This window comes from Manduca sexta, chromosome 15 (genome assembly GCF_014839805.1).
Source record: "Manduca sexta isolate Smith_Timp_Sample1 chromosome 15, JHU_Msex_v1.0, whole genome shotgun sequence".
Lineage (NCBI taxonomy): Eukaryota > Metazoa > Arthropoda > Insecta > Lepidoptera > Sphingidae > Manduca > Manduca sexta.
Genome location: NC_051129.1, coordinates 7,106,471 through 7,178,559, shown reverse-complemented (window position 1 = coordinate 7,178,559; position 72,089 = coordinate 7,106,471). Strand labels below are relative to the sequence as shown.

At 34.3% G+C, this 72,089-nt stretch overlaps 8 protein-coding genes and 1 long non-coding RNA gene across 9 annotated transcripts; 5 read left to right on the top strand and 4 right to left on the bottom strand.

The window, feature by feature from the left end:
• Positions 1 to 2,815: 2,815 nt before the first annotated feature.
• On the bottom strand, positions 2,816 to 3,477 carry LOC115450691 (cuticle protein 38-like). Its single transcript, XM_030178767.2, is given in 3 exon segments — positions 2,816 to 2,966; positions 2,968 to 3,126; positions 3,369 to 3,477. Coding segments are annotated over 3 exon segments (282 nt in total). The 5' UTR covers positions 3,381 to 3,477; the 3' UTR covers positions 2,816 to 2,855.
• A 9,972-nt stretch (positions 3,478 to 13,449) lies between these two features.
• LOC115450699 (neuropeptide-like 4) lies at positions 13,450 to 14,459 on the bottom strand. Its single transcript, XM_030178780.1, has 2 exons — positions 14,354 to 14,459; positions 13,450 to 13,712 (listed from the first exon to the last, which is right to left on the bottom strand). Exons 1-2 carry the CDS (start codon positions 14,417 to 14,419, stop codon positions 13,524 to 13,526), a joined length of 255 nt encoding a protein of 84 aa, XP_030034640.1. The 5' UTR covers positions 14,420 to 14,459; the 3' UTR covers positions 13,450 to 13,523.
• Positions 14,460 to 16,482: 2,023 nt separating this feature from the next.
• Positions 16,483 to 17,568, top strand: LOC115450717 (pupal cuticle protein C1B). Its single transcript, XM_030178803.2, has 2 exons — positions 16,483 to 16,581; positions 16,917 to 17,568. The coding sequence occupies exons 1-2, from the start codon at positions 16,570 to 16,572 to the stop codon at positions 17,127 to 17,129; spliced, it is 225 nt and encodes a 74-aa protein (XP_030034663.1). The 5' UTR covers positions 16,483 to 16,569; the 3' UTR covers positions 17,130 to 17,568.
• Positions 17,569 to 25,002: 7,434 nt separating this feature from the next.
• On the top strand, positions 25,003 to 25,662 carry LOC115450709 (neuropeptide-like 4). The gene is made up of 2 exons (XM_030178791.2): positions 25,003 to 25,113; positions 25,381 to 25,662. Exons 1-2 carry the CDS (start codon positions 25,102 to 25,104, stop codon positions 25,591 to 25,593), a joined length of 225 nt encoding a protein of 74 aa, XP_030034651.1. The 5' UTR covers positions 25,003 to 25,101; the 3' UTR covers positions 25,594 to 25,662.
• A 3,211-nt stretch (positions 25,663 to 28,873) lies between these two features.
• LOC115451311 (pupal cuticle protein C1B) lies at positions 28,874 to 29,505 on the bottom strand. The gene is made up of 2 exons (XM_030179599.2): positions 29,427 to 29,505; positions 28,874 to 29,222 (listed from the first exon to the last, which is right to left on the bottom strand). Exons 1-2 carry the CDS (start codon positions 29,436 to 29,438, stop codon positions 29,010 to 29,012), a joined length of 225 nt encoding a protein of 74 aa, XP_030035459.1. The 5' UTR covers positions 29,439 to 29,505; the 3' UTR covers positions 28,874 to 29,009.
• A 2,518-nt stretch (positions 29,506 to 32,023) lies between these two features.
• On the top strand, positions 32,024 to 39,024 carry LOC115451057 (cuticle protein 18.6). Its single transcript, XM_037438971.1, has 4 exons — positions 32,024 to 32,116; positions 32,987 to 33,196; positions 38,122 to 38,223; positions 38,643 to 39,024. The coding sequence occupies exons 1-4, from the start codon at positions 32,105 to 32,107 to the stop codon at positions 38,964 to 38,966; spliced, it is 648 nt and encodes a 215-aa protein (XP_037294868.1). The 5' UTR covers positions 32,024 to 32,104; the 3' UTR covers positions 38,967 to 39,024.
• A 7,905-nt stretch (positions 39,025 to 46,929) lies between these two features.
• Positions 46,930 to 51,781, top strand: LOC115451077 (cuticle protein 12.5). The gene is made up of 3 exons (XM_037438970.1): positions 46,930 to 46,956; positions 47,270 to 47,458; positions 51,345 to 51,781. The coding sequence occupies exons 1-3, from the start codon at positions 46,945 to 46,947 to the stop codon at positions 51,723 to 51,725; spliced, it is 582 nt and encodes a 193-aa protein (XP_037294867.1). The 5' UTR covers positions 46,930 to 46,944; the 3' UTR covers positions 51,726 to 51,781.
• A 2,583-nt stretch (positions 51,782 to 54,364) lies between these two features.
• LOC115450861 (cuticle protein 12.5) lies at positions 54,365 to 56,547 on the top strand. Its single transcript, XM_030178988.1, has 2 exons — positions 54,365 to 54,467; positions 56,128 to 56,547. The coding sequence occupies exons 1-2, from the start codon at positions 54,450 to 54,452 to the stop codon at positions 56,482 to 56,484; spliced, it is 375 nt and encodes a 124-aa protein (XP_030034848.1). The 5' UTR covers positions 54,365 to 54,449; the 3' UTR covers positions 56,485 to 56,547.
• A 7,010-nt stretch (positions 56,548 to 63,557) lies between these two features.
• Positions 63,558 to 65,954, bottom strand: LOC115450745. Its single transcript, XR_003939322.2, has 2 exons — positions 65,800 to 65,954; positions 63,558 to 63,792 (listed from the first exon to the last, which is right to left on the bottom strand). It is a non-coding gene; the product is annotated as an uncharacterized LOC115450745 (long non-coding RNA).
• Positions 65,955 to 72,089: the final 6,135 nt, after the last annotated feature.

Below are 72,089 nucleotides of genomic sequence, written 5' to 3'. Positions count from 1 at the left end.
CATTGATATAGTTTATAAAACGCATACAATTCCAACCGGCACAATATTTCTGTGGGATAAATAAGAAAAATCTTGTAACTTTAAAATGGTAACGCCGTAATCTGCCTTACAATATCATTGGTGTGTATTTGCTTGTGGTAAGATATATTTTATAACTGCCCAGATAGCGACCACCGTACACAAAGTGTTAAAATCCGTAATAATAATCCGTAGTCTGTGTAACTGTGTCGTGTTCCGGGATCAGCCTGTGTATATACGGTTCTAACAAGCCGACATAATCGTGTCGACTGCCGAGGGACAATCATGTCTTGTCAATCGATATTCTATTGGACCTCACTTCACTTACCATCAGAGCGCAGTGAGAAATAAAATCTTGCTTTTACCACATAGGTGTATTTCCATTACCTAAAGGTCATTCAAGATTCTTTTGGAATTATGGATGTGTATGGGCGGTGCATATAATTTAACATCAGATGGCTTATTTGCTCGTTCTCACGTTATTGTTTCATGCAATAAAAAAATGATTTAATTGACATGCGTCCCTACAAGAGTGTTATGTACAGAAAAAATAACTTTTTTTTCTGTGTGCTGTTAAGAATTTTGATAATACTTTAGATTCCTTGTATGGTATTTTGTAGTGGACAAAACATTGTTTTCGTTTTTTTTACAGATTTATGTGCTTATTTACTAATTAAAATATTTTTTAAAATTTTAGTGTAAATAAACATTTATTCTCTCGCTGCCCTTTTCTTATTCCAGTGTGGGGGCGAAACAAGAAAATTTAATAAGCATGACATCATATTGCTCTAATATCCGTGTATTATTAGTGTACCAAACAGACGACGATGACAATCGATAAATAACAAAAAAGGACCTACGTATTAAGTGCTTCATATTAATATCTACGCTAATATGCATATGACAAAGCTTTTTATAAATTAAAACCATATTTCCGATAATTCAATATGCGAATCTATAAAAACAAGGCGTGGATTAAATCTGTAGCCTGTACCTATTAATCACTATCTACCTACTATTGTGATACATAATGTCAGATAGCCGGATATTAAATGTTTCGGCACAAAAACCTGTCAACCGTTCACTTGTTTATCGTACACATGCTTATTTTAATTGCAACATGACTTAATAACAATAATATAAATTATATCAGCCCTGTATTAAATACTGTCCCATTGCTGGGCACGGGCCTACTCTACTAAGAGGGATTAGGCCTTAGTCCACGACGCTGGCCTAGTGCGGATTGGTAGACTTCACACACCCTCCAAATTCCTATAGAGAACTTCTCAGGGCATGCAGGTTTCCTCACGATGTTTTCCTCTACTTATTTTTATAATATTTATATGCACAAAGTACCATTGAAGTGCCACGAATTATTTCTGTTCGGTTTTATATGCAGTTCAATTGACAGAAATCAAGACATAAGATTGAAATAATACAGTTCAACAACAAACTATTCACTATACCGCGAGTATTTATTCTAAAAAAATAAAAATAGTTATCGATTAAGTTATAAGTTTCCCGCTTATAAGAAGAATCCTAGCTAAATATCATTTATAGTCATATAAACTTTTTCAGAGTTGACTCAGCAAAGGGCTTTGCACACATATTGGATCGCTGGGATCAGTTAAAAAGGCACTACTTCATCTACTTCTTCATCTTACTAACCATAAAGCTAAACCATAAAACCTATCCTTGCAATAGATTAAAAAACTATTATTAAAATATGTTTTGATCAGGACTGCCTCGGTGGCGTAGTTGTACTGCATGCGCGGTACGGCAGCGCTCTGAGGTCCTGGGTTCGAATCCCAGGTCGGGCAAAGTGATATTTGGGTTTTTCTGCTCAGTATCAGCCCGGAGTCTGGAATTTGTGCCCGATATGGCGATAGGCTCGCCCCCTATCACATCATGGGACGGAACACACTTGGCGAAAAGTGGGTGCCATGCTTGCGCCTCTGCATACCCCTTCGGGGATAAAATGCGTGATGTTGTGTGTGTGTGTGTGTGTGTGTGTGTGTTTTGATCAGGCAGGATAAGTATGTTTTAAAATATAATGAATTTGCATGTAAATTGTTTGCACGTGATTTAACTTAGTCCTATGACTAACCTTTCACGCTATAAAACGATTTCGTTATAATTATTCTTACAAAGAAACTCATCGAGCGAAACAAATAGATTGATTTGAAAGTACTTTCAACGTGAGAGTATACACAACGTAACTTCTTTCAATTAACACGTTTTTAATTTTTAAACCTGGGTAGTGTGTGACCGAAGAAATTCGAGTCCTAACAAAGCCCACTATCCATGTTTTTGTTTTTTTGTGTTGTACAAAAACATAATACGGTGTTTTGTTATTTTTTCTAACTTCGACCCCTTTATTTCCTAAGCTTTTCGTCGTGTCTTATGCCTAGGATAAATCCTTACAAGTTCCGACCTTATTTAGAAGTATTTCGGATGGTAATACAAAACGTATGATTTTATATAAATGACATTTATAATTATATAATTATTCAAGTACCTTTTTAAAGTTTGCACACATAGTTTGGTAGGAATGTATTATAATAGTTATTAGGTTTTTATTTTATAATAAACTGGTGCCTGTAATAGATTTTAGTAACTTTAATTTTAGGAAACCCTTATATGTTGGTCTTTCCTGTCTCAAGCATTTTTGCTTCTAAGAGGCGTTTTAACACATCTACACTTTTACGGTTATATTATGTCCCATGTAATAGGGGTGAGCGTATTGTCATCGACACAGGCCAAAAAAGGTTTTGTACAAAATCAATAAAAGACTTAATTATGCTGTGTGAATCATTTTAATACGCAAGGTTCGGAATTCAAACGGCGACAATCGGGGCTGATGCGGCCACGTAGGGGGCGGCAGCAACGTAAGGAGAAGCAGCTACGTAGGGAGAAGCAGCTACGTAGGGAGATGCGACATACGCAGCAGGGGGCAGCGACGTAGGCAGCTAAGCCGTTGTTGATGCGGTGGTAGTATTGAGAGCTGGAAGCGGTGACCACGGCGGCGGGGGCAGCTGCGACCAGGGGAGCGCTCACCAGGGAAGGCTTGGCGGCGACGATAGCCAGAAGGGCGGAGAGGGCGACGATCTGAAAATTCAAATAATTAGTAGGTAATTTTTTTAAATATATATTTTAAGGATCAATGAAATGTATCACTAGTATTATAATATTATTATCCAAGCAACTTAGTCACAACATTAACCACAAAATCTGGAAAATTATTGAATAGGAAAACTTATTATTTAATGTTACTTTCTATTTCGATAACGCTTGTAAATTTTGTAACATTTTTGTTTCTACTATTTATTATTATAATAGTTTGAACTTACGATCTTCATCATTTTGCTAGGTTTGTTTGTTTCTGCCGGTAGTGAACAGGGAATACTGTCGATCCAAATAACTGGACATTATATAGGCGGCAGACGAGTGGTGGCGCAACTCACTGGCATCGACAGCCCCATTCGGCAACGTCTCTGACATTGGGCGGCGCGTGATCTGAATCTTATCGGCATTACCTTCGAGGGATTAATTCATCTTTATCGGAGTACTTAATCGAATTCATTACTTTTTAACATAGATGTTAATCAAATAGATTATACTCTCTCCCTTATTGTAACTAAGATTTACCGAGAACGTAAATTTTTCATGGTGATTGATACTCAATTACTTAATAGATTAATTCTTAATAAAAACTAAGATTTATATACCTTAGTAATAACTATTACAACACAAGTCGTAACATTTACATTTAAAAGGTCCTGAAAGATTCGACAAAATTTGCAACACATAGCAATAAATATATATAAATGGCAACATCGATTAATTGTAACACTGCCTACGTAAAAACTTATATTTCCGGAACATATTATGTCTTACAATACTGTATTCGGTTACTGGTGTTACAGCGCGTTATTTGAAGGTCAATGACGTAAAAAAATGTATAAGTCACTCCGCAGCCACCGCTCGGGCCACGTGACCATTTTTCTTCAAATAAGGATTTTTCTTAGAGAAATTCCTAACAATACAACGTGAGCAAGCACGTGTAATTTGATTCGTTAGTTTTATTTGTTTTGATGGTTATTGTAACAATGCAATGTTTCAACTATAAATTGTTGTTGTAATTGTTTTAAATGGCAAATGGATTTAATATTTCTCGTTTAAAAAAAATAACATGTGGCATTGGTTATTAGCATCGCCAGAAAATGCTATTATTCGAGAAAATATCGACCAATTTATGAATTGGATGTAAGAATTGGTTTTCACGTTTTATTTTAAAATCGAAATTTTGCCTAACTATATAATATAAACATAGGTTTGCATCTTTAAGTAAAGGCAAGTACGTACCGAGTTTATAAATATACCTATAGATATTGTGTTGAGCGACGACTTGCAAGCCTATGACCATACCGGGTATCCAAAATAGGCTAAAGTAGAGTTGAATACGATAGATTAAAACTCAGAGCAAGTTAAGAATCTAAATTATAAATTCGGATTTGGATGTTTAGTACGTAGTTATAGATGAAGTGGATTAGCATTTAGGACGTTTACTCCTAGAAAAGTTTTCACGCGAGTAGAATCGCTAGCAACATATAATTAAAAAAATATGGGCGATCAAAATGCAATCTGATATTGAATTCGCAATAAGTTTGATATTGTGCAAGATGGCACCCTACAAAGCAAATCGACATTATGTTACCCAAAACTAAAGCACTGCCATTGACGTGGCATGCAAATGGAAATTAATTTTCGGACGGCAGCCCAGGAATGAAATATATCGGACACATCTCATGAAAAGATTAAAAACGAGACACATCGTCGTTCGATATCCGATGACGTATGTGTGATCGGTAGGTACGTATAATTTTCAGAATACGGATAATAAAACTTGTCATTAAAATCTACGAATCAATATTTGCTGTCTCTAACTATCTGCTGCAGTTTTCAAATCATCTTGTGTGTACAAACAATTTAATAAGTCGTTTAAACTATTATAATCATGTAATCAAAAGAACTATTTTTGCTACATTTTAACATTAGTTCAATTACTAATAAAATTACCTGACCACGCGACTCGCGAAGACTTTTGTTCTAATCATAGTATATTTATATATCAACTGCCATACAATAGAACACGAGCGATGTATTCAAATTAATTATGGCATGTATACATTTCAATAAAACACAAAAGCCATCCGAATACGAAACAAAAGATTCGGTAAGCGATTACATATTCATGTAGAGTACTTGCTTGCTCCAAATACTGTCATTAATTTGTATAAACATGTGAGCGTTGTGTCGTATTTCATACACTGGATGTGGCAACATTATGATGCTTGAATTTATTGAATCTGTTCCATATTTGTGAGTAAAATAAATTATAGGTATTTGAATAAAACGATAGGAATAAGCGAGAAATATTTAATTGAAAATTAAAATACAGTAATTATAGATATTTTTTTCTTTGCTGCACATACGGCCTTGTTGACTAGTAAAGGAAATCCTAAAATATTTGACATTAGAAAGAAATTAGTTGGCATTATTGAGTAATTAAAAATTATTAATATTAGATATAAACTTTGGTCTCTGAGCTTCGCTGGTACATTATGGGTGCCAAACCTTACGACGTAAGAAAAGATTGAAATAACTTAATGAATCACATGTGTCGATAAGATGCAAATAAATTCTCAAAATGTTGCGTTATTTGGCAAAGTACATCTATTTACAAAATTATTCGTGCGGTTACTCTCAAACATTTAGTATGAAACTAAGTGCTTATTGCATATTAAATAACTTGGCAATGCCACCACGGAACATTGCCTGCGCAAGAGCATATTGCACTTGTCCGTATTTATATTTGGATTGATTAATAATACTAAAGTTACGTTGCCTTAATAACGTCAATCAAAATTAGCTTGAAAAGAATACGATTATAGCAGATATTTACTTATTTTTTATCTTTCCATAAATTTAAAGGATTATAATTTACGAAAGCATTCTTATTTCATACTCATCCTGTTTTATTGATATTATACTGACCCAATGTTGGGCACGGCTTTCTGCTACTAAGGAGATGACTCTCTAAAACTTACTCTAATATATGTGTTCATAAGAATAGGGAAAAAAAATATTTTTAATATTTTAAACAAATAATTACAAATTGTTAGTGATGGATATTATTTTGTGACTGCATGGCATTTCCAGTGTATAATGATCTTTATTCCCTTTATGAGAGAGTTCTCTTGCGTAACCAGTCCCGTAGAAGACAGGTAGGGGCAGGAATTGTCGTCACAGCCTGTATTTGACACCTTCAATTTTCACTTGCCCGGCTGGGGGCCGAGGCGAGACAATTTTTTTACCTATTATATAACTATCTTTACCATTTCCATCCATTTGTTCCATTCGAACTTGAATTGCATTTATAAAATCATTGTGAAGATGACATTCTATAAATACCGATGTAAACGGTCCGAAGTGACGTTTATACAATGTTGCTTTAATTAATTCATTTAGAAACTGCATTTATCTTAGACTTAGCATTTAAATGGTATTTGCAGTACTGGTGGTATAGGTACCTTCACTTTAGGTTTTTTCTAAGTTTTTGAGGACTTAATCCTCAGAAGGTTGAGGTTAGGTAAGTGTCTGTCTTAGAAATCAACCCAAACCGTTTCTCAAACGTTCTTGACAAATGTGTTGCGCCAATCCCGCAACGGAGTGGGATAAGAACAGGTGAAGAAGAGTACTAAAAGGAGTTGTGGTAGATTTGTAATAAAAAATAGTTTTTTAATTATCAGACAGTATAATACAGTATATTATCCTTTTTTCACAGCGGAATGTTTTATGTCGAAACCTGTTTGGGTCACATGGCAGGATTTATAAAACTGAAATATTTTAAAATAATTTACGGAGTGTTCATTTTTTTTACTATTTTTTATATTTATACATGGTTTTTAGACAGTTACATGATGGTAGGCAGTGATTCTTTCCTTCCTGTGTAATGGGACAGCACTGCAATGGTTTCGTTAGAGTTAGTGTTTGAGTATAAATAATTTGCCTAACAATTTTCCACGTGGTTTGATCTTGATAATGACTCACATGTTGGTCGCTTGTTGCAGTATATGTGAAATTTTGAAATAAATTATACAAAGTTTATATCGGTTTGCAAATTGTGAATATCTATTTATGAATATGTTTTTTGCGTATTTAAATACATTTTCTTTTCACAAAAATGAGATTCACTATAATTCTGTTGAATTGAGCAATTAAAATCTATGTAAAAATAACATTAATTGTTTTGGATTCAAATTGATGCTAGATCTGCCAATATCAATGCCAATACCCATCTCTTCAATGATACAGGCAACATAATTTAAATACCAATAGACTTATAAATAGTAAAATTATGTAGGTATAGTATATATAGAAGGATTTTTGTTTATCTATTTTAATAATAATGTCCTTTTCCCATTCGAATACGATAACACTGAAAGCATATACACACACACATGGGACACGATTTTTCAAGTATATTGCAGAAATTATATCGCTTTCTTATTTCAAACGGCCATCTAGCTAAAGTCAATTATGTCTTAAGGTGGTAGCTCAAGGTCCATTTTCATACATTTTGTTTCGGCTTTAATCTGGGTAACTAAACAAGTATTGGCAAGTAAAGAATTTAAATTCACGTCTAGTTAGTGATTAGTTCTCGCAGTTGAAGAAAAATGTAAAAATAATTAATAATCATGGATATTTCTGCCTTTAAAATTTCGTCATATTAAATTTTAAAGGCCGAAATATCCATGATTATTAATTATTTACATTTTCTTCAACTGCGAGAACTAATCACTAACTAGACGTGAATTTAAATTCTTTACTTGCCAATACTTGTTTAGTTACCCAGATTAAAGCCGAAACAAAATGTATGAAAATGGACCTTGAGCTACCACCTTAAGCGATTTAGTCCCGGAGAAATTGTTTTGGAGAAGCCCAAGCAACAACGTATTACCCAACGGGCCATAGTGTATGTACGTTATCAGCGCAATATTTGTTATTAATTTATCTTAGGTAGCTTTAACATCTAAGGTTGTAAGCAAACACAGCAGTAGGATAATACAATCAGTGGGCTATACTACTTTATAAGCAATAATTAATAATTAAAAAACAAATTGTTTGTTTATAACCTAATTCACTTAAAGATTCTTTGAGTATATCGGGTAAGTTACATTTAATTTTTCCATCACTGTACACAATATTCCATTTCATGCCTCAAAAAAGTTAAATTGTATATTTTTTTATTGAACGATTGATTTCATGTTCCTTTGTGGCATTTTTAGCTTCACTATCTGCCATATCAATTCCTTTTAATACTATGACTTGGAATCCAAAGAAGTTCAAATTTAAATTTATCTTTCAGTAAATTAATAATTTTTTGTTTAATTTATATAATTAGTGGGTGTCCATTATTAATATTTTGTACAGCTCATTTTTACTTAAGAAAAATTTTAGTTTTTAATTGGTAAGTATTTGAAATTTTTACATGGTCTGTATTTTAACCTTCAAATGCTTTTCTGTTGTTAGAAAGTTCTAAACAAGAGTGTTGATTTCCAACGAACAAAGCACGAGTTGACGCAATAGGCGGTGCCACCCTCAAGGAGACGCGTGTATAGAAAACTTTCATGGACTGTTTGTCGCGAAATACACGTAGTACGCATTAATAATTGCGTTTTAGTGAAGGTCTTTTAAACCTTTTCTACAGCAAAAATAATATAAGATTGTTGGCAACATCTGCATATAATTTATTGTATCCATAATAACTATACTTATATCGTCGCGTATATGTTTGAATAATAAATGAGTAGGGATATAAAGCATACATTATATAAGATATTGCTTTTTGCAAATGTACTCAAATAACTTGTATTTATAAAAAAAATATATAAAGTCATATCGGTGTTTGCATCGGTTAGGAAAGTTGTATTGCTTGAGCGGTACGATCACCGCTCTGAAGTCCCGGATTCCATTCCTGGGTCGGGCAAAGTGATATTCGGTTTTACTGTTCAGTATCACGGAATATAATAATCTGAAAAATCTGGAATTCGGGCCTGATGGCCATAATCAAGGCATATGGTAAAAAGTGGCTGAACAAGTTGCACTTTTGTGTATTCCTTCGGTGATAAAGGCGGGAAGTATGTGTATTTTGTAGAGTCATATCCTATAATATATTCGTGTACAGCTTCCGTAATACGACTCGGCCAGAGTATGACTCTCTTAGAGAAAACCGATGTCATATGACAGTTTTTCGTTGTAGTTCACGTTGTTAGTGAGAATTTCGGTTTTTGAAGTATCTCTAGTAATCAAATGAAATAATTTATTTAAACCTGTAAAATGTTATATATTATTTAGATTCTGTCAATATTAACTCCACCACCAGTTCGGAAAGCAGTTCTCACCAGAGAAGAACGGGCATACTTATCTTTATGACTGAAGCGCATTTACAATCTGTTCCTCTTATGGATACATGGATGTTTATAGGCATTGGAAATCGGATAACGTCCTGTGCTCTATTTTCTTGTTCATCGATTTATGCTATAAAGAACGTTTTCCACCTCATTTCTCATAGAAAAAATATTCTGTAACTTAATTAATATACTATTTATTACTATATTTTATAAAAAATGACTTCATAAAATCATTTTGTTATATATCCAAAAAAATATCAAACCTTTTATTCAGCATCTTCGTCCCCACTTCGTCTCCCATGAGAGAAATCACGTTTCATTTGCCATCACTCCCTCACACGTGATAATAAATATCTATTGTGTTAGAACTGTATAATACAACGTGTAAAATATTTTACATTGTTTTGAACAATGGTGTTTGAATTATCCCGATTATATTGAGGCAAAGGACTCGCAAGTCGCGCCCTGTTACGTAGGACCTAATGTAGACAATAAAATGTGTACTACCCCTGAAAAGTGAAGACTTGTGAGGCATATATGTATCTAAAATATTTTATTAGTACGGAAACCTCTAAAGTCCAATTTAACACAAATAACATATTTAACAGTATATCACATCTGACACAAAATTGAAACTCCGGGTTGATCAACAAAAAAGTCAATATGACTACTTGACTCAGGATTCGAACCTACTTATTTTGATTATTTATAAGTCTACCTATTACTGCGTCAACAGAATCAAAGACAATTTATACTTTCTGGATTCTATTATCTCAATTCAGTTTTGAACACAACAGGGGCCGCAACCGTCCTCCTTTCTTTGTAGAAAGGCGTCTTATTAAATGATTGTTCAAATGAGAATGACATATCCAAGCGATAGACTTATCGATCGGATGTCATTCCCATTTTATTTGGTTTGTATTAGCATTAACGATTGTAGAAAGGTGTTTTGGCTCCGGCCTCAGGGCTATTTTCATTAACCGACGTATATTTCCTTATTAATTGTCCAAATTTTAAAACGTTGTTGACATTTAACGCCAACTAGTAATAAAATTAATCGACTTGTTTTAAATAGTGTAGGTTTGCCCTAAAGGTGGGTAAGCACTTCTAGTTCCAGGATTATTTTTGTAAACAATTAATTACAATTACAAAGATATTAAACTGTTTACTTAGGTATAGACCGATATCAGGATTGAATTTGTGCTCAAGTTATGACCAATTGGTAATAAGCCGTTGTTTTATTTAAAAAGTCCGTGTACAAGATGTCGCAGCGTTCTTAAATGTTAATACAAAAATAACTTATTTACAAAAATTATGCTAATATGCACATTAAACATGTCCAAATCACGTACGTCACATTGGTGTCTTGCTATTTAACGGTAGATTGACTAACCATTTCATGTATGCAAAATATTTGTATGACAATGTTCCCAATGTCCGCTCTATATAATATGTGAACTGTTTGTATACTTATAATTAAAACTTTTGAAATAATAAGTACTCTGCTGTGAGGCTTTCAAATATCATATTAATACATCCGGAGGTACTGGTCACAACCCAAATGTTTAGACGATAAACAAATATGACGATTGTTGGCAAAGTTTGAAAATCGACGATCTTATAGTAAAAATTCTCAATAATAATATAGTAGAATGTCTACGTAAATATCATAGTATGTACTTAGGTCAGACGACAGCTATATGAGACTACGCGCTAATTTCATTTTTAAAACCATTAAAAATATCTAATAAAATCTAGATTTTACTTATTGTAACTCAAATTCAAATCCAAGGAGTAGCGATGGTACATCACAACTATCTGTTTCATAGTAGTTAAGTATTTATTAGTAACAAGTTGATAACTGCGGAACCTTTCACATTATGCGTAGTCCAACACGTACAATGATAGTCTAAAAACAACCTCAATTAATTATCACCACGAAAATAAAGTGTGGGTTTAAAGCTAATTTTTCCAATATCAGATAAAATTTAAAATTAAGATAAAGCAGAACACAAACGAATTATAAAGACCGTATGTATAAAATTGTCAGTTTCTTTTACTTTTATAATTTATCTGATTGATAAATATTATTCTAGTGGCTGAAAATTTTGCCCAAATATTCTATAGTTATTCCTGCTAATCTAGTTTCAAACATATCTCGCAATTTATTTACATTATATACATAACAATAATTACTGTAAATCATTAATTATTAAATAAAATACTATGTTAATGTTTACTAACGACTCGCATAAGACAGGCTTAGCCTAGTGTGGGAGTCACTATTAACTATGAGAACTTGTCTAAAATGCTCTTTTAGTAAATAAATATATTTATAATATGAATATATTTTAGTTAGACTTTAAGTAACGTTGTCTTTAGAAGAAAAGTTTCAAAAAAGCCCATGACATGTCATTAACATTTATTTCATTCAGATCAAAATGACTGTTTTATTATACAATTTTTTGTTTTCAGTTAATCAATTATAATCTCTCAATTTAGTAACATACTATCGTTCCTATTATATACGACAGAAATATTTTACGATATTAAAATATTTGTACACTAATTGCACCTATGTATCTATTAGAGTAATGTAGGTGTGTACACAATTACGATGTTTTTATAATTTTATCGTAAAATACGTAAAAAAAACTTTTAATCTATTTTCCTAGTATGATTTTGTCGGCAGTGAATCTTTCGGAGAGTATTGACCTTAGGCAGGCGTTCGGTCGTAAAAACGGAGCCAAATCCAATCTAAATAAAAAAGACGTTACTTCACCATTTAGTTTGGAATAAGAGCAGAATGATGATGACAAAATAAATATTACCAAGATCACAGGAATAAATATTAACAACATTTTAGAAGCTATTTCAGATTTGTCAAAAACGAATATTTAAATACATAATTGGAACAAAAGACACTTCCTTAAATAAACATTCCTAAATGAAGTCATAAATTACATGAATCAGTAAAACTGTTATAATTACTTATGTGGGCGCACTCACGTGAGTAAAATCGATAAACACCAATATTATTGTGGTGCATGAATGTTGTCACGTGCTCAATCTTGGTTTCAGGCGTCACAAACCCTTTTATATATCAGGGGACGTATTCTAATTCCTTCTATATCTATATATCTTTAATCTTACTAGATGTAATTAAAAAAATATATAACTGAATCACTATATTCAATAATAATTTCATACAGCAGTAGAATTCGTTCGTTATAGAATGCGTAAAACGTGTTGTAGGAATTTGATCCCAAAATGTTAATGTCATGTTGTTCATAACTATCTAATCTCATAAGCGCGATTTTGTCGAAAGTAATACCGTTCAATTCGAAATTAGCCCCTAATCACTCATGATTAGGGGCTAATTTCGAATGTGACATGTCACTCGTCACATGTCACTGCGAAGGCCTCAGCCTTCGCAGTGACGTGTGACGTAGGTATAGTTAGCTCATAACAATTACGGCCATTGGCTATAGCTCTATTCAATTTCAGTTTGTGCTATTATGCGTACGCCTGTAATAACGGTATAATACCAAATTTCCAAAGAGATCTTACAAATACAGGGTACTTTAAAGTTTTGTAATTATAGAAACATGTATACAATCCCTTTTTAAGCATTGGGCTCAATAAATCATTATGGAATTTTAAGTACATTAATAGGTCCTGCTTTGTTGTATTTATAGGTGAATGAATTTTCAAAGGGTTAATAAATGTCGAGTAGGGTCACAATACCATAATTATATTGTGTTACAGCGTTACGCTATTATTTAATACAATAGTAATACTAATGAATGGGAATTTTACATAACTTTCATATGACTTAATGGGATTCAATAAACTCTATAGAAATTTTCATTCATTCATATTACAATAATATCCTTAACCCTTAATGAAATATATTTAACAAGTCTCAAAGAACATACAAAATAATAAAAGGCTGTTTAATATATACTAATATATTTATTGCACTTGATACATAGTAAGTCGGTACGGTACTTAGGTATACGTCAGTTCTCAGCGGACATAGTAAGAGTACGGCGACGCATAGGTGTAGGCGGAATAGGCAACAGGAGAGTAGGCGGAGTAGGCAGAGTAGGCCACTGGCGCGGTGTAGGCTGCGGCTACAGGCGCAGTGTACGCGACTGGGTAGTCTACCACCAGGGGCTTGGCTGACGCGAAAGCCAGGAGAGCAGCGAACAGCACCTGAAATATTATATAAAAAGATTAATGACATCACTTTATTCAAATAGGGATGTTCAAACAATATTTTTTCTTTAGAAATCTTTTCTTGAAAAAGAAAGTTTGTTTTTATTTTACTTAGCTCTGAGTTTACATTTCAATGTTGTTTTAAATGCATTCTATGTGAAGCAATCTCACAAATCTATTGCTACGAAGAAACTGGGAATCTGGAGATGTAGTTGGTTGTGAGTTAAAAAAAAAAAATCTATATTACGTTGTTTTAAAAAAAGTGATGGGAATACAAAATAATAGAAATTAAAGAAATGTTTTACAAAATATTATGCTTCATTAGGTATGTAAATATTCTTAGAGAATTTTTATACTATTTCTTTGTTTCTCACTACAATTAATTTATTACTTTTAACTCGTCACCCTTTTCTCACTTTTTTCTTCACGCCCAATATAAAAGTCAGTGACAAAACCACGATTAGATAATTAATAATTTATATAATATTATTATGGTGATTATTCGTTAGACCTTTAATTTACTATTTTCGACGAAAATTTTTTAAGATTTCACCTCAGCACTGTTTATGTTTTATGTAGAGCATATCGCAATAAGATAAACTACTTATAACTAATATAAATAAATCTTTAATACTTACGTATTTGAACATGTTTGTTTGTTTACTTGAGTTGGTTGACACAAGAACGAGTTGACAATGATGCATTATAAGTAGAGATGTCCTCTTTTTATACGAGTGGACAATTGCACAAGAGGTTAAAATATGGTAGTACAACCGGATAATTAGACAAATATCCTGCTTGTAGCCATTATGCAGTATGGTCACGCTCGGCCTTCAACGGTGGCACAGCTGGTCAAATTATTACTAGATCAAGGATTAACATCCGGATTTTTTATTTTTATAAAGTGTGTAAATGTCAAAAATGCCGAGATACCAGTCTTAAATTTTATCTTTTGTAAAATTTTAAAATATTTGTTCTGTTTTTATTTATTGTTTCGTATTAATGTACGTTTATAAATTATAGAAAAAATGCTTTTTATAGTGTATTAAGTTTTGTTACATTAAAAATTCAATTAAATCGAACAAACTTTAATAAATATTACTTACACCCTAAATGTATATTGTAAATTGTATAAACAAATATATACTAAATATTATTAATATATACGAAATGCTATGTATATATTCTGTATCCTTCAACATTACATTAAAAAAATGTGTTTATTACAAGCAATTTATTTATAAAATGTATGCTGTTAATACATGATTATATATTATCATATTCATATAAGCACAATATTTTTCGCTGGTAAGGAAACAGGTACGAGGGTCCTTCTTGTAACCACTGGACGCACATCAACCACGTGTTTGTGAACGTGGCCCGCCACCACGAAACCCAACAAAAGAACCAACAGAAGCTGAAAATAAAGTTTATTTTTAAAAGTCTTAAACTTCTGTTATTTTTGGTCCAGTCCGCGTACGAATTGTAAATAGAATTTCTTTTGAAAGAACTTGATTGGCTTCTGTAACTTTGTAGCGTGTTAAAATAACTTTCAAAGTGTCATTGCAAGAATAACATACCTTTTTAAATTGGATGGAATTGCGAAGTCGAATAATTGTTTAGTTTTTAGAATTACAATCCCAGTTACAGTATATTACGCCGCGTGATATTAAACGTGATGCTCACGTGACACAGGTTCTTCCATCTCACGTTTGAGAATATCTTTTAACAGTAAGGGGTTGAAGGAATGATTGGAAACCGTCACGATATTGCTTTGGTACCCAGGTGTCAGTAGAATCACCATCATTTGACTACTTCGAATATATAGAATTCAACATGTTTAAGCCTTAATTGTAGTTTAATTCATTGAAGTATAACAGTACACAAGCCTATGTAACCTACTCTCAGTTGTAATCGTTCAAAATTTTGAAACTTCGACTTCGCAAAGAGGGCCAATAAAGTCTCCATTATTTTAGACCAGCGCAAATAAAAAAATCACTCACCGCTCTAAACAGCAACATGTCGCGACAATAGAATTTAATCAGACCTACTTACTTTTTTATAGTTTATGTGTAATCTCGACACGTAATTGAGAAATAGGCGTGGAGTCGTGAAACGTTCTTAATTAACACCCTCATATCTAGTATTGGCTATACCACGACTTAATTAGTAAACCTATATTGCGATATGAAATGTGGGTAGATGAAACAACTCTAAACTTGTAATTAAATAAAATTCTTGTTCGTGAATTTGCGCTAATTGAAAATGCATTTATATATTTCATGATTTTGATAACTTGTGTAGGACACTGGGGCATTAGAACTATATAGGGAAGATCGTTATGCTGATACAGTCTAATTTCTATCGATTTTTTTCTTTTAACAACTCTGGAGAGAGATAATATAATGTTATTCCTCTTTAATTTCAGCTTCGATAGAACACTACGCAAGTCATAACATTCTTTTGTAGACGTTAAAACTAAAATAAATATAAAAATAAAATTAATATATTTTTTTATTATCTTTACTCATTACTATCTCTTGAGTAACTAAATGTAATCGTTTATCATAATTTGGCGTCTAAAATTACTCTACATCCGATATATATCGAATGAAGTTAATACACTAGGGAAATAAACCAATCATCCTCAATTAATCAATGACCAGAGGACGCTGAATATCCACGTTTTGGTTGACGTTACTGTTTATTATTCTAAGTACGCTCCGCAAGGCTGTTTCATCATTGCTAGCCTCATACTAATGTAAACGTATAAAACCAAGTGACATGGGCAGAGGGAATCACACACCTCCCTGTGCTCTCTTGTTTCATTCGAAACTTTACAAACCCAAACAAAATGTTCAAACTGGTGAGTTGTCGAGTAATACGATTCATTGTGTTAAATATTTTCGTGTTCTCCAAAGTTGGCGCGTGTCAGCTGTTTTGCATCAAAAGTTATTGATTCAGTCTGTATGAAAATTGTGACCTGCTGGGATAAAGTAGTTAATATTCAACATGATAAATTGGTTCAAGTCTATATTTATCATCATTATGTGCATTTTTTAAAAAGTATAATATTATGGAAGTATAATTATGTATATGAGTAAAGATAATAAAACCTAATAAAATACTAGTTACAAGTAATCTTTCATTAACCTATCCACTCAATAGAACAGTACGTATAACTTTGTATTTCTTCTTCAGTTCATCTTCGCCTGCTTCCTCGCTCTAGCCGCGGCCGAGCCCAAGCCCGGCGTCTTCGTCGGAGGCTACGCAGCGCCCATAGCCGCCGCGTACACCGCGCCGGTGGCTGCTGCGTACACCGCGCCCGTCGCCTACTCTGCCTACAGCGCGCCTTTGGCTGCCTACTCCGCCTACAGCTACGCGTCTCCTTACTCTTACTTCCTGCGCCGTTAACTCTAAGTGCCATAACTAAGGAATCACCACCTATGCAAAGAACAACCTTCATTATAAAACTCTTCTCTTAGTCCCTACTGTTGCCTTAACTACGTGGCGCAGTCTTCCAATGTCCAATATTGTTAATCTATTCTATACAGCAAATTTGCCGTTGACAGTAAATTGTCTAACACCAAATTTTCTACGATTATAGCTCTTCAAGTGATAATATTGCCTTTAAGTCTTCGATGCGGGAATTTTCCATATTTGTGTACTTTCGAACTGGTTTTGTTGCCGTTTATTTAATAATTGTTTCTTAATGCCAGAAGATCAATTATTATTGTAAAGTTTTAGTTATGTCTCTACCGACTGTACTTTTTATTGTTGCTAATTTATTCAGTTTGACCTGTTTTAGTCAACGCATACGAACGGAATGTGTTGAAATAAACTATGAATCTTATTTTGTTGTATAATTTATAAAGAACCTCATATTCATATAACCACGTGTTTACCAAAACAGTATGCCGTGTGGAAGTTTAACAAAATGTTCTTCACTTCTAAATTATTTTCAAAATATTTTAATAAGAGTTGTATATATAATAAATATATTCAATATAATACAATTTCTCTAATCTATTAAACCTCTAACTTTGATTTTAACTAGCATTTAACTGTTTATATAGTACAAAATATGTGCCATTCCTTTTTTTGCATGCTGGCACTACAAAATAAAATATTAATCGTACTTATTTATATCGGCCAATTACAAAATATGACTCTACGGGACAACAATTTCGGTTAATAAATAATTGTATGTAAATTATATAATCATGACCCAGTTAGATACTTTATAATATCAGGTGCATCTAGATCTCTTTCATCATCGCATGCCCAAACTGAAGGAGAAATGAACTAAGCGCCAGACATTTAGAAGCACCGTTTTTCATCCGAACACGTCGGTTACGCTACGTATCACAAATGAAATAAGTTTTGAAATAGTTATCTTCATTCCAGCGTGGTGGACTAAGGCCTAATTCCTCTCAGTAGTAGAGGAGGCTCGTGAGAAGCAATGGGACAGTATACAATACGCGGTTGATATTATGTATTATTGCAAAATACGGAAACACGTTTTCGTTTTTTTTCATTGTTTATAATTATGCTATATTTTATGGTACAAGTTTTTTTTTATGACAATGTAATACTAATATAGACTGCATCGGAGGTGTAGTACTATTTTGGTATAACGGCGGTGCCAAGGTCTCGGGTTCGATCTCCGACTTAGGCACAGTGATATTGGGATTTCTCTACATAGTTTCAGGCTGGAGCATGGGATTAGTGCTCGATATGGTGACAGACCCACCCCCTATCACATGTTGGGATGGAATGTATAGGAAAGATGGTACACTAGTTGCACTTTTAAATTGCTCTTGAGTTGCGGCTTTTCGGAATAAAAGGTGTGAATACGTATATGTAATACTAAAATAGAAACTATTAACACTCATAAAAATATAGTCGTCAAAAACATCAATCTATCAATTTGATGCCAATGACTATAATTTTCATTATAAAAAACCGATAGACTAGTTACATGTCATAAATTATAAGTCAAAATGAAATGAGTAATAAAATTTTATGGTAATATTAATAGACCCGGTTTTTATCGCAATTTGTTTACACTTAATTGTTTATATACACATGTAACATCATTTGTTGTTTATATGTAATATGATAGATAATGATTTTACTTGTATTTATATCTTCTAATTAGGGCATACCACTCGTACACGTGCAAATATCTAACAAGAGATGTATCATATTGCAAGAGTTGTTTAATCCATTAAAAATACCATGTTGTACTGGAATTTCTTAGATTTTATTTTGAAATTGTTATTATTTTATTTATGTAATACATTATCGTACTATTATGTTGGATTATAATGGTAAGTAAAGTTACTTAGATATTAAAAATATTTACTTTGCAATATGTAATATATATGTCAGGGCAGACATCATAATTAGCAGAGGTTTTATGCCGTTTTTGCTTATCATCTCCCCTTTTTCGTGTACAATGCGAGCAAAATTCACTGAATGCACGATTGAATTACAATCATCATCCTTCTACTTGTAATTAAAAATATGAGAGCAGCAGGTTCAGAACTCCAGTCCATTACTTCCACCTTATCATTATTGCAATCAATTACAACGTGTATTTTACAACTACTCCATTGTCGTCCCAAGACTTTTGAAATATAATTTTTTAGAACATTCCATATTCAAATGGCCATTAACCCGTGAGGTAGCTGAATGTTTGCCGGCAAACATTGACAGCTACGCGTGTGACGGAAAAATAACCTTATTATGTAGTATATATGTAGTATATAAGGTTATAATCCCGTGACACACGCAAATGTCATGTAGCTGTCTTGGCTCGCCGGCGATTCACGAGAGACCAAGAGTTAAAAGCAAACACCACAACGTACGAAGTTTGAAACTCAAATCATGTATACTTTTTGCACATTATAATATTACCGCCCTCAATGAAGAGGCAGAACTATATTCTTGGTTTCCACCAAGTATTCAACATGACGGTGAGTAGATATTGCTCGAGGTTCGGCTCTCTTACAATATAATAAACAATATTTCGCATTATGAAAATAATAAGTTACTCGATCTTCAACATATAAAATTTTATACTTTAACTCGACATAAGTATTAATAATACTTGTTATGTAGAAGTTTTAAAACAAGATAACATTGAAACTGTGAAGAGACCTACCGTTTTTGATACTACTTGGCAATAACCCGATTTGTAGAGTCCTGAAACAAAAGAAAACCCACATCGTCGCTCCATCTCATTACTTAGCTACGAACCACTAAAAATGAAGAAAGTAATTAGGATATTTTCGAGTTTGAAGTAGCTTGTGAATCTAAAATTTAAATATTAAAAAATATGCTCAGTTTAAACCTATCAGGTTTTTGTACGGTAGAGCAGGTAGAAGCAAATGATTCACCTAAAGTAACATGTTGAAAATACAACAAAAAATAACTAACAAACTTTTTTGCAAGCCGCGACATACAGGAGATCCGTGAAAAACTGTCTTAATAATAATCGGACGAATAACGCTTAAGTAACACTGGTCTACATAAATAAAATCTTCAATCTGCACGGAAAGCCCGTTTTAATGGTCAAGGTTGAAGATTAAAGATTATTTCATTGCTCGCGAGTGAAGGAATGTTTGATAATCAAATTGCGCTATCTTTTGTTGTGGCGGCTAGTTTCTTGTTCTGGTTTTCTAAATTACCTTTATTTCTCAAGTAGCATTAATAAATGAGATTGTTTACGTTTTTTCACTACGTTTATTACGTAGCCGGCTTTTTTATGTTAATATCTTGACCCTGACACGGAATATAATGTTGAATAACATGAAGCGTATTTTCAGTTGATAAAATTATGCCGCGATTAACTTATTAAGTCTCTTTTTAGCATAAGAAACCGTTATTATATGATAGGTAATATAAAATAATCTCGGTGACGTAGCGAGGAAAGTACGCCAGCGAGCGACTACGAATATAATTATCGAACCATTTTTTTTGTTATACTATTTTTTTTTGGGTACTGCCGCGGTTTGCATTGCTCTGGAGGGAAGTGGACAATTAATATTTCCAACTCCTCCCTATTTTTTCTATTTGATTAATTTCGTTGCGGGATAATGACATATTAGTTTTCCCTGAGACTCGCCGAGCTTCACTGCTCGGTGTCACAAAATGCGTGCCACTGCTGATCCTGGCTTACAGGAGTTGTAGTGGTGGGTGTGAGGGCGGGAAAGTCTCTACTGCCGCGGTTTTCAGCGGGGATACCCTGCTAACGATGTACAAGCGATCCCCCGGCTTAGCATCCACGGCAGTCCCAATGAAGATTTGGTGGGCTCTACCGTTGTTACTGAGGGTGCCAGCGGACGGTACGCTGGCAACCCGCAGCTATTCGGTCACGGAACCCAGGAGAAAGAAGAGAGGGGATAAGGGAAGGAAGAGAAGAGGAAGGAGTAGGAGTTTGTTAGGATGGTGGGAAGGGAGAGGGAGGGGAGATGTTCGCGAACACTTATAGGCCTGTGTATTTGGCAACCAAGAAGTATACACATTACACTATGTGCCTAGAGTCGCGGCATAATGTTTCCCAGTGCATGGGCATGCATTCGGTGTGAAGACCGAGCGCACAAAAAATGCTCAGGGGGTGCTATCTATATTGATGTTCTGGAAACGTAAGTCTATAATTAGAGCTCATGAGCTCGATCGTGATCCACAGTCCACACTATGAGGTCCTTGTATTCATTTAACATGAGTATAAATTAAGACATTCTGAATCTCGTGAATGGCTAAAGCAAGTTTAAATAAGGTAACTAATTGAAGAAAATCACAAACATTTATAAATATTAAAATAAAACCATTTTTACTGATTTTATCACAGTTTTCATTATATTTTTCTCTTGACGTTTCTAAGAGTGTGAGTGTGAGTTCATTCTGCGTAGATCAGACCATCAACAGCTAAAAATGAAAAGAAAGTATAATTGTAAAATATATGTAGATATCGCAACCTTGACTTTTTCTATGACCAACAACACCTCAGTCCGCCCCTTGACTACGAAGGCTGTAGTCTTCCAAACGACGGGAGGAAATTATAATATAAAAAACCCCGATAAAATCAGTAAAAATAGTTTTATTTTAATGTCTAACATTTGTGTTGACATAAGAAATCATTATTTATAAATAAATCACTATTAGTATTATATCAGTATTTATCCGTGATAACTGCGGTGTTCATAGCAGTCCAACTACATTTTGTTTAGAACTTTCCTCATTCTTACTGTTGTTAAAGGCAACTATTTATTTCTACGACCTTCATGGGGCAATTACTCTGCTTACAGTGTTTGCCTTGTCTGTTCTTTAAGGAATTGGACCTCACATAATTATTCTATTCTACAAGGTGTGTCTACGTGTATTGTTAAGTACACAACAACACTCATTTATCATCGAAGGGGTATGCAGAGGCGCAACCAGGGCACCCACTTTTTGCCAAGTGTGTTCCGTGCTGTGATGTGATAGGGGGCGAGCCTATCGCCATATCGGGCACAAATTAGTGCAATTTTTTACTGATCAATATTTATAGTCATACTATTGGTAGAGCCATTTATTTGAATGCTTTATATAAGTTTCTGATATGGCTAAATGATATAACCCATGTTCTAGGCTGTGCAGCATCTGTATACACATTGTTAACCTTCTCTTATAATATTTGTCTAAACATTGCGCATTTTCATGACGTAATTTTAGGCTTGAAATGTATGACGTCAAAGAAAATACATTCTAAGTAAACGCTAAGAGTACTACAAGCCTTTTCCTAACGTGACATAACTACGTAAAACTACAAAACTGCAAAATTTTGTCAAAAGTGGGATTTCCGAAGTGGTTTCATGTTGAGAAACATTTTTATTTACGTATGTTAGTATACTCAGTATAATATATGTCTTTTTAAATAATTTTGCAGACAAGACACGTTAATATATTTTTTTTGCTCGAGTACATTCTGCTCGTAGCTCCCATTTTTCACTTTTGTGTGATGAAGAGTAGCATATATGTTAATCCAGAACATAGTTTCTCTGTATGCCTTTCATCAAAACCGATTCAGTGACTTCTGGGTTTAATTAAACAAAATTATCTAAATATGTTAACAAACTTTCACATAATAGGTATCTATAACATGATGTAATTTTAAAAGGTCGTAGATTTAGAAGATTTCATAATAACATTTACTAACGTTCTTATTCGCGATTTACTTCATAAAATTAATACTTTGCTTACAACAGACAATTAAGGTATAATTAGGCCAAAATAATTCAAAAAATATAAATCATTAGAATAAAAATTAAGGCCTGCTGGTGGTGGGATATATTTTATATTCACTCGGATAGCGACTACCGTACGCAAGGTGTTAAAACTCATCATAGATGACCACATAAGTATGTCACGTTTCGGAATCAGCCTGTGTATATCCGGCCTCAACAGGCCGGCATAATTGTGTCGGCTGCCAAAGGGCAATCATCTCTCGTCAGTCGACAGTCTTCGACCCCACTCTACTTCCAATCATATGCAGTGCCATCACTGCCGTGCGCGTAAAAAAAAAAACACAAATTTCGAACGCGCCGTTTTGATGGAGAGAGCGCTTTAAAGTTCAACCGCTCGGGAATCACGGAAAGCAACTACTCAGATATATATTGGAATTTACAGTTAGGTCAAGAGTCACGTGCTTATGTTATTATTGCATTGTACACATCAGTTGTTAATTTATGATTCTACGTCTTTATTTTATAAATATGCAAGACTGACTCGGTGGCGTAGTTGCAATTGTACACGGTACGAGTACGACTAGTACGCTGAGGTCCTGAGTTCAAATCCCGGGTGGGGCCAAAAATAATTTAGACTGGATTTTTCGATCTTAAAATATTACTCAATCACAGCTCGGAGTCAGGAAGTTGACGGTGTAATACCCCCCTGCCTCGGAAAGCATATACAGTCGTTGGTCCTGCGCCTGATCCCTCTCCGGTCATGTCGGATTGCCGTCTCACCGAACTATGAGAGTGCATCTCTATATATTGCGTACACACTTGTGCACTAAAATATCTCCTGCGTACTTGGCTGATCTCCGTTGAGATTGGCCGCTGTGCCCGAAAATTCGGCTGGAAGGATTCATTCATTCATTGAAGATTCATATATTTACGGTTTGGCTTTATCTGAATTTGAATTTCGCATGAAACTATTGTTTTGAGGAATTGTTATTTTATTTGTTATTCAGTAAACTTATCTGATGCTATATCACAAACGTATGAAACTAAAAAGGTACGTACAATGAAAATAAACTTACTGTAGTACTGCATTTCTTGTTGTAATAATAATTATACGTTTATTTTTAAGTAACAAAATAGACCACGTTTATCATATCACTCAGTGCGTCACGCTAAAAAACATTGCGGAAATATTCACAAACAGAAACGTGCTATCGTTTCCCAAGTCACCTGTAAGGGTATTCAATGTAGTTGCACGTGATTCTTAACCACAACTAACTACGCAGTAGTCGTGTTCCCGAAGGAGTTATGTAATTCAAAGAAAAAGTTCAAACAGACTTATTAATGTGAAGACTGACAAATTTGTTTTATATCACCTATTCATAGTTGGCAGTTAAATATACAAGTATATTGCCTGTAAATGATAATCACCATTTAATCTGTTTTGCCAGAAAAGTCGTAATTGCAGTATATAAAGTATATAAAATAAGAAGGCGAGAGCAGTTTTGGACTCTAGGAACACTTAGGACCTGTTTCAAAAGCTTAAAGCAAATTTTACCTGCCAGTTATCGTATTAAACAAGTAATGAAGATAGTACTGATTTTATAGCCTTTAATTTTGGAATATGGCTTTTTTTATTTTGTCGTACATATTCAACAATTAACGTTTAGTGAGACGTCGTGAAACACTCTAAATATTCTTTGATGTTGAAAACTCCAGGAATATAATTTTTACATATTTTTTATACACTGACCCGTCGCTCATATTTTAATAGATAAGTTATTTTAAGTTTTTTTTCGAATATTTTATTAAATAAGTCCGATACCTCCAGTAATCATATCTTATACAAAACCATATTTTGAATCATACCTTCGTAAATAGTAACCTAAATTCGAAAAACTAATGAACATTTTCTAGTCTAGGTTAAACCTATAGACGGTAAAACCTACGACATAACATTGTTAAGTAATTTGTTAATTTACACAACCCCCTCGAATCTTGAGACAAGTTGAGCATAATTATTCATCGTGCGTGTCCGCCGCCTCGAGTATTCTTACATTGCGTGCACTTGTCCTTCGTTACTCACTATAAAGTCCCGAGTTAGCATAGAATTGGTATCATTTGGCTCAGCAGCTCAGTGACAAGAAAACAACAAAATGTTCAAACTTGTGAGTATATGCGTTTATAAAAGTAACTACTGCATTTGCTTCTCTTCAGTACCATTAACTGCGATCCAAAAAAGCTGTAAAGTTTTGTAAAGTTTTTTATTTTTTAATATTTCAACACTTGATATTGTACTCCAAAATATATATTTTTTCCTTATTAATATTCCATTTTCTAGTATACTACAATAAGAAGCGGACACAAAAACAAAATTGTTTGAGAATAATGAGTGTGAATTATTTTTAAAACGAATATATTTTTTTCTTCCTCAGTTCATCTTCGCCTGCTTCCTCGCTCTAGCCGCGGCCGAGCCCAAGCCCGGCGTCTTCGTCGGAGGCTACGCAGCGCCCATAGCCGCCGCGTACACCGCGCCGGTGGCTGCTGCGTACACCGCGCCCGTCGCCTACTCTGCCTACAGCGCGCCTTTGGCTGCCTACTCCGCCTACACCTACGCATCTCCCTACTCTTACTTCCTCCGTCGTTGATTTCTTCAAAAATATCAAAATTCTATTTAACTATTACAACTGAATAAATGGACACTGCTGCAATATGAAGTTATTGTTTAATATTTATATGCCTATTAACTTTAATGGAATGACATGGAACGAAATCTATTTTGGTAACATTGTAAAATAACGATGTGTCTGAAATTATTCCTTTTGCGACCTTGCGGAAACAATTTGCCTAAACAATTTATTTTTTTGAAATATGATCGAAATTCCTAATAAGATTCGTATCATGTGTGCTATTTGTATTAGCCGTATGGCTAACACCATAACTTTTGTTTGGGGTAGTTAGTTAAGTAGGGAGATGGAGAATTAATTGCAAATATTTTAATAGTAGTCTATAGTAATGCTTATAATAATATCAGCCCTGTATTACATACTGTCCCACTGATGGGCACGGGCCTCCTCTACCACTGAGAGGGCTTACACCTTAGTCCACCACGCCTGCCTATTAGAGCGGATAAGCAGACTTCACATAACCTCGATAATTCACAAAGAATACACACATGACAACTTAAGAAAAGTCCGAGGTGTGTGCCCTTGGGATTTGAACCTGCGGACATTCGTCTCCTCTCCCAACTAGGCTATCACCGCTTTCTCGAAATGTAGATTTTAATTATACTATTGGTCAAATTATAAGTGGAAGTCCATAACTTTATCTATTTTTAATTTGTTTGCGTCATGTTGAATGCTTATAATTCGACTCTACCTTAGATCGAGTTGTACAGAAAGCCTAAGCCAAGTAGTCTATTCCATCTTTGACTTAATATTTTCGGACACTAACTGCCCGACTTAGTGGCTTTATAGTGATTTTCCTATAAAACACTTATATTCAGTGATATTGTATAAAATTTGAGTAGAATTGTTTAAATCACAACGTATAATGATGAGACATCCCCCGATGAGACATGAGTTCCGTCCCATGATTTAATAGGAGGCGAGCCCATCGCCATATCGGGCACAAATTCCAGACTCCGGGCTGATATTGAGCAGAAAAATACAAATATCATTTTACCCGATCCGGTATTCAAACTCAGGACCTCAGAGCGCTGTCGCACCGCGTATGTAGTACAACTACGCCACCGAGACAGTGAGTTAATAATTAATTATTATGAAATTATGTAGTCATAGAGATAAAAACAGTGTTTAATGCGTGGGCATCAACTCATATGACATCAAGTGGAGTCCGATGAACGTGATAAATGTGCTCCCAAAGCGCAGTATCCGCCCCGATACACTGAAATTGCCCGCAAACGTGTAGTGTACTTGCTTGGCGGTCACCGTGCTGTCGGCGCGCCTTCGCACGCACTTCCTAAGATTTCTTCCTTAGAATGTTTGTCACAAATTTTTTATTTCAAAGCACGTACGCCGCGAAGTATTCGCAAACACGTTCATTAAGTAAGGCGCGCGTGCGTTATGGCACTGTAGCAACAGTAACAGGCGCGCATACGCATCTTCTTAATAAATTTGCCCATTTGGACCCTAAAATCGTATTTTGTACAAATAGCGTATGCAGTCTGCCAGATTGTAGCCTCTTTGGATGCAATCCTTCAAAATAAACACTACTTATTTGAAAATAATATTTTTATTGTAGCTTTTTTGTTAAAATAAAAAAAATAGTTCATTTTAGGGAAACGTAGTTTTACGAAAATGGATCTCCGCGTGTGCGAAGCAATACGAATGTGTATATTCATTAAAAACTATGAATAAAATGGATCAATTTTGTATTCATTCTATCCATATTTCGTCAAATCATAATATATTTACTTAGTTATGTTTCACTAGTTATTCAGATAAGTAGCCTAGCGGAAATAACGGGTTTTATAACCCAGTATATTATAAACCTTGTCTAAATGTGTGTACCTCTTCTTCCAACGACCTCATACACCGCTATTGGATTAAATATAATATGATGATCAAAACATTAGTGAATTTATTCAGGGTAATTTTTACATTGCGTTACTAAATTAAACTAAGTAATATTCTTCTTTACTTTTGCTAACATTGTGCCAAAAATCATTCGTGAATAATAAATATTTTCGCCAAAAATCCTGGTTTTTGCTTTTTCATTTATTGATTATTTTATAGTCTAGTGGAAATATGGTGAGAATGTATGAGTATTACTCACTGGAAGTATGATGTTCCCGATACCACAAATTCCCTTTGTTTAGAATAGTGGCCTCAGAGCATGTAAAATTAAAAATACTTTTTATTAACATTTTATATTGTTCGAAACTTATACTTGTTTATTTTAAATCTATGGTTATTATAACTAATGGTAAAGTGTTGTTTCCAAGAGGACAATTCTATGGTTTAATTTATTAATGCAATATCAAATACCCCGTATATTATGTTTGTAAATATAGGGTTATATTATATATGTATAGCCAAAAATAACTTGAATACATATAATAAATGTGTTAAACACCAAAGAGAAACAGAAAAAGTGTTTTTAAACAAAGACAGTCTGTATACTCGTTGTAAAAAAAACCAAAGCAATTACCCCCAAAGTATACTCTATTTCGGTCCACTATCTTCGTACTAAAATTAATTGATTTGTTTTAGCGAAATAGTACCAACAAATCGAAATCTCTACATTGTTTTCCAAAGATGTTTTATTTTATCATTTAAAGTAGATCGTATAATTCAATTGAATCAAGATATTTTATAGTTACCTTTCTATTAAGATATAACATTTATGTAGAAACTGAAGAAAAATTACCTACTTATTTAATATTGGCACTTAATAAATACTTATCTTCAACTTCACATTGTTTATCTACCTACTACGATAAGTAAAAAACATTGTACTACTTAGGTTAGTAGCATTTCATGAAACATTATTCATTAATGTTTCTTTTCTTGGATCCCCTATTTGATGGTAGTGGTGGTTATTACCTAGGTAATGATACCAGTGAGGTCGTATGTGCAATTATCGGGAAAATTTATTCCTTTTGAATGTATTTTATGTCCATTGAGTCAGTTGTAGATAATTACCTAGGTGTAGCTTACAACTCCACCCACGTAGAACTTAGAAGGTCCTCTCACACCAAAAGTCCCACGATATACTCATCCGGGATAAGACACATCCTATTGTTAAACCAGGATATGGTCTCTATCTTTATAAATTTGGTCTATATCTGTTCGGTCGTTTCTGAGTTTGCTTCTTACAAATATCTAAATCTATCTTTTCAAACACTCGAAATTCTACTATCAGTATAAAACAAAGATTAGCGGGTCTATAATAAATTTTGTTTGATTTAAAAAAATCTTTTATTTTTACTAATTATTTTCAATTTCGATAGCTTGATACATTTCCGTGATCGCAAATGGATTTTGCTAAGTCCAAATTATATTCCAGTCCCATTATGTGAATTACTTGAAGTCCATAGAAATTAACGGCGCAGGTAGTAAGAGTAAGGAGACGCGTAGCTGTAGGCGGAGTAGGCAGCCAAAGGCGCGCTGTAGGCAGAGTAGGCGACGGGCGCGGTGTACGCAGCAGCTACCGGCGCGGTATACGCGGCAGCTATGGGCGCTGCGTAGCCTCCGACGAAGACGCCGGGCTTGGGCTCGGCCGCGGCGAGAGCGAGGAAGCAGGCAAAGATGAACTGTAAATTAAAAAAAACGTTTTGAAAAACTATTCATTGATTATTACAATAGCTATGCAGCAAAACTGGCATTCTTCTTTAAGTATTTTGAGCTGCATTTTTATGTATCAGTAAAACGCATGTTTAATCAATATAAATTCAAAACAAATCTATCGTATTATTTTATAATATTTTTTTGTTTTTCTATTATTATTGTGCACTTACTAATTTGAACATTTTTGTTTGATTTGTAAAGACAAATGGTACAGAGCCTACGCTGGCCAGAGACTTTATACTTTACTTGAAGGACAAAAGAATACAATAGGGGGCAAATCGCCCCAAGAAAGCGCGCACTCTGAATTACAATTAGTTTGTTGCGGAAAGAAATGTGGCCTAATGTGTAGATGTTATCAAGTCTGTACTAGATCCTGAAATCTATTTGGCAGGCATGTATATAACTTACAATTGGTTGACACGATTCAGAATGGTGACATAATTTATATTTTATATTATGTAACGCAACGTAACCGCCGATCTATTTTATATGACATACATCAATATCATATCATTGCCTGTCAACAACATCTCCATCAACGACATCGTGTAATAATTAAGAGAGATAATAATCTGCCTAAATTAAGGCAAACGAACGAAGTGCGTGTTACACGTGTTTGTAACATGGTTTTGTTTGTTTTCCAGGAAATTTGTCAGTTATTGTAAAATGATGTAATCAAATATGGATTACATTTATTTGTAAACATGCCTGTAAATCCAGAAGAATGGGTATAAGTATAACTATTGTACTAGCACAGTACTAAAATTATAGCATCGAAGAGATATTTATTTTTTAGCTTACAAAAAAGTAGCTTGAAAAATTACATGAACTAATAATTGTTATAATTTATTAAAGTTTGCAAGCTGTTACTAAGACCAGGTTTCCCTCGCAGGACGGTTATTAATTTACAAGGTTTTAATCGCATATCCACTCTCGTAAAACCAGCTACTAACCCGGAATAAACTTTACCTAACAAAAAAAAAATCCAACTCCTCTCTATCGTTCAATATGATTAATTTCGATGCGGGATAAACACAAATTAGTGTTCCCTAATACTCGCCGAGCTGCACCGCTCTTTGTCATAAAATGCGTGCCACTGCTGATCCTAGCTTACAGAAGTTGTAACGGTGGGTGTGAGGCGGGAAAAATGTCTGATTTACCTAACAAACATGCTAATGTCTAAGTTCTAAACCTATAGAAATCTTCATGAACTTATATATAATCACCAAATAGTTCTGCTAATGACGTTTGCAGGCGTATTTATATACAGTGCATGATGTTTATTTCGTATAAGCCTCGGCTCGTGGCTGTTTTACTGGTCGTATATAATATACAACTTAAGAAGATGATCTTAGTCAACACCTTCATAACAAGTTATTTGATGCATAGCTTTCATTTTTGATAGAAAATAAACAATGAATATAACTTTTCATTGTGAAGTACTATTGTAAAGTAGGTAGGCATACTAACTAAGTATACGATATTTAAAACCATTCTATTTTATTTTAATATATTTTCTAAAGTATTTTTACACTTGTATATGGCTATCGTATTCATTTAAACAACGTTTAGCCATTTGCAACTCAGATTTATGTTTGTGTATAAACCACATTGAAAATGTCAAACCACTAAGATGTAATATCTAAATTGAGTGAATGACTCAAGCTCTAGTTGTCTGAATAAATTTGCGTAACATATTAAGGGCCTCAAAATAAAACTATATTGCAGATTTTATAGCGGTTTTTATATATTATAATTTTCTTCCGACATTTCGAAGACCGCAAAGTCTTGAAAATATTTTTATTTCAATATCAATATTCCCGTAAATATAAGAAATCATTATACTGAGGGCCTGTTTCACCAGTTTAATGTAATTTTTTTATTACCATTTCTTTGGGAACATTAAAATAGAATCTGACATTTTTGTATTTGATAAGTTTATACATTTATTTCACAAATAGCATTTACTCAGTAACCGTAATACCTATTCTATAATCAATCAACGCTTCACTTGTCTTTAGGGAATTAACGTATCTTAATTCTATGAGAATAATTTATTGGTAAACTTTTTTTGAGGCCCCGCCAGCATGGAACATATTTTTCAGAAGAAAAGTGTAAACAAGTTCGGGATAAAATAAACTATATTATGTCAATCTAGGACATGGTCTTTGGTGATTCAGAAGATATATTGGACTAGAACAAATACTGATTCGCGCTGGAGCATGCTGGAGCTAATTTGCTTTTTTTTTTAATGTCTTGAAAGGTAATCACTTTCAACTTTCAACCAAATTGCTTTCGTTTAAAACTTGAGGTAGAAACGTCATTCGATGGTAATTGATTTCTATACAATATTTGTTTTATTCAACAATTTAAATAAGTCAATGAACTGGTATAAACTTTTTGGTTGTTTTGTGTTAGTTATATTGGAAAGTGTATGGGTCTTCAAAATAATTTCAAAGGTCGTCGTACTCGTTTGTAATACTATTTTATATTCGAAGAATTTCCGCAAAACTTTATTGATAATTATTTTTTACCCAATAAAGTTCTACATAAGAATACAATATTATTTTACAATCCCTTAAAAAAAATCAAAGTAATTATTGTTTTTTGCACATAACTACCAAAAACTGTGTGTGACACAGCTGATTGTGATGAAATAGAAATGGCCGTATTTACTTTCATCGACGCACTTCGCTTGAGGCAAACTGATCGTGATTCAGAATACACGGCGGACGGCGCGGAAGGAATATCTTCATTGCATGTCCTTCATTGATAGTATAAAGTCTGTGCTGGACTTCAACTTGATATCATTTGCTCAGCAGAAGCTAACTGATAACAAACCACCAAAATGTTCAAGTTGGTGAGTAGTAGAATTCTCATTGTTTTAACCAATTGCTGTTTAGTAAGCTCCTTGAATCATCGTCCATAACTTAATAAACACCACAGCATATTTGATAAAAACCTATGAACGTAACTCAAACGTTATCAATATGGCTTCCATAAAAAATACTATTTATCTATTAGTGGAATTTCGTTATTTGACAGTACAATAACGGTTTGATAGCAAATCTACAAAATAGAACTGATTTAATTAGGGTAGTGTGACCGAAGTAAGAATTGTAAATAAATGGTTCCTAACGTGATCCACCATCCATGTTTTTGGTATTTTTACGTATTGTAGTACAAAAACAAACTACGATTTGTCGTTAGTTTTTTATATTTATTTTTATAATATGAAGTGATAAGTTGTAATTTAATCAAAGGGTTTATTTTTACATTTCCTCATGAAACGATTTTATGATTGATTTTAAAATTAGCTGAGCCTTCATGGGCTTCGATATCCTACATTTCGCATATGGGTAAACAAAAATAAAATTTTGCATAAAGACTTTGTAAGCCAGATGGCGCCAAAGTTGCCATTGATATTTGTTTCCCACACAACCACAATATAAATGCGGGTTAAAGGCATTAAAACGATCATAATTAACTGAATTAATATTGATACATTTATACAAAAATAAACCATCACGATTATGTAGGTTCTATATAATTATGTAGGGTTATACTTATAATAATATCAATTATTGTAAATATACTTATTAAGTGGGTTTCATCATTTCTTATTGTGTATTAAAATATCTGCCTATACGATAGTTTCATATTTAGCTAACCATCCGAAAATTCATACTTAATCATTGTCATAGTTTTTCAAAACTTTTTTTCTTTCCAGTTCATCTTCGCCTGCTTCCTCGCTCTCGCCGCGGCCGAGCCCAAGCCCGGCGTCTTCGTCGGAGGCTACGCAGCGCCCATAGCCGCCGCGTACACCGCGCCGGTAGCTGCTGCGTACACCGCGCCCGTCGCCTACTCTGCCTACAGCGCGCCTTTGGCTGCCTACTCCGCCTACAGTTACGCGTCTCCGTACTCATACTTTCTCCGCCGTTGATTAGTATGAGTACACGATAAACAGCCTTAGAACATTGGATTATAAACTGTACAAACCAAAACGTATTGGAAAGAAAATGATTTCACACGAAACAACAAATATCATGAAATAAATTTATTTCCACAATTTTTTTATATTATTTCTCTCCTATAATTACTATAAACAAAATCACACACTCATGCCTTCTACTAGAAGTGGAGATTACCATAAGTGCATCGAGTATGTAGGTACCCATTTTATTTTCTCTCACTCACACTCACACTCTTTCACATCACTTATATCGGAAACTTTTTACCGCGGGCGGAGCCGCGAACATAATATATGGTACGTAATTGTAATGATATTCAATAACAAACAGATAAACTAGCATACTATTCATAAATTGCAGATTCATCATAAATTATGCGCTTCAAACTAAACATTTATTATCTACTAGCTTCCGCTCGCAGCTTCGCCCGCGTGGATTTCGGACTTCAAAAATGGAGGAGGTGCTCAATTTGTCGGGATGTTTTTTTTAAGTATGGTGGTATGCAGGTGGTCCGATTGTCCTGTCAGGGTCTGATGATGGGATCCTGGTGAAATCGAAGGAAGCTTATAGCATGATTCAGTATTCACGCGTGATGGCTTATTATTAGCGTATTTCATGTATAACTTTGGTGTTTCTATACCGATTTCTATGATTCTTTTTTATGGAATATTTAATAATGTTAACTTTTTTAATTAGGGATGACTGAGAGTATTATAAACGTAAGAGTAGTCAAATATAATGAGAAAGCTTCGAACTGCAAGTTATCGGGAGTTACACGTGTTATTGTGAGTCAACCATAAAAGATAGACATATGCTGTCGTGGGATATTTTTTAGATAATTTTAAGGAGAACATTTCCGTCATACATGATTTCTGTGTAGCTTTAACCATTAAGGTTGCACACGCGACGGAAGCTTAAAAATGGAGTAACTTCTCCCGTTTTCCCAACATTTCCCTTCACTGCTCTGCTCCTATTAATTGTAGCGTGATGAAAAGTATACTATAACCAGCACAGGAGTATGACAAATAATTGTACCAAGTTTCGTTAAAATCCATCGAGTAGTTTTGTTTCTATAACGGTTATACAGACAGACAGACAGACAAAAATTTTACTAATTGCATTTTTTGGCATCAGTATCGATCCCTAATCACCCCCTGATAGTTATTTTGGAAATATATTTCATGTACAGAATTGACCTCTCTACAGATTTATTATAAGTATAGATATATAAAAAATTCACAACTAATTAATTAGATATCCTACTTTCAATTAACAATAAAAATCTGAAAGGCTGAGAACATGTTTGCATATTTCTTAGGATTAGCAAATACAAAACCCCTGAAAGAATTTCGATGTGATTCTACACACATGACATAGACAAATTTCTTGTTTATTATAAAGGTCCAGAAAAGTGCAGTTTTATACCAAGAGAGAACTAAAAAGTGGTCAAACAAGGAAAGCAACTTACAAATGTGCAGCATCTGTTAATAAACATCTATTTATGTACAAATTATGCAATTCATATATTTTTCATAGGTGAAGGTCACGAACACTTTTGTTCATTTCACGTAAATGGATATTCCATACTATTAGTAATAGAAACATAATGTGATTTTGTAAACCTTTTTTATACGGCACGAAATAGTAAACCCACTGCATTTGGTGGTAAGTGGAGTAGGATCCAATAGAATATCGACTGACGAGAGATGATTACCCCTCGACAGTCGACATAATTATGCCGGCTTTTTGGAACCGAAGATACACAGGCTGATTATTTATAAATGGAAAAGTTTATGTCCTTGGTAAAATTACGCGCTGAATGATTAAAACTGCATGAAAATTAATCCGCCTTGTACTTATCACCTCCATTGCATAAAATTCTAACGTCCGCAACTAATTTGGACAAAGAGATTTTAATTTTTACTAAAAACCAAGATATTTACGCTGGACGTGAAGTAACTGAAATTAGGTACTAGAAAATCTCGGCTATACAGTTCAATATCCTTACATATTAAAGCGATTACTTACATTAATAACAAACATTTGTTTACAATGGCTTACATTTAATCCAAACGAATTCATTACCATTGAACCGGTCTATTAATTATTTGTTTAGAAATAGCATTACACAATAGGTTTGTAGTATACAAAGGTAAATGATAATGTAGTTAGGCTTAGTTCAAATCTCATCCATCGATTATTTGAATGTTCCGGTAATGCTGTACATTTTAAAGAGAAATAGACTATGCCTGTCTCTAATGAAATGCAATGGCGACTTTAAGCATATTATGTACTAGGTGTTCGCGTCTTCAGCGCCTTTCGCGCTATAAAAGTCTCTAAACGACATCAGGACCATCTATTTAAAAAATTAGATTTAAAAAAATCCTTTATATCCTATGGGGAAAATAACCAGGTAAAAATATATGTGTTAATGTTAAAAAGTATATTACTAAAAGACGCTTTTGGCGTTTACGACATTGGGAGACCAATTGTTGTCCACCTCAGAGTCGCTGTAGTCGAGCGAACAGCCCCCCACTGCTCGCTCCGCGACTCTCTCTAGTCCCCAAATAGTCGGCTCTTACGACAGGCAGGGTATGCCGTGGTGGAATTCTCCAGATGCCCCCATGTCACAGGGCCTAGAACACATAGAGCTTCATAATCATAGCAAAGAACCATATTGATCACAGCTTTCAAATAACAAAAACTGCATCAGGTTGGTCTATTAGTTTAAGAGCTACGATACCACAGTCAGATACATAGATTTATTCCTTAAACTTATAACACCCCTCTTTTTGCGTCGGAGGTGAAAAAGTTCCTAACTTATCCTAAAATGTTATAAATAACTTCAAATAAAAATTGTAAATTATACTCACCGCGTGTGCTATCATTATAGCTCAAGCGAATTCAAATTGAAAACCCGATTTAGTCCAATTATTTCGATTTGAGAATATTTTAATCTCTAACCCGCTCTGTAATTTAGTATTACAAACCCTTAATCCAGATATCAGACTAGTTCAAAAGCTGGCTAATTATTATGCATGTCGCTTGAGAACACAAAAAGAAACTGTTGATACAAAGATAGGTACGAAGCTTCTGACGTGTTTATGTAGCCTTAAAACTACGAAGGAAAGTATGACGCATTGCAATAAAGGTAAAAGGATAACCTGAAATACTTTAGATACTAAAGCTACTTGCTGATTAAATTCGATCCAAAAAAAATATTATCATGATATACTCTTTGAATAGCGTGGACTATGCAAGATGCAAGCTCCGGATTGCGTGAACTCTATGCCATTACAGTCAATTGCTTCTCAGTCCCTAGAAACAATAGAAGACAACGTTAAAAAATGTCTTTAGCCCATAGGTCAATACAAGTGAACCTTCAATACTATCAAAGTCAAAAAAAATATATATATTAAAGAAGGTCATGGTCTAGTACCCCACACCATACTCCTACGAAAGTGCATTGCTTCGACCGCAATGACCGATAATAATAAACAGTCAATAACCACTCAAGGCGACTTATCGATTCGAAAAAGGCGCAAATAAGATTATTTAGGGCGATTTAATTAAGTGTCACACAGAGTGCAATTATGATTAACCTAGCAGTGACTGAACATCCAGTATGGAGGCGCATTGACCTCCAGGGTTGTCGCAACTAGAATTGTCATTGTAACATCAAACACGCGCGCACTGACCTCTGACGCAATGATGCCGCACACCCTGAATGCTGATATGCTCGGCACTCGGTTTATGCACCTGTGAGACAAGAAAAAATTTTGGTTTAGATAATTTATAGTTTAGCTTGAACTAGTCGCTGATAAACTTACCTGTACAAAAACGATATTTACCAAGTGTTTACTTACGTATACATTACAAAAAAACTAAAAAATACAAATCTAGATACATTTTAAATTAATTTATGCAATTTAAAAATAGTTTCCTGTTTTTAAGTTTATTAAGCTCAAAAAATGTACATGACTGACGTTAATATTATTTTGTCTCTCGTCTAGTAGTTATTCTTTTTTTTAGTAAGGAAATAATTCCTTCGTTTTATTTACAGATACATGCAATTTTATTTATTGGATATAGAATTGTTTTTTTATTACAATTGTTGGATTTGAGGATACAGCTTTACCTTACTTATTGTCTACTATGTTACTTCTTATTTTACTTCTTAATAATATTATAAATGCGAAAGATTATGAAAATGTCTATAAGAATTAACTCAAAAATAGCTGAAATAATTTGGATGAAATTTAGCACACACATAGAATATCCTAAGTTAATAATTGGGTTACTTTTAATCAGGGCTAGTTACTGCGGGTAGTAGTTGAAGATTTAATCTGTTTTTAATAGATGGCGTTGGCATCGTAAGGATAGCGTTATGTACACGTATACTGTGGTTTGTACCCTTTGTAGCAGAAAGGCTTTTCACACGAGCGAAGCCGCGAGCAACACCTAGTTTCACAATATTTCTAGGAGGTTGTTTAGAAGTCAATTTCGAACGTTTAGGTATGTACATGTTTTTCCACAGAAATATTCTGCAGGTTAAAATAAATTAAGATTTCTGTCACTTCACCATACCATAATTTACCTACATATTCAAGAAATATATTCGTATACGTTATGTGTTCTAATATTTTTATTATAAAACGACGCTAATTTATTCATACACATCTTTTTTATATCGTATAATTTTAAAAAAATCATTAGTAATTTTTACCTTTACATAAATACGAGATTAACTGGGTTACCTTGAAACAATTTAAAATTGTGCATTGTGGCATTGTAACGTGCTGAATATTTATCTAGAATTCGGAGCAGCACCAACGTGAACGTATGTACGTAAATTTGCAGGCCCTCGTAATATCTCGAAATTCTCTTTCGTACCAAATCAAGTACAGTATTTAAAGTGGATGGTTACCTCGATGGACATCATTCACTCTTTCAGTTCACAACAAGAACAAACAAACCAACAAACATGTACAAGCTGGTAAATAAAAATATATCAAATAATATAATTACTTGTATTACCGTAACGGTGTGTGATTACTGAGACAAAACCGTGACGTCATGAGAATTAAAAAAGCACAGCGCAACAAAACCTGTTTAATCTCCTGTTGAAGTGATATCATAATGTTGTACAATCATAATATTAACTGTATTAAACAACTGTTTCCCATTCAAAATCAAGGCTAATAGAAATTGTGATATGACCAAATAAGAAACAAGCGGTAGTTCCCAAATGTTACGTCTGCATACGAATGTGTATTCGCCTTGAATTATGTTTGGAAATGTTACCTTTATGTATACTGATTGGGTAAAAATCGTCAAAACTTTACGAATTTTGTTTGCATTTAAAAATTAATCTACTTACATAAATTTTCAAATATATATGTGTTTGTTTCATAGGTAATCTTCGCTACCCTTTTGGCTGTTGCTGCTGCTAAACCAGGCATTCACAGTATTGCTCCGGCAGCGTACGCCGCACCCGTTGCAGTAGCCGCTCCCGTAGCTGCTGCCTACTCCGCCCCGGTCGCAGCAGCATACACTGCACCGGTCGCAGCAGCATACGCTGCACCCCTACGCTACGATGCCTACAGCGCTCCTGTCGCTGCTGCCTATGCTGCTCCCGTTCCCGCCGCCTACGCCGCCTACAGCGCACCTGTAGCAGCCGCATACTCAGCACCTCTAGTATCGGCTGCCTACAGGGCTCCCCTTGCTTTCCTTAAGTGAATGGACTGATCTAACAACCCAAAGAATGATTAATAAATGAATTTGATATTTTGATAAATGTGTTTATTTTCATTTCCATATCTTATCAAGTCGTTAGTCGTAACCAGCATAATTAATTTGAATTAAAAAAATATATGATTGTAATAATTACCAAAATCGACGATAGCCTAATAGGGGGTTGAATGAAATACCGAAACAAACGTCCATAGTTTCAAAACCCAATGGCGCGCACCTCTGACTCTTATACAATTATGTAAATAACTTCTGTGAATTATCGTTTGCTTTAATGATGAAGGAAAACATCGTGAGAAAACCTACATAATTGGGATATTTTCTATAATAATTTTGAGGTTATGTGAAGTCTGCTTATCCGCTCTAATGTGGTGGACTAAGGTGTAAGCCCTCTCAGTGGTAGAGGAGGCCCATGCCCAGCCGTGGGACTGCATGTAATACAGGTCTGATATTTTTATTATATTCTAAAATATTTTTTTAACCAAACAATATATCCTTAATGTTAATCGTGGTTTGTCGTAACTAAGACAGTAAAATACCAAATCGCTGTTTGCAGTTACAATTTTAAAAGCTTAGAGCGATTTATGGTTCACAAATATAAGAAACCAGCTATAATTTTTTATTTACTTTTATGTAAAATTATAATAAAACGGAAATGGCATAATGAAGCACCTTGTAAAATCATGAATACTAATTTATATTTAATATTAAAATTATCTTTACTGTATAAAATGTATTATAATGGGCGTATTTACATTTTCTTCATATCAAAGACGCAGAAGTAGGTTTTAATATGAGAAAATAAATCAACGAAATATATCTCATACAGTTAGCTTGACCCATATACTGATGTACACCGTCATTTAAATATGTTGATGTCACTGTTTACTCAAAATTTAGGTGTCTATGAACTAAACAACTGCGTTAGAAGTCAATTTACTTAATATATAGTTGTGAAACCTAGTATAAAAATTCCGGTGGCCGTCGTTAATGACTCGCGATTCATTTGGGAAAAACGAATGGAACGTGGTTCAAAAACATGATCAGAATATAATACTGAATAATCATTCCAACAGAAAAAAATTTTGTTTTCTACGCGAAGATGAGGACAGTGGCATTTAGCTCTACCAAACACTTACAGCTAATAATATACTATAGTATAAATATATCAAGTTTTTATACTACAATTTTAAATGGCAATTATTACGTCGTCCAACGTAATATGAATCAATTTGTAGATATTTTTTACATGACGCAACACAGGATGTTAGCACGTGTATTATTAAAAACCATGAAACAATATTCAAAATGGTGCTATGAATAGCAGTCTCTGCAGACAATAGCACAATGCATGACATCAATCGATGGTTGCATCACACGGGGATGTATAAGGGTGTAGCCACAAGAACATGTCAAGAGATTAACTCTATTATAATATAATGTAGATACGGCTGATATTTGTATATTAGTTAAGTTATTCAGTGGATCAATTATGGATGGATTAAGGTTGTGTTGTTAGCGCGAATAAATCCGTAGCTTCAATTTTGGCATACAAAATTATCTCTGGTCATTATGACTTGGTTTGCACTATATTTTCCGACCAAATTAGAATATCTATCTACAAGGATATCCCCTGAAAATATGTGGAGTGTCTTCTAAGGTAAACCCAACTAAGTGTGTGTGTTATTTTTTTTTAAAAGGAACGTAAGCAAACGGAATAATGTCACCTGATGATAAGTTACTACTGATTACCCAAAAAACAAACCATAAAGACAAAACTGTCTACAGTGAAGTTAAGCCATTCTTCATTGTCTAAACCTTATAATTAGGACAATATTTAGTAAGCGTTTAGTTTGAATCCCTATTAACACAATACTTATAACCCAGCCTTATTGTTAGGGTTGTAGCATATTGTATCCAAGTTATGCCGGCATGACGTCACAATGCTCGCACGCGTCGTTCGAGTGAATAACTTCATTAGATACACGTTACGTGTCTCTTTGGTATTTCTGGAGATTAATTTTATATAAAAGGGAGTTTATGATATATTAGAGACAATCCCTGTCTACGATTTTATAATGAGATTAAGGTTCCTAACTTCTTTACTCTAGACAAACGTCAGGAATATTTATATTTAAAATTATAAAATTTGTTTTATTTCGAGTTTTATAAACATCATGCAATAAAAATGAATAATAATATCTTACCAGCAAACAATGCTACGAATAGTAATCCATGTTGCACTAGTAGATGATAGACTTAGGGTTGCCACGCGTTTTTATGTGAAACAATACATCATAACTATTTTAAAAACGACATAGCATGATATCCATAACTTATATATAAAATTAGCTTTTGTCTTGGATTCCGCCCGCGTGAAAGAGTTCCCGGGATAAAAGTAGCTTATACCACTCCGGGCTAATGAAACCTTCTATTAGTTAATTATTTTTTTTAAATCGGTTTAGTATTTCTTGAGATTAGCACGATCAAAGAAACAAACAATCTCTCCAACCTCTAATATTACAACTACGTTTTAACTACGCGGGTGTTAACACCCGCCATAGTGGCGCACATAAGTATCGCGTTCTGGGATCAGCCTGTGTATATCCGGTTCCAACAGGCCGGTATAATTGTATCGACTGCCGCGGGGTAATCATCGCTCGTCAGTCGACATTCTATTAGACAGCACTCCACTTACCATCAGGTGCAGCGGGGTTACTGAGCTGTGCCCGTTTAACAAAAAAAATTCTGTCGTGGCTTGAAGACGCCATTTTTTTTACATTATCAAGAATTTATTTATAGGATGGAATGAACTGACTGTCTTAGTTCCTGGTTGCTATTAGTTTGCAAGTGCAAGTTATTTATCAAGATAGGGTTGCCGGTCTCGGGTACTTAATTTCCATTTAATTTCCGGTATCGGTTATAATTAGCTGCGCAAGGGGAAGCAGCCTACGTGATTTTAACTAAGCAAATTATTGTATATTCTTATTTATTATATTATATAACATATTACCCAATTTACTAATTTGATAAAATACTTGAAATTTTTGTATGCCTAATACCATATGTATAAAATAATTAATAACTAGTAAGATTTTCTCGTTTCTATTAGAAGTTTTTCTAGAGTCTTCCATTCATATTTTTCTTTCCTTTCTATTCCATGCCTTCTCTAGAGTGTTCCATTTATCCTTATTTTAGCTGTATTCATTCAACGTTTACCCGCCATGTCCATCAAATTGTCTCCCTACCAGGCAATCAATCTTCCTCTCTCTCAGTACCCGATGATTCGGTCCAATATATCTATCTTTGGGTCCATCGATTGTCAGTCAACCAGACCATGTGACCAACCCAGCGCTTCTGATAACAAAAACTAGAATTCTTTAGAATAAAAATTTTAAATTCATTCACGACAACTGTACCACGTACATAGGCCTCTTCAAGGATACTCTATTGTATGCCAATTTTCAATTCTTCTCGTCTATTCAGAAACAAAAAACTAATATTTTATGTTTACGCGTGTCCATCCGTACATTTGTACATAATATTTTAGTTCGTATGACACATATTTTATAATGCTACTATATTTAGTCATGGTATGCTCTTCAACGCCGGTGATTTAACGTTAAGTTATATGTGTTTCAAATGCTAATGTTAACTGTTTGGATAAACCCATTGAATCATTGTGACAGCAAATAATAATTAACGTCAAATTAAATCATAGTGTATGTGTTATTTTGACTTTCTAGGTTTTTATAGAGGCACTTTTTTATTGCTTTGAATGACAAGATGAGCTTGTCGTTTGCCTGGTGGTAAGCGATACGACCGCTCATAAACAGTAGAAACACTCTGAATTACAAATTATTGTTTGGTATTCCACCGCGCTCGCCATCCAGAGATATGCGGCATAAAGTCTTATTATGTCCAGCAGTTATACTGACTAAAATTGCCTTCAAACCAGAACACAACAGTGACTACGCACTTCTGCTTGGCGGCAGAAATAGACATTGCGGTGGTACCTACCCAGACAGACTCTCACATATGAGAGATCTACCACCAGTACACACAGCACAGCAAAGCAGGAGGAGGAGGTATGTACCATCATGTAAGTGGACTAGGGTCTAAATAAAGTGTCCACTGACAGTGACGGTATCCTCTCGGCAGTCAACACAATTATGCCAGCCTGTTTTTTTTTTTTTTTTTAACTTAGGTAAGTCATCAGATGACTATCTCCCGCCTTGGGATGGGCGGGAGGGCGTGTCAGACTTCTACTGACTAAAAACCTACGGTGTTCCCATCCTTTGCCTATGTGCCTAGGTCCAAGATCGGATGGCATTAAAACCTAGGCAGGCACCGGCCCCAAAGGGCCCCGTCAATGACACTGACACTGCTCTTCGAGGCGCGCGTGGAACACTACGCGCCGTACACACGGGCCGTTGGGGTGTTTCGGGCGACGAGCTACCCCATGCTCGTCACCCGACGGTCCGCGCCTACGGAGGCTGACGATCCTCAGCAGACGTTCGACGCCCGCGTCTTGTACGTCTGCCGTGGCGGATGGGACGTTGGGCGCTTTGGCGCCGTAGCCGTCCCGCCACCTCCTTTGCGAGCATCACGTCCTCGCAGAAGGAGGTGACTGCATCCCACTCTCTCTCGCCCCGGAGCATGGCTTCTACCAGGCCCCGACGCGAGAGGTCTCCGCCACCGATGGCCGTTGTGAGAACACGGCGGTGCTCAGTTCAAGCTGGGCACACCTCCACCGTATGCTCCACCGTGTCCTCCGGCCGATCCGCACAGAACAAACACGCGGGCGTATCCTCCACCCGGATCCGATACAGGTACCTGCCGAAGCAGCCGTGACCGGTCAGTACCTGCGTCGTCCGGAATGAGAGGACGCCGTGACGTCTTGTCAGCCACACCTCGAAGAGGGGACTTACCGCCGCTATCGTGGCGTGCCCAGCCAAGGGTTGCGACAGTCGTTGTCGCCATTCCGCCATGAGGTTCTGCCGGAGCTCCGTCCACCGCGCGGCAATTTGCCGCGGTAGCGGAGTTACGCCCCGGCTCTGCGCTTCCCCACGCCACACATACAGTGACGCGAGGACCTTCGCCTCGAGACCCCATGGCGGTAGTCCGGCAAGGAGGCCTGCCGCCTCGCAGGAGATCGTGCGGTATCCCCGTATCAGCCGTATGGCCATCGCTCTTTGTGGCGCGTTCAAAAAGCGGCCTTGCCGCCGCGCCACAGCTGCGGACCATACGGGGGCACCGTACAGGGCCATGGACCGCACGACTCCTGCGTAGAGCCGTCGGCAGGGAGCATTTGGCCCCCCCAAGTTTGGCAAAAGACGCGTAAAAATATCCATAATTGTTTTTTTTTTTTCATCTAGGACCTATGAAGGTTCAACAGGCTAGCTGAAAAGGAAAATACCGGAGGTAACGTTTAATGCGACCTCAGAACTCGACTTTTAGAAGTGATTCGTAAGGATAAATAAAAGATTGTAAAAAAAAACTGATATCTGAAAGTACGTCGACCGATACGTGGAATCTACGAGATACATTAAGGGAGGGCTGTGGATAAAACAGCCAACCTTCTAAAACCACAAGGAAGCCCCGAAGGCCTATCAGAAAATTAAAAACACGCCTAATATTGTTCATTAGCTTTTGCTCGCGGTGCCGCCGCGTGAAAAAGTTTTTGGGATAGCAGTCCCGCTTTATATTCTTACGGGATAAAATGCCCATAGGACTTGTATGTAACTTTCTATTAGTAAAAAAAATAAAATTCGATTTAGAAGTTCCTGAGATTAGCGCGTGCACACAAACTCTTCAGCTTTATATATTATTATAGATTATCAATTCATTAAGGAAACATAGCTGCATTAATAAATCATTAAATGGTTGTAAGAGGCTATTAGGTACAGGTAATGAGTTAAAATTTAGGCTTTACGGAATCATTTGGCAGTAAGTAATATGTTTTTGTAGTTCGTAATTTATTTTTATTTAAGTGTTTATTTAAGTGAGGATATTATTTTTCTAAACGGTAAGTGATTACTGCAGGGGGGGGGAGTCCATAGTACAAAGGAATATAACAACATTTTATGTAAAGAATTCGTAATCCGGTGGAACTGATTTATCTTGTTAAACTATAAAACATTATTAGTGCAAGGCCCTACCCCTACTAACACTTTAGTTTAAAAGATTATATTTTTCTAGCTAAACACACGTAAGTTATAAAACTAACGATTGAAAAAAAATAGCGTAGGCAATTTGTGATTCTTATATGCACATAATTATCTATTATTATGCATAGCTGCCTAGTCTGATTTACATTCAAAAACGCACGTCAGAGACGAGAAACTTCGGAAAACTTACCAATGTGAGGTTGGAATGGAGAGAACTAAGAAATTAATTTCAAATTATCACGGTAAAGAAATGAAAATAAGTATGACATGCCAAGTGCTGAGGTTTCGAAATGAAATTTTATCGATTTTTTTTTTGTTATTATGCGACAAGTTGTATTACCTTTACATTTTTAGTTACACATTATATCATAATATTCGTTATGTCTGCAAGCTCCACTTTTCTTTGACATGGACCTGAACCCCTCAATACTATTGATAACAACATAAAAAACAAAACATAGTTATAATACGGAAACAGCTTAAAAACTTTAGCACGCCTCTTCATCTAATTACAACTTACTTATACCACTATAGCAATCATCAAAAAATCGATCCTGGAATCTGTAAAAAAAATAATGAAATTAGTGCAAGTTGGACAATAACTTTCTTATTTCTAAAATAATTGTGATTTTCTTCAAGTATTTTGAATGCCAATCGAGCAAATAAATTCAAGTCAAGTTCATGGTTATTAATAATTGCGACCTTGATCAAACGGTGGCGCATAAGGATGTACAAATTTAAATATTAGTACCAAATGCGTACATAGAATAGAATGTTCTACGCGCATGACGGCAGATCCTTGCCGCTTTGATTAGGCGACCAACACGGCTGCCAAAGTATAGGGTGTTGTTACCTTTTTAAACAGCAGTAAACACGCAACACGCTGTCGCTATAATTATAACGCCGGTGAAGTTGTTAGATAGAATCGAACGATATAATATTTTATTAATACTGTATTTTATAATTTCTAGATTAACATGAAGGTTTTTTTATTTTGCCTTGTAAGAAGTCTGTAAACAGACTAACTAGTGTTACCTTTTTAATAGGTATTTAATAATAATTTATTCGTTTTTAAATGTTTTTTAATATAATCGTAACATAACTATTACAAATTTGATTTATATAACGGAAATGCGTCGTCGTGTTATTTTTCGAGCATAATATTATTAGTAGGTCGTGAATAATCTATTTCCTCTTCCGATCATGTAGTCGCGACATTTCCATACATTTCTGTGTGGATGTGAAAATTATCATGATAAGATTTTGTTTCTATATGCGCTTCTCTGTTATCCAAAACTGCTCTAAATGTTTGATTCGGAATCAAATCAAAATATTTTGTTACTTCCCTCTTATGTGTCCTCAAATGAATGATGTTTGACATTTTAATCAGCACCTATAACTTATGCCGAGAATTTAAATTTAAAGTGAATGTTACACTGCTGTTTCTTGATCAGTTAACATTTTGACTTATACTTATTAATCTTTTCACAGAATTATTCTACCAGTGACTTAACCAGAACTCTGGTGGGCATTAAACACTTCAAAGAAAGATCTCACGGAAATTGTGGTATTTCTAAAGAGCTTAAAAAAGAATAAACACTCTGTATCCATTTCAATAGTGTGTGCAATCAAAATTATTCATGTCGCGTAAGGGTCCCGATCGCGCACGTCTCACCAAGGTGCGCAGGCGCCGAACTGATGCCAACACAATAGAGGTCATCATCGAATCCTATATATTCGCTGGGACCAGGTGGAGGAGCATCAGTCACAGCCCGACGAACCTACCAACCTCAAAAATGTTCAAACTTGTGAGTACTTAATCTAGTATTCAATTATAAAAATAGTGAATTATCCTATAAAACAGTGAAATTAATGTTCCGTCAAATATTTCGCATTTTTTTTTATAATTAAACTTAGGTATATTCAGTTACTATTAAATTAAGTGAAATACTTTAGTAAGCCACGAAAATCTTTAATATCCGGTAAAATTTTAAATATTATTTTTTTATATATAAATAATTTTAGTTTGCATTTTAATTAAAAATTTAATTATATGTTTGTTAAAAGCTATGAAATATATTAAAATCCAAGTGATGTGCTAATATTGTTTTATATTCGCAGTTGATCTTCGCCGCTCTCCTGGCTTTCGCCGTCGCCAAGCCGCTAGTGGTGAGCTACTCAGCTCCATATGCAGCGTACACCGCTCCCGTGGCAGCGGCGTACACTGCTCCCGTCGCCTACTCTGCATACAGCGCCTACTCTCCGTACTACTCCGCCTACACCTACGCAGCCCCGTACTCTTACTACGTTTAAAACTTGGATAAAATGTTATGATGCCAAAATTGTAAAATCAAGTCATATTTATTTCACGTTACCAATACAGTGTATGTAAGCTTGATTTTTGTGTTTTTTTTGCGCCTTATTTGTTTTTACCAGTAATTTAAAGGCCACATCGAATCATCCATCAAGATTAATTATTTAATTACTACGTCAAAGTAATTTTTTTTTCCGCATATTTTATGAAACGAGACGTCGTTTAAAATTAGTTGTAAATTGTACATAACTAATCAGTTAGTTCAAGTTATCTTAGAACGAAATAACTCGTATAAATTTTTCACATTAATGTAGTGTACAAACAGGAAAAAAGAATTCTTGTTTGTCTGTCATGGGATATTAAGAGTAAGCTAACCATCTAAATAATAGTTTTATTTGGATTTCTTGAGCCCTCAATTATATCGTACATGTGTGAGGACATTGCGGAAACCCGTCGAAGCAACACCATTGATGTTACACAAAATCAATATTGTTTCTTTTTCAAAAAACTTATATTACAAAGTCCCCGCGTGACCACGAAGGCTGCAAAGTCTTCGAACCGTCAGGAGAAAATAAAAATTTAAAAACCGCGATAAAATCCGAAAACTAGTTCAATTTTAATGTCTAACCTTTAATCTATTAATATTCTATGTTTTAAGAAAACACTATATCACAAAATTGTATTCATTCAAAGTATTTTCAAAATAAACTTACATTGTAGTCAGTATTTATTGCATTCTCAAGTTGTTAATTACATATTAATTTTTCAGTTTCAATACATATTACCAAATTATCATTATTATAAAGACGAAAACATTGTATATCGAGGCAACAAAAACATACCTATTTTTAGATCAAAGTAGATTATAATAATCTTACTCGTTTAACATTCATGACGAAGTACCTGTTTATCATTTAAAAGTCATAGTAGAGCAATTAAGATTGTACGCTACGCAAAACTGTTAAACAATTAATTTGTTACTACGAGGAAATTATAAAATCATATTAATATTTTACTAATTTAATCACTTATCTTGCGCATATTGTGATGGTTGGTTGCTTTATTAAAGTACAAAAAATCATCTACTTTATTATTATATCACATATAAATAGATTAGTTTATATAGTATATAGCATGTAACCGTTTTTTGTCCCTAAAATAAAAATAAAAAAATAATGAAACCATTGATGGTCCACCTTATTTTAAAATCTTCATAAAATTATTGCATGAAGGCATGTATAGAAAAAACTTTGATTTAATTACAACATATTTATTATATATTATTTCTTAAAACTGGCTAACCTACCTATGCTAGGTATCAACCTATGCTAAGTCACAGTATGTTATAAAGAAAAGAAGGTACGAAATTGGAACATCTCTAAAGACAAACGATCTGTAACCCATGAACTATAATAATAATAATATCAGCCCTGTATTATATACTTGCACACTGCTGAGCACGGGCCTCCTCTACTACTGAGAGGGATTAGGCCTTAGTCCACCACGCTGGCCTAGTGCGGATTGGTAGACTTCACACGCCTTCGAAATTCCTATAGAGAACTTCTCAGATGTGCAGGTTTCCTAACGATGTTTTCCTTCACCGTTATAGCGAACGATAAATTCACAAAGAATACACACATGATTTTAGAAAAGTCAGAGGTGTGTGCCCTTGGGATTTGAACCTGCGGACATTCGTCTTGGCAGTCCGTTCCATACCCAACTAGGCTATCGCCGCTTATACTAACCCATGAAATATGTTCCTCATTTATTGCAGTCCTAGAAATAAGCAAGATGCACTGGACTAGCAGCAGCTTGTATATATTATATGTGGATATTATGTGCAATCGTTGTTGCACACCGCTGTATTAAACGTTCTCACTAGGTTAACACATTTAAGCTGCCCTAAAATATCGTATCGTAATATGTGTATCGGTCATTTCTTGATAAAAAATAACAGCTTGATTTGCTACAAATCTGTGATAGCTTCTTAGTATCATATTCTCGAGATAAAAAGCAACCTACGTATCGCCATATGTGTATAGCGCATCGCACACGGCAGCTGCAATCTAAAGATATATAAGGTGTGTGGGAATCATACATTATAATTTTACTTTAAAATGATTTAAAGCTATACATCCTGGGACGTAATTTACAATAATATATATTGCAGCCTCCGTGTCTGATGTGTCTTAAACACTATACCATAGTCTTGCGATCTATAGTTCCTTCTGCTGCTCCGGCTTTGTCTGAGAAAATAGTGCATCGCTACTCGCTATCCTGCTCAATCTCCATAGAATATTTTGTTAGGTCAATTATTTAAAAAAAATCACATTACGATTTCTAGATGCAGTAAGATTCTACTGATCAGGCGATGTTATTGTATGTCTTTTTCAATAAGAATCAACGGAAATAATATTTTCTTGAATTCAACCTTTATTATGACTAAAATATAAAAATTCACATCGAATTGATAACCTTCTTATTTTAAAGTTGGTGAAAAATAAAACATCACGCTAAAGTATACCTCAAAATTTGTCGTCAGGCCACCTGAAATTGCGAGATTTTACACAACATTTTTTAAACAAAACTACTCTATTAATTTTGAGATTATTCAAAAATACCACTTTATTTTTTAAACATGGTTGACTATAATAGGCTACCTATGAAGGTATCAAACGGTATGTGTATCTGCGAGATCAACTGTTCAGCTTAATGAGAACTAAAGCACACAATTCTCTACTTGAAGCAAACAAAAGTAAAGTCTCAATTATAAAGAACACTGAGAACTTAAATATATTATATTTTAAAATAACATAAATACAATATCCTGAAAACTACCAAAAAACGCGAAACATACAATATGGAGTTGATTTAAATAAATCGATAGGTATTCAACGCTGTTGAATGCGGCTCTTGATTATTAAAATGCAAATGTTAATAGCAGTTACGGTTTACGTGTTGTTCCCACGATTGTTAATCGATGTATATTGATGAATTGCGAGTTTATTATTTATATATCTTGTCAAACTTTGCGATACAGATTGTTGATATATCTACTTCCTCGATTGTTTTATTTTACTCTAAAATACTTGTAAATTGGACTCGTTTTGCCATATTAGCCTTGGATAAAGTCACTCGTTGACAAAATTGATTTTTATTGCATTTCGCACCCACTGGTATTACATAATAAATTGAATCTTAATATCTACTACAGAGAGATTAATTTATTTACGCTATACAAATCTGCTTAAGAACTGAGTCCGGTTTTGAGATACGTGTATAAATTTGCAGGCGATGAGAAGCTTCTCATCATTCAGTCTCCAACGGATTAACTGATAACTACTAAGATGTACAAGGTAAGCAATATTATAGAAAGGCAATTTCGATAAATATAAATAAAAAAGTGTTTTTTAATAATTTTAAATATATTTAAAAAAAACGGTGTTAGTAACATTTACTGACAATATTTTGACTTTATCACAGTCATTTTATATTTGTATAAGCTACAACAGGATCGATTCAGAGCATACACTAGCTATTCTTATTTTTATAAGAGACAGGTGGCTATATGGGTTATGGATAATAATTTACCACAGGAATTATATCGATGTGAAGGAATTTTGGGTGCATTGACGCCTATCGAGGAATCAGAAGGAGAAAAAAAAAATAATATTGTGACTCCTGGTAATTCACTGACCGTTCAGGATCCATCAGCAAAGATGTCAATTTACATAGACTTTTAGTGAGCGCCCCGATCGAGCATCTCATCATCTCATCATTCCTACTGTAGACTGTAGAGAAAACTGCGTACCGTGTGGTTCTATCGCTTACGAAATTATTGGTACAATATATCTTTATGCGTATTGTTTTTTGTTTTTCTAGATCGCAGTTGCCCTCGCCGCCTTGTTGGCTGTAGCTGTCGCTAAACCCAGCGTCGCTGTTGCCCCTCTCGCCTACTCGTACTCCGCTCCTTTGGTGTCGGCTTACTCCGGATCTTACTTGCCGTCCAGCTACGGTTACGGCTACGGCTACCCCTCTGCCTACTCGTACTCCCCTGTCTCCTACTCCTCAGTAGCTGCTGTCAGCCCAGTGGTATCCGCCTACAACGCACCAGTGGCCTACTCCGCTCCCGCCTACTCTTCTTACCCTGGCTACTCTGCGTACCCCAGTTACTACAACGGCTTGTCCGGCTACAGTGCGTACTCTCCCCTCAGCTATAGCAGCTATGTGAGCCCTTCTTCCCTGTACTGGAAAAAGAAGTGAAATACTAAACGATGACAAGGCAATGAATTAATGGATTAAAGAACTTTTTATATATATTCTGTTTTTTACTTTTTTACCTGCCTAACAAGAAGTTAACTAGAACCTCCTTAAGCCATGGATTTATTATGTTTTATTTCAATGTTATTTATAAAAAAGTACAATAATAATAGTTATTGCTATATTAACTTAAAAGCACATCACATTACAAACACTTATGTATATTGTCATACAATATTAGAGTATGTTCAAACAACATTATTAATTGTGAAAAATTCGACAACGACCAGGAACGGAGGAAAGAAGAACAGCGACGTGCATAAATTATCGTATCCTTTTACTACACCATTCAAGTTAAATTGATTGCTAAATTTGAGACAATAAAACAAGGGTGACACACAATTACTATGTAGAGTTTCAAGAATCCCTCCTAGCCGAATTTCAGCCACGGCGGCCAATCTTAAAAAGCTTTCATAATAAAACAATAACTAAAAATACAATTTACAAATTTATGGATAAAAATTCTGTGAACTTTCCCTCACGTGTGTTACATAACAATATGAAAGAAAATCGTACAAAAACAATTACCAAAGTACTATAAGCAGATTAATGTATGAAATAGATTAACTAGACACCAGGTGTGACATAAACTAGTTATTTATTCCAGTTTGACAAGGTGTGCGCCCAGCGCCGCTGCAGATGTTAAAATTATGAACTTTTAACCAACATTAGTTTAGTTTATACCCTGCATATTTTTCCAACGTTTATTAATGCATATTATTCATTGCCTTTGGTATGACTTTTTTATTTCGGTTAAAGTGTTAGTATCTCTCATTAACTTACCAAGTCTATGGTGCCCAAACAAAAAGTGTCTTATAATTAACTTTTATTTTAAGCTATAATAACACTTTAATTTTGCAATATTTATAAGTAAATCTTAGGAGCAGTAGCCAATTTGCCTTTCTTCATTTGTTAATACTAACTTTATGAATAAGAGTGAATATCCGAACGATAGAGTTATCATTAGGATATGTAATTTCCACACTTTTTATCAATTTTATACTAGCGTTAACGATTGTGAAAAAATTTATCTTGGCTATTATTGGCAAACATTATATTAACTCTGTTTAAAGAAATTATTGAGTTGGAAATATTTGTTTCTAGTGTGGTTGGGTTTATACCCAACCACAATAGAAACAAATATTTCCAACTCAATATCAATATCAATACCATATCATATCATATAATATAATATCAATCACTCAATTTATATCCTTGTTGAACTATATTATAATCTCGTATTGTAAATCTATCTATACTTATAATAAATCTGTAGAGAGGTCAATTCTGTACATGAAATATATTTCCAAAATAACTATCAGGGGGTGATTAGGGATCGATACTGATGCCAAAAATGCAATTAGTAAAATTTTTGTCTGTCTGTCTGTCTGTCTGTCTGTCTGTATAACCGTTATAGAAACAAAAACTACTCGACGGATTTTAACGAAACTTGGTACAATTATTTTTCATACTCCTGTGCTAGTTATAGTATACTTTTCATCACGCTACAATTAATAGGAGCAGAGCAGTGAAGGGAAATGTTGGGAAAACGGGAGAAGTTACTCCATTTTTAAGCTTCCGTCGCGTGTGCAACCTTAATGGTTAAAGCTACACAGAAATCATGTATGACGGAAATGTTCTCCTTAAAATTATGTAAAAAATATCCCGCGACAGCATATGTCTATCTTTTATGGTTGACTCACGATAACACATGCTATATGCTATATGCCTCCTTCGATTTCACCAGGATCCCATCATCAGACCCTGACCGGACAATCGGACCACCTGCATACCACCATACATTAAAAAAAAACCGACAAATTGAGCACCTCCTCCATTTTTGAAGTCCGAAATCCATGCGGGCGAAGCTGCGGGCGGAAGCTAGTAATGTAATAATTTTATTTCTTTTAACGCTATCCCAGCAACACCCAGGTGCCGTAGGAAAGACGTCTGTCTACAATAGTTACGTTTACGAATGATTAGTCACGTTTGTATCTATATTATATTATGACTATGATACATCCATTATTCCCATTCGTCATGTAGTTCTATTTGGCAAATGACTTTTTAATTTTCACAAGGTCAATACGAATAAGGCATCGTTTTCAAGAGAGTTAAAAATTGTATTATAACATTACATGGTTATAGGTACCATAATAAAAATAATTATAAGATATTTTTTATAGATAATGCCTTTATTTACATATTAATACATATCTTGTGCAAAAGTCGGAAAGAATCTACAGTAAAAGCAATAATTCATTAGTATCCGTTACGAATGAAGCGTCAAGTTAAAAATTTAAAAGGATATTCAATAAAAAACTTTAAAAAGGTGCAGTCTTTTAACCTTAAAGTCATATCAGTAAACAATTATCTATTCAAGCTAGAATCAACTTATAAAATATGAAATATGTGACGAATTCTCAGCACTTGTGTATAAGCCTTTATATTTCCCCGTACTAATTATACATTCTTTTGTTTTCCTTTACCATTTGGTAAGGCCTTGGCAATACTATTGAAAGAGTTGGTTTTTCTTTACAAATATTCATTTGTTTCTATGTGTCTGTCCAAAATGGAGTAAATATATAAGGTGGGACATATTTATCGACAATCAGTGCAAATTCGGAACTGTTAAACTTAACAAGTGAAGTTACTCATTACTTCAAAATGACCAAAGGAATTGGAGTAAGTACAAGTCCAGTCAAATTTAATACGTATTTTGTAATTTAAAGATATAATTTTATTTTTGTGTCTGACAAACGGGCTATGTGAGTCGACTGATGGTAAGTGAAAACTGCTGTAATTAAACATGGGCATTACCAGAGGAATTGCTGATGTATTGAAGGTTTTCTTGAAATTTGAAGTAATAATTAGTACGTTTCTTAATGATTACCAGTGGCGAAGGGTGAAATTTTTCAAAAGGTAACCCGGTGTAAAAAAAATTGGCGTCAGTTAAGATATCGGGGCAATTTATCGGCAAACAAAAACTAAGACAACGGATTAGTCTTGATTCGAAATCAACAAACGTTGACATACATACTAAATTACCTATTATGCGTAAATAATTGAAACATTCATAAAATCGAACAATAAACGAAGATAATTCTCGATCCATTAATCAAAATATAAGAACTTACCTATTAATTAGTTATAACAGCAACAAAAGTAAGTATTAAAATTATAACCACACTACACTAAAAGTATCTGTTTATTTTCAAATTAAAACTATAATTGTAATAGAAATAGGTATCACGATCGCCAAACAGACCAACAGTTTAAGTCTACCTACATGATAAACTTATATAATTATCAATTTCAATTATAATCAAGAAAGCTTATTCGTTAACTTTTGATTGTATCGTGGTGCTACTTTTAATTCAGTATAATATCATATTTATTTTCTTCTAACAAACATTTTGTGTCTAAAATCAAAAACTTTCAGATCTTCTTCAAATATTTTACCATCTAAATACTAATATGTGAAATCACCGACTAATAATATACTTACGTAAAGGTAGACATTAAACTGATCACAGGTAGTTATTTCCATTATAATACACTTTTATTTGTAGTTTCTAAATAAACAAAGCGCTGGTAACTAAATATCACATAACTATCAAAAAATAAAATGAATATGACAATTTACAAACACCGCTACTTGGTAGCATAATAAATTATGACGTTTGAAGGACGTAAAAAGCGACAACTATACAAAGTCGGTTAACGTGAAGCCGAACTAGCTCGGGTTACCTTTGCCCATATCTTCCGCGCGATTTCGACAAACACTAGCATAGAAAGTCATGGAAACTGCTGGCAAATATATTCAAAACATACTACGACATTAAGCCGCTTGACAGCGGGTTACCTTTGCCTGTGGCGTCACAATTTCACTTAGGTAACGGAATTTCTGGGGAACTAAATACAAGGTGCGCCATCTAACGTCATTTAAAATAAGTAATTGATATCGATTAAATTAACAAACAACGGGCTAATGGCCGATAGATGTCATTATTAAGTTATCAATTATAATTATTAAGTTAAGCTATTATAATTATTGTCCATTGTCTGATATGTTGTAAATTTATATTTGCCTATTAAATATATTGTTTAGTATCACCGAAAACCTAAAAGGGAAGCCGGTGGGAATCGGCTTGTATGGACGCTTCGCCACTGATGATTACTCAATCATGTCGGTTCAAACATTTTGAGGCAAGCTGGTCCCATAACTTGCATGTCGAAGACAATACTATAAGAATCATTCGGTAAAGAAACACCATTCATCCATACGCAACACCGAATCATCTCCTTAGAGTCAAAAAACCCTACAATATAATATTTTTTACAGATCGTGGCACTGGCACTATTTTCTTGCGTAGCAGCAGATCCTTACTACATAAGCTCTCCCTATTACCCCTCGGGGTATGCTGCAGCTTTGACTGCCGCGCCAGTAGCTACTACCATCCCCGCCGCTCCCGCTTTACCGTTACCCGCAGTACCCGCAGTTCCAGCAGTACCAGCAGTAACCACTGTGCCAGCATCCTGGAACCCAGTCACAGCCCTATCAGCATACGCTTACGGATCAGGTTACAGTGTTCAAGAGTTCCCAGTGGTAAACTCAGCATCGGCGCCTTTGGTTTATGCCGGCCCTTACGGCTCTTCTTTGCCGTTGGCTTATGCCTCCGACTATTATTACCGTAGATAAATTATTATAATTGCATTGTATACAGATTTTATGTTTTGCTAATAATATAATTGTCTTCAATTATTATTGAGTTTTATTTATTTTAAGCCGGATATTTAATATAACACTTGGATCACCCAAAACCAAATTATAACAGACTACATAGAGCATTAATAGAATTCTAAATATTAATGAAACAAAATTTATTGTCTATTAATAGGGGGTTAATGTTAAAAACGAAGTATGTTGCATAGCCATAATAATTTGTTGATTTAATTAAATGTACTAAACTAAGAAAATAACTTTGTAATGAACTTGAGTTTTATAATTATTAAAATATTACTGTTATATATTATGTAATTATTGCAATTAATTAGGTCTTTTGTCCAAATGCTAAATAGTTGTAATGTTGTAAATTGTAATGTTTTGGTATACTTAGTTAATATTCTTTTTTTTTTCTCTTTATTTGTTTAGAGGCTTTGAGTCTCTTAGGAGACTATGCCAGCCCCATAGTAAAAGAAACAATAGTACAAATCATTTTAAATTAATTACAACTTAGTATATAAAAGGACAGCTGCGTCAGATTGAGGCTCTGAGAGAATACTTTGGAAGATGCCAATGTCCTTAAGGTTTATGCTAATATTCTTAATAGTTAATATTCTTAGTTAACCAATTCCTGCTATAAAATATTAAATAATTTCGCGTTTATGTCGAATTGTATTGAGATTGAAACCGGTAAAATCCAAATTTGATCTCCACAGCAGCAATAAAATTTTATATATAAAATTCTCCCCACAAAGTTTGACAAGTCAATTGTTCGTGACGAAAGTTTCAATATTGCCGTAAATGCTTTCATATCAATGTAAAACTTTAGTAGGAAGTACTTTAACAATACGCCAAAATACCTCGTTGAGAATACAGGCGTATGCATGTATTAATGAGATATATTTGCATGGCTGACTGTCTCAGTGGCGTAGTTGTATTGCATGTCCGGTACAATAGCGCTCTGAGGTCCTGGGTTCGAATCCCGGGTCGGGCAAAGTGATATTTGGGTTTTTCTGCTCAGTATCAGCCCGGAGTCTGGAATTTGTGCCCGATATGGCGATAGGCTCGCCCCCTATCACATCATGGGACGGAACATATTTAGCGAAAAGTGGGTGCCCTAGTTGCGCCTCTGCATACCCCTTCGGGGATAAAATGCGTGATGTTATGTATGTATGTATGTATTTGCATGGCCGACTAGTTTCATCCTTTTCTTCACATCCGATGGAGATAGATGCTAATGCGCTCCCAAGGGCAACAACATTGTTATTATGCACTAGACTTAATCAAACTCGTCAATTTCATTAGATAATCAAAATTCTAATATATGACTCATAAGACAATATTTACATAATTTGAGATTATTTATTACGGAAATGTGGTTTAATGCTGTTAAATTATTGCATAAAATAATAATGGCTTTCAAACATTTTTTTAAATTACTGTCTATTTAAGTTAAATGAATAGTTTAGTAATGTAGTAATAGCCATTAGTTTTACGCCATTATGGATATAGTACGCAAAAAACAGCTGTTTCCTAGTAAATGTTATGAATATGAATGAGACAGCACATTGCCACGACTTGTATCGAGCTTAATTTTGTGCAACACATATGAAATATAATATTTAATATATAAATATAAAGTAAGCTATGGAATAACTATTCTATATTCACATATGCAAAGTCCAATGTTTTATTGCAAAATAGATAGTTTATTGCTGCATATTTCATCTGGCATGAATTCATTCTTTATAGTTTATAGGTCAATGGTTGTATGATGACGAGTAAATAAAGTCGTTCAGCCATACATAGAGTGTCATTTATGTTTGTGAATGAACTAATTTACATGACGAAGATAGTAGGGAAATTACTACCATTTTTTAATTCATGGTTCTTATGTGGGTGTTGAATGATTACAGACAGGCAAGCCATGCATGCCCCAATGCAACGGGATAGCTTATAAATGAATACTATAATGTAACTGCGAGCGCTGTACCGCGCCGCGACCTGTGGAATAGTAGAATAATAGAAAAATCTCATCTTATCTTACTTCTTACTAATATTATAAATGCAAAAATTTATGAAATGTTTCAATGTTTGGTTGTTTTGATATTTATTAGAAATAGTCTCAGAAAAAGCTGAATGAATTTAGATGAAAGTTGGCTCACGGATAGATCATGCCCTGGATTAAGACATTCACTACTTTTTATTACAACGCTAACAATAATAATATAATATCAGCCCTGTATTGTATACTGTCCCACTGCTGGGCACAGGTCTCCTCTACTACTGAGAGGGATTAGGCCTTAGTCCAACACGCTGGCAACGCTGATAAAACAGATGAAAATTAAGGATATGCTATCGTTAAGTCTAACGCTAGGATACGTAATTCTCTCATATAATGTTAGCGTTAGCAATTGTAGAATGGCATTTTAGCTATGGCCTGGTTGTGGCACATACTTAGATCAATTTCAGTTAAAAGGCTAATCCAAAACATGTGTTGACAAAATGTCATCGAATGCTCCAGATTAAATCACCTCTTAGTCTATTTGAATACGTATAATCGTATTTGATAACTTGCATATTGTGAGGCTAGTGATTATAATCTATTTTATTAATATCTACTTGTTCGATATATGTATCCATAATTGGGAAAATCTATCGTAGCTGGTTATAACAATGTATTTCTTTTTATGCCAAAGCAACGATTGCTATAAAAAGGTTAAAAATAACTGATGTTTTATCTTATATTAGAAATAAAAAAAAACATTTCATTATAAAAATAATTTGATCACTTTCCCATTATCTTTGCATTATTGCCTTCTCATTGTGTTGTTTATTTAGTTTGACTTTACTATCATAATATTTGCTCTCATCGAATTCAATTTTAAAATTATTTTATTGAGATTATTTTCTGTAGAAATTCAAATATTACTTACTGGTTACGGTAGTTGCCATACAAGCCACAGTTAAGATTAATTTCGTGTACGAGATCAATCACTATCGCATTATAATAAGCATTACGGAAGTTCTTATAAATGTCACATGAAATTAAACGTGATATATTGAACCCTATTCAATTAAGATAAAGATACGAATATGTTACTTTGATATTTTCTATCAAGCATACATAGGTAAAATGATATTTCAAAGAGTATAGAAGTACTATTTTACTGTATGATATTGATATTTTACTGATGTAATATTATTACTATTTGGTGAAAATGTTCTATTAAATTAAATATACTTTAATTCTTTATGTGGAGCGTTAAAACAATCTCGCTTCCATTAACACTTCCAATAATAAAAAATGCGTCGTATGGCCTAGCAAGGCGCAATTTGTAAATGTTGATTATTGAGATTGGTTGAAAATATAGTACTGTATAACGTAGTACAATTTTACATGCCTAAAAATACCACTGAATATTTATTGTCGTCACTATGTGTTTGTATAATATATAGCAATGCGCAAAGCTCCCTTTCCATGCAAACTGGCTAAAAGACGCCTGACCTGTATATGGCGTATACGCCAGTATCCATAAAATATAGAATTAGTATCAATGATTATAACTTAATTTTTCCGGTATTACTTCACTCAGATCGGATGTAAAAGCATTAACAGAAAATATCGCTTGGCAGCTTCTGTATCTTCGCACATAACTTTGCACAATTTAAATACCTCGCACAACTTTGGACACCAGTACGTAATCGTATTACACATTAGTAAATACGATAGGGGAATAGATGTGGAAAAAAATAATTGATTAGCTATTGCGCTCATCTCATCTCAGCAGCCTACAACTGTCCACTGCTGAACATAGGCCTCCCCTAGAGCGCGCCACGTTGCTCGGTCCTCCGCTCTCCTCATCCAGCGTCCATCGGCGATCCTGCGTATGTCGTCGGACCAGCGGGTCGGAGGTCGTCCTACGCTACGCTTACCGAGATGCGGTCTCCACTCCAGGACTCATCTGCCTCAGCGGCCATCGCTCCTACGACACATATGGCCAGCCCACTCCCACTTCAGCTGGCGTATTCTCCGAGCTATATTCGTTACTTTGGTTTTCTCACGGATAACCTCATTTCTGATTTTATCCGCGAGAGAGACACCTAGCATAGGTCGCTCCATCGCCCGGTGCGCGTCCTTAAATTTGTGGACTAGCCCCACCGTCAGTGTCCACGTCTCGGCACCATACGTCATCACCGGAGGACGCAATGTTCGAAGACTTTCGTCTTCAAGCCTTGTGGAATCGCCGACAGAAAGACCCGACGAAGCCTGCCGAATGCTGCCCAGCCCAACCGAATCCTCCTATCAGCCTCCCTCTCAAAGTTGTGCCGGCCTAGTTGGATAGCCTGGCCAAGGTAAACGTAATCCTGCACAACCTCGAGGGGGATGCCGTCGACAGATATCGGTCCCGACACGACATGTTCATTGAACATGACCTTGGTTTTGTCCAAGTTCATGCCGAGACCGACCCGCCGAGTGGACCCACCTAGGTCGTTCAGTATTCCGCTAAGCTCTTCCAGCGTCTCTGCAAAGACTTCTATATCGTCTGCGAAACGAAGATGTTAGATGCGCTCTCCATTGACGTTGACGCCTCGTGCAGTCAAGTCCAGAGTCTTGAAGACGTCCTCCATCGCGTTGGTGAACAGTTTTAGAGATCTTACATCTCCCTGTCTCACTCCGAGACGGAGTGGAATTGGTCTTGTTCTCTGATCCTGAACTTGCGCGTAATATCATTATTATAGCTACGAAGTTATCCATTATGTTATTACGCGCATTGAATATTGCATTTATAACTATACAAGCTGTCAACTCTTACTTGTACTTTAACCGAGTTTATGTATGCTATTCGAATATTAATCGTACAAGGAATAAAATGTTTTTTTTTATCAATTGTAGACCAATCCAAAACTAAAGTGCCATAGATGTGCATTTTTTTTATTTTCTTTTATAGCTGTATGAAAAAAATAAAAGTGTAACATTATTTCGAAATTATATTGGTATTTTTAATCACCATTTAATTCAGAACTTGGTCTGTCTAGGATCTATATGTATGCCAAATTTAATTTTAATTATTTTCATACTGCGCAGCGTCGTTAGAATGTATTAACTTAATTTCAGTCCAACAATAGTTACTACCTCCACCAATTTCTGCGTGTGACATTGACGATTTCTCTGTAAGGATGTGTTTGATCCTTTGTTAATTTGTATTACATTTACTGACATAATGGATAATTTGGTCAATAAAATACAATGTACACTGTGAATATTAGTCAGCCTATGGAAATGGTTGTTTTCTAGAATATTCCTACCTATTGTCGAAATTGTAATGATATTATTAATCTCGTCGCTTGGACGAACGTTAGGGTGGTAGCTTGTTTCTTTCGGACCAGTCACAACATTCCAGAATCGATTCCTAGGTCAAGAAAACATAATTTGTATAATTATATTCTTAATCATAAATATCCTTAAAGACTGCTCAGAATTAAACTTTTTGTCTGATATGGCGATATGCTAGTCTGCTATCATATCATGCGACGAAATAGGCGAAGTATGATAGCATAAACTGCGTCTGTACCTACCCCTTTGGGAGTAAAAAGAACGGATTTATGTGAATTTGAAATATCTATTTATATTTAAAGTGAGCATGGGTTATTTTTTTTTTATTTAACTATGAAATCGATTACGATATAGGTATGAATGGAAATAAAAAACAAGAATTTGACAACGAGCTTTCTTGATATTATGGAAATGAGATACCATTACGATAGGTAATTTTAAAATGAAACAAAATAGTTAATTTGTTGTCTATGTTTCATAATATGATACAGATATAAATTATCTGTTGTGGATCTTTTATGAATATTTCTTATGTTGTTATAATAGGTGTTCGGGTAATATAACCGAACACCTTAGTTAGCATAAATGGATGCGGCGCATTTACGTAAAAAATTGTATTTGGCAATAGCGCTGTAGTTGTAAAACAACCGATTACCGGGGCAGTCGGGTTCAGTCCTCGGTATCTTAACATTAATCTAACGTTATCTTAACATTGAACATTAACTTAACATTAAACCTTAACTTTAAGAGTGACGAACATTTGCAAACATTAATTGGTGAGAGACATTAAATAAGTTATCAAAACTCAATACTCTCTTATTAATTACACATTGCACCCTCGCTATTTACTCGTACAATAGGTAAGTACCTATATATAATAGCTAAGTATCTAATAGATATCTTTATTTTCGTGGCTTATTGTTGATTCGTATCGTGAATGTAGAAGGGTACAATGCTAATTTACCTTCTTTCTATAACACTCGGGTAAAAACAGGTAAGAAGCGCGAACATTATGGAAGTACCTACCATGAATATACTATACTTATAGTTATTATAATTTTTTTTACAAGAAAATAAATTAATTTTATTTTCTGTTTTTAATGGAATAGCCAATGTAATACATTCATTAAATTAATATATTATATTGGCTATCCCATCCCATCCAATTGATGTATATTCTATTCTATAGACACGAACGTCCATATAAACTATTTGTTCAAAATCTGAAGTTAGTACTAAAGTTCACTGCAGCGCTAAAACATCAATCGTCTCACCAAACTTTTTAAGCATGCAGTGGTGAAGCGCTTTACATAGAGCATAAGTAAAATGGCAACCAAAACGTCACTATTATAACCTATTTATTATATTGAAGAACCAATAATTTTACTTAATTGACTAATAAGTATTATTTATATCCAAGTTTATACTTAGACTAGAATTCTTATATCATAAGCGCCGTTCAGTACATAACCAATGTTAAAACCTTAGTCAAGTGTACGGATGGCAGTACAGTTGAGTCGAACACAATGAGTGTTCGGAACGCCAGATCTAGCTTACTAGATAGTAGTAGTAGTAGTTAGCACATATACATCGATGGAGGTAGCCTATGAATATAAACAAAAAAGTAAAATTACCTGTAATAATAAATCTGTGTAAATTATCGGATGATCCAAAGATATGATCACATATCAAGAAATAATAAAAAGAAAAATTCAGTTCAAATGTATATTAAATCATTAGGCATGTTGAAGCGGAGTACGAAGTAATTTGTATTAACGTACGTGGTAAATAGTGTAACTATTAGGTTGGTGGGCATCGTGGTGCACGGAGTGGTCGGCCGGAGGGATCGTTATCACGATGGGAACGTCTGGATAGTATATGCCCGGGAAGAGCAGCGTAGGCTTGGCGTTGGCGAAAGCCACAGCCACCAGGACGAAGAAAGCGAGCTGGAATAGTGAAAGTAAATTTAAATTCACATCTAGTGCAAAATCCATATATGTACATAATATTATCTCTGAAGATTAAATTAAAGAATATGCTCCCTTTATCTTCCGTTAACAAAACTATTCAAATATTAGTTTAATTTTTACGTACGTCTACATCGTTATAGTATATTTATATCGTAAATCATTGCTTTTTAATACCGTCTAAATGTAATGTTAGCGTATTAAAAATGTATGAAACGAACATTAATTTATATTGACGAAAATTCTTTCATTTTTTGTTTAAAGCATATGTAATTGACGCCAGATACGTCTATACATTTAAAAAGGGTGTATGTGTACCTATTAACGCACGTAAGAAGTTATACTTTTTTAGCGTAACAAGATAAAAAATTGCCAAAAAAAATTATCTTCGCGTTATTTTATTTTTGTACAAAAAACGACACTAATAATAAAAAAAGTTATTTAATACATTGAAAGAAGTTTTATTATAACACATTATCTAGTTAAATAAATATCATAAAATAATTTAATCTTTCTGGACTACAATAATTATTTGTATCTATTATTATTTTTATAAATTTATTTGTAATAATTAAATAATATAGAATAATTTAACTAATGCCTAGCTAATTTCATAATGTCGGTTTTTCGCAACGATGTACGCGAACATCGTAAAAATTTACTGCCATCGTTTTTCCCTAACACATAAAAGCTGCATTTTTAAAGCAAAAATAGATTAAAATAAACATTTAGGTATATATTTAATTTTAGTTTATAAGTATTATAAAATGGCATCAAAATCCTAATCAATGACTATATATTCCTTGAAACAATATTTATTATATTTGTTTGTAAATTTTCGAATTAAGTACATTTCATATTCAGCCGGAACGTACAATGCACTTTAAGGCATTATGCCTGTAATCACGATTTTTAGGAAACAATGTTTTTATTAGTAGGTATGCAGGGTTATATTGATGAAACTACATATTCGTTTTTATCTCTGCTAAACTTATGCCAAAACTTATTTGAATTTGAATAACTAATATTTTCGCCAAAAATCTCAGTTTTAGTATTAAGTTTTTTTTTTCATTTTGTAGCTTATTACGAATGTGTCGTATGTAGGTGTATGACTAATTGAAAGTTTAATGTTGCCGCCCCGACAAATTCTCTTCGTCTAGTTGCATTATGGCATGTCAAATTAAAATAACTTTTTATTATTATTTATTTTGTTCGAAACTTACATGTTTTTATTTAACGTCTATGGTTAGAATAGCTTTTGCTCGCGGCTTCGCCCGCGTGAATAAGTTTTCCAGGATACAAGTCCCCTGTATAATAAAAGTCCCGGTTCATATTCTCCCGTGATAGAAAATAGCCTATAACCTTTCTAGAGTCAACTATCTCCATACGAAACTTCATAAAAATCCGTTCTATAGATTTTGAGAAAATCGATATACTTTATGGCAGTTCATTAAAGTCAATCATATCGTGATAACTTTTAAACCATTCGGCTAAATTACTCAGTGTATAAGACAAAGTTTACTTACATTAAATATTTAAAGCGATAAATGTATTTATTTTGATAAGAATTTGATATATATTCTAAAATGTGTATTGTAAAAAAGTATTCGATTTAATTCTATTTATAGCTCACTATTATGGCTGGCTTCCACATAAAAGGTAGATATATGCTGTCCCGGACTTATATTTAGAACTATTTAAGGTAAACATTCCTACGGTACATCATATTTGTCTAACTCCAACTGTTCAGGCAGCGTACGTTAAGATAGCATGTTTTCCAACTTACTTGATATCGTTATATTATGACCAAATTACACAAAACCAATATTACTGTAAAGTTTCATCCAATTTCGTTCAATACTTTTTCGTGAAAGACAAACAAACAAACATACATACAGACATGCATAAATACATATATACATCCATCCTCACAAACTTTCACATTTATGATATTAGTACGATTCTATGTCATTATAAAGAGCTTACCACTCTGAAGAACATTTTTGCAGTTACTTGCTTGTACAAGTAATGCTCCTCAGTTATCCTTAGTGGGCTTATATACGGACTGCGCCAACCACACCTTATTTAGTGTAATGTACTTAAAAGACTCCTTGATGTTCAAATGTACTGCATGAATACAATGTAGTACCTACGGATGTGTATCAAACATTCGATGCCCCTGGCTTCTTATGTATGCAGAGAACGTCCCCCGTTTTTTGTAAATTGTTATTGAGTCTGAGCTCTTATGGAAAATTCTAGATAAACAATATTTTAACTTTAATCTTTTTTCTTGTTTTTTTCCTCTAAAAAATCACCTTTATATGACGCAATCAAGTCCAAACGTGCCTTTAGAATTCCACTCCCATCTATTAAATCATCGTTTGCAAAAAGGTTCCCAATACACAGCCATCCATCCGAATACAATAATGTCTCTTTTAAATGCTCCCTTAAAGGCTGCACCAATCACGAAGCAAAAACAAAGTTGACGAATTTTCTCCAACGCCTCGATTACATTGAAACAGAAAACCTAATAAATAGGTACACAAACATATTAATAGAATAATTCCTTACATTATCAAAGTATCTATCGTTCATCACCACCGTTCACCACATATCACAACATTCATTCATCCTACATAGACCACACTCCGTTCCACAAACACACTCTTGGTACAGAAACTTACTACTGATCATATTATCCTTTAAACTTGTTTCAGTATATCGTTTGATTTGTTTGTTCACCTAATTTCTACATTTTAATTATTATTACTTATTATTATTTAGCTCATAGTTAAGTACTATAAATTGCATAGTTTTCTGCTTGCGGCTAAATACTTACAATGTAACTTTTATTGTGGCAGCCCAAGATACAAGCGTAGCTTAGTCTCGGTGCTACTAGCAAATATTGTAAGTAAATAATAATACTGTAAATAAATAAATAAATAATAAAAAATAAATAAATAACAAAATAAATTCAAAAGTAAATACTTGATTTTTTGTAGCATACCGGACATGTCACTTATTGTTAGCAAATCAAACATCACAATTTGGCAATTAATATTTAACTTTATTAGCGAAGACTTTCTTTCTTAATTTGTTTATATTAAATCATAATGAGTTTATTCGAAAACAACATTGACGTATATTCTATAGATACACATGTCCATGTAAACTATTTGTTTAAAATCTGAACTAAAATGTAATAATCTATTTATTCAATTGAACAAGAAATAAATAAAAAATTTTAGTCAAATTTACTTATTTGACTAATATTTTTTATTCATATCCAGGTTTACATTTAACTATAGTTCTTATAGTATGATCGGCACTCCGTACTCAACCATAAGCTGTCAATATTGACCATACTAAATTCAGTTTGAATCGATTGCAGTTCAATTCAGTAGAACACAGTGAATGTTAGGAACGCCAAATCTAGTACGTAGTACATATATATCGATGGAAAACCATAATACGTGATATATGATATCCACCAGGACAAGTATCTGATAATTTATAGACAGAGCATTTTCCATAACTTTGTTACCTAAAAATTAAGCACTTCCAAATCCATTATAGCTATTAAAAGTTTACTTTAATTCTTTTAGTACAGTTTTAAAGACTTTAGATAACCTTATTTAAATATTTATAATTATTATTAATAAAGACTCTAGGTACTATTCTCCGGATGTTGGTCTTATGGATTATCAATTTAAAAGCAAAGTAGAATACTTATACAGCTCATCGCCGTAAACAATATCATCTATCATATTCAAATCGAGTAAAGACCAATTAGTATTTTTCAAGGAGTCTCTGTACATTAGTAGCTCTACATGCCTTTATATTCAAAAGTATAAGGTATTGGTTTCGAAGGGAAGTTATCGCACAGAATCGGTTATTATAAGTAGTGCTATGTTTTTGTTTAATAATGAAATGAGCCTGGTTCGATAACTACAGATCTGTATAAAAATATAATACGATATACCTAATATATAAGCGATAAGCGGCGATAGCCTAGTTGGGTGTGAAACGGACTGCAAAGATGAATGTCCGCAGGTTCAAATCCAAAGGGCACACACCTTTGATTTTTCTAAAAAATCATGTGTGTATTCTTTGTGAATTTATCGTTCGCTATAACGTTGAAGGAAAACATCGTGAGGAAACCTGCACATCTGAGAAATTGTCTACAGGAATATCAAAGGTGTGTGAATTCTACCAATCCGCAATAGGCCAACGTGGTGGACTAAGATCTAATCCCTCTCAGTAGTAGAGGAGGCCCGTGCTCAGCAGTGGGCAAGTATATAATACAGGGCTGTTATTATTATTATATTATTATACCTAATATTTCTTTTATTGAATTTTATTCTTGAATTTTATTTTTTTTTCTCATGATCATGGTAGTGTAAAAATTATTGTATTTAATTAAAGTATAACATTTTTTTCTATTGGTTTTCCTCAATAAATAAAGATAATATTTTCTTTTTAATAGTACTGCCCAATATTATGTTGAATGAACGAAAAGGGATTTTAAAATAACAATTTTCAATCGGTATTTTAAAAAAACAAGATGCGTTGGTATGATGCTAAATATACACTACCATTTTGCATAAAAATAATAAAAACAAAACATGTTTACAAAAACCATTTAAGTGTCATAAAAACAAACAATTTATACAAACGAATAAAACATAATCAGCGACCCGAATTATGAGTTTAAAGCGAATCTAAAGAATTTACGAACATAAAATCACTACAAATTCTAGATTTAGTAGCCGTATCCATAGCCGTAGTTGTATGGCGAAGCACCATAAGCACCGTAACCACCGTACGCGACAGGGCTGCTGTAGCCAGAATACCCGCTGTAGCCATAACTAGGATATCCGATACCGTAGTTGCTGTAGCCGTAGCCAGAATAGAGTTGCGGCCTAGCCCGAGCCACAGCCACCACGGCAAACAGAACAATCTGGAACACAAAAAGTAGACAATCCTGAATGATCAGTTAAATTAAAATGTTGCGTGGTATGAAGCTAAATGGAACGTGTTACTTTAAGAATATAAACTCTACTATAATGTATGAAGTTTCCCAATATTCAAAGATTTGCAGGCGCGTGACATTCAAAGATCCATTTAGTGTTTTAAAACTACAACAGTTACGATAGCTGTTACGACGAAGACTATTGAAATTATTAAGCATGAGAAAGCAACACAAAAAGCAACTATTATTTCAAATCCAATAGAAGTATTACATATTCGTAGGTCGTAAATACATTATAATAGAAACAATAGAAATGAAAAACAAACACATAGACATAACTACACCTCTAATTGTCACAGCCGTCGAACAATATATTATTGCTGTATTTTGCGATTGTTCGCAGGCTTCGTTGCATAAACGTGTCATATAACATTGAATTACCGAATTATCGATGTGTTTTCGCATATGAACCCACCCGCCAACATAACGAATAAAGCTTTGAGTGGATAATGATACCTAATTTCATATTATGTAATGAGATTCAGTCGAAATGTATAACAATGTACCGTAAATTTAGTGAACAACGTCACAGGTTATTTTGTTTAAAACTTATCAAGCTCTATGATGCAATAGCGACGGAAGATTCCAAAGCGGCAAATGTTTGAATTATCCGGGCATTAATCCAGATCTGTTGTTATGGATCAGTCCTTTGTCGTTACAATATAAATGATCATTATATCAATTAGCACATTCCGGTTTTGTTATAAACACCTAACACCACAATTATTAACATTTGTTTAAATAAAAAAAATACAAACACCAATTAAAAACCGCCTACTTTTTGGAAGTGGCGGAAAAATTTGTAAATCTATTTACAAAAAATAACGTCGTTGTACCCTTTACATATTGTGTGTATTGCGGGTATCTATATATCAGTCTATATATATAAAAATGAATCCCTATTTTCCTTGGTCACGCCATCACGCGTGAACGGCCTGACCGATTTCACTATTTTTTTTTGTTGTGTTTTGTATTGCCAGGAGAAGGTTCTTGTGAAAGAAAAAAATAAAAAAATTGCGCGTAAACTTAGAAAATTTAACGACAATATTAATTTTACATAACTGTCAATGGTTTGAAATAATTGTCAGCGATCCACAGAATGCGCGCGTGCATACCTCAGAACAAGAACAAGCATAGAAGGAATCTAAATTACCCTCATATACTTATCCTATTTTTTCAAATAGGCCAAAACCGTTGAAAAGAACGAGACAAATATTATGTTGCTAAGGTCGGCTTGCGTACACTTTAAAATAATCAAATGGTTACCTTTGGTCCTCTCTATGATGCCGAATTAAAAAGCAAATAAAATGTCAAATGTTCCAACTTGCCAATCTCAAAACAATGTCACAAACGCGCTCACACAATTTAGTTACGTTATACTTCAGCGCGTACTTTTCTAAAGTGGCTACATGTTGTGTAAAATTATTGTTGTTAATTTTAATAAATACACAGTGCTGTTTAAGTAAAATATATCCCTAGGAACAAGCAATGGCCTGCGTTATTGTGGGGTGTAAATCTCATTCTTCTCGTAAAGAAAATGAAACTGAAATCATCAGCTTCCATCGGTGAGTAAACAAAAAACCTAATATATTTGCTTAAACCCTGTACATAAGTGCGAAAAGTGTTATTAATTATACTTTATTATGCTCTAGTCATATTATAATCTGCTGTTGGCCATTCGATCCAGTCATTATTAAGTATTTTTCATTTTTACCAATTTACGTAGTCGTGTTCAATAGTGTTGTGCTGCATATTCTTTCGATAACATAAATGTTGGTATATTGTAGTTTACTATTTTGCATAAATTGCCTTTTACTTTCAATATACGGTGGTGTAGTGGTAAAAGCCACTTGGAAACCGTGCGCGAAGGCTGGGATCGAGGAAACTATCTGATTTTCATAGTGTGTTTCATACAATGTGTTTCATTGCAGATTCCCTACAGATGATGCTATGAGGCAAAAATGGATCGTTGCCATAGCTCGTCCCAATTGGCATTGGAAAAAACAGCACCGTGTTTGCTCTAAGTATTTCGACAAAGTTTTATTAACATTGAAATAAGTTATCAAACATATGTGACATGAATGATACCGCTGTGTTTTAATTTTACTGTCCCATTTTAGTAGCTTCTGTCAAATCCCACCTCTTGGGTATCTTTTAATGCCTAAGAAAGTCAGAAAAGAACAGAAGGCGTACTGGCTTTCTCCTAGACGAAATTCCGGCCGATTTCTTGTTTGTTACTTACAGCGGTTTCCATTCCTTCCGAAATTTCTAACAGTTTCTTAATTTAATAATCTAAATTCTAAATCATTTTTGTGTTTAGTAAATGACGTTTCGGAAGGCATGGAAACTGCTGTAAATAGCAAATGAAAATTGGACAAAATTTAGCTCGAAGAACGCCGGTAGTTCTATAGTTTATTGTAATTTAACAGCTTTTTACCGAGTGCTTTTATATACCCAGACTTTTTTTGGTACTTGAATACCAAATCAGGGTTTTGATATCTTTTATAGACTTTAACTAAAATAGCAATTTGCAACGGTTTGTAGTTGACTGACCGAAAAGTGTTTATTTTAGCAGGTCTGTGAATTTACCATAGCCGATAGACAAATCATCTATCGATATCGATAAGATGTCAGAAGGGATCGCAACACAATTAAATTTCTTGCTGTCTAAGACACAGTACACTCAAATGTCATAGTGTTACTTCTATGCTTGTCATTGTTCTGAGGTGCATACATAGTTAAGACAGGACAACGTCTGTCGGGTCAACTAGTATAGTATAATCTATATATAAAAAAATGAATTGCTGTTCGTTAGTCTCGCTAAAACTCGAGAACGGCTGAACGGATTTATCTTATCTTGGTCTTGAATTATTCGTGGAGGTCTAGGGAAGGTTTAAAAGGTGAGAAAAATTCGAATAATTGCCGGGAAAATCCTCAAAACAGCATTTTTCTATTTCCCATACAAACGTTTTCTAACTAATACGTAGAGTCAATTTGAGCTTTATTGCCATTGTATAAAGTTCACTGTTGTCTAAGCAATGTAGGTGTGTTCCTAACATCAAAGCAGTGTGCGTTGGAGCACAGAATATAATAATGTAATGTCGCGTTCTGAAACTCAACAAAAGTGATATCGCGGACCCGACTAAATTGAACAGTCACAAAATTTAATATATCATTAGTTATTTGGTTGGCTTCACGATATTATTTCTTTTGTTTTACTTTAAAATGCATGTTTTCGTTATGG

What these genes read in the sequence shown, in the direction of transcription:
- LOC115450699 (XM_030178780.1), bottom strand. Translation starts at nt 14,419, where the DNA reads ATGCATCATTGTCAACTCGTTCTTGTGTCAACCAACTCAAGTAAACAA. An exon ending in AAACAAACATGTTCAAATAC is followed by an intron (nt 13,713 to 14,353) that starts GTAAGTATTAAA and finishes ATAATATTTCAG; the next exon opens with GTGCTGTTCGCTGCTCTCCT.
- LOC115451057 (XM_037438971.1), top strand. An exon ending in ACTCATACTTTCTCCGCCGT is followed by an intron (nt 33,197 to 38,121) that starts TGATTAGTATGA and finishes CTCTTTCGTACC; the next exon opens with AAATCAAGTACAGTATTTAA. An exon ending in CAACAAACATGTACAAGCTG is followed by an intron (nt 38,224 to 38,642) that starts GTAAATAAAAAT and finishes TTTGTTTCATAG; the next exon opens with GTAATCTTCGCTACCCTTTT.
- LOC115451077 (XM_037438970.1), top strand. An exon ending in CCCCGTACTCTTACTACGTT is followed by an intron (nt 47,459 to 51,344) that starts TAAAACTTGGAT and finishes TTGTTTTTCTAG; the next exon opens with ATCGCAGTTGCCCTCGCCGC.